Genomic DNA, 72,089 nt, shown 5'->3' with positions numbered 1-72,089 from the left:
ATGGCACAGATTATAGTGATGCTTTCACAGGTGTATACTTAATCTTCCAACTCATCAAATTGTACATATTAAATATGGACATTTTTACATGTCCATCAGAGCTTGATAAAGTGGCTTCAAAATTATACTTTATATATTGATGAAAGTCATTTAAGAATACAGCAATCTAGAAGAGAGTGATCCTCTAGTGAACCTAACATAATTTAAATGTTATTCCAATATTAATGTTTGGGTATTTTTCTTTTAGTTTTTAAATTTCAAAAGTGAAGGTGCGATTCCAGTGATAATAATTGGACAACACCAAATTTTGTTAAGGATGTGGAGCAAATGGCACCTTCAACTAATGCTGGTAGAAATGCAAAATGGTACAGTCCTCATTGAAAGACAGTTTGGGGGCAGCCTGAGTGGTTCAGCAGTTTAGCTCTGCCTTCGGCCCAAGGCATGATCCTGGAGACCCAGGATCGAGTCCCACATCGGGCTCCCTGCATGGAGCCTGCTTCTCCCTCTGCCTGTGTTTCTACCTCTCTCTCTCTCTCTCTCTGTGTGTGTGTCTCTCATAAATAAATAAAATATTTTAAAAAAGACAGTTTGGTAGTTTCTCAGAAAATTAAAGATAGTCTTACGATAAGATTAATCTATCACAGACAAAAGTATATATGCCAATTGAGTTGAAACCTTGTTTACAAAACATACATAAATTTTTTAAGGGAGTTTAAACATTTATTTTTTCCTCAGAGATGTTATCAATTACTAAACATGCTCTGAATCTCCTCTTCCTGTGTAGTGAGAACAGGAAGGGAAAAAAAAATGATTCCAACAGATGAGATATCAATTAGTGAAGGAGGAGATCAGGTATTGCCTTCAAAAATACAATTTCTTTGTGGCCGTAAATTCTGTAATGCAAGACCAGACACTAAAATGTAGGCTGCCTCTTAATTAATTTTTAATAGAGCCAAATAATCTTTCTCTGAAATATGAAAAGAGGACAATGGGCAATGTGAGTTCTTTCATCACCTATCCTCACTTCAGAGGGGGACCCCTCACTTCAGAGGCTGCACATATATATTTTATAATGAAGTTATATTGAATAATAAAAGAGCTGTTAAATAATAAAAATATATATTAAAAATATCTCTGTTGCAGAAATCTTTAATCCACATTCTTGTCTCATTACATTCGCCAGGGCTTTCGAGCACAACATTGAAAATGAGTGGTGAGAAGGGAAATCCTTCCCTTTTATCCAATGTTAGTGGGAAAGCTTTGAATGGCTTAACACATGTAGTTTTAAATTTATCATGAGAAAATGCTAAAATATTGACTAAGATTTTTTTAAATGCCAGTATAATAAAGGTAAAGTGGTTTCTTTTTTATTTTCAGCTGTACAAGAGTGATTCAACAATTCTATGCATTACTCACTCCTCATCATGATAGGTATACCCTTAATCCCGTTTACCTATTTCACCCATCCCCTCACTCACCTGCTCTCTGGTAACCATCAGTTTGTTCTCTATCATTAAGAGTCTCTTTCTGTTTTGTTTTCTTTGTTTTGTTTCTTAAATTCTTAAGTTATACGGTATTTGTCTTTCTCAGACTGACTTATTTCACTTAGTATTTTAATGTTTAGATACCCACGTTGTTGTAAATGACAAAATTTCATTCTTTTTAATGATTAACATCCCCGTATATGTGTGTGTACTTATATAAATAATATTTATGTACACATATATATATACATATAATATACATGTACATAAACACACATATATATCATAACTTCTTTATCAGTTCATCTACTGATGGACACTTGGGCTACTTCTATAATTTGCCTATTGTAAATAATGCCACAATAAATATAAAGGTGGGACACGTGGGTGACTTAGTGGTTGAGCGTCTGCCTTCAGTTCAGGGCTTGATCCCGGGGTCCTGGGATCAAGTCCCACATCAGGCTCCCCGCAGGGAAATAAATAAAATCTAAAAAAAAAAAAAAAAAAAGATAAAAAAAAGATTTTATTTATTTATTCATGAGAGACACAGAGAAAGAAGAGAGGCAGAGACACAGGCAGAGGGAGAATCAGGCTCCACCAGCAAGCTGACGCTGGACTCATCCCGGGTCTCTAGGATCGCTCCCCGGCCTGAAGGCGGCGCTAAACAGCTGAGCCACCAGGGCTGCCCATAAAATCTTAAAAACACATAAACAAAAAACATAAGGGCGAATATTTTTTTCAAATTAGCGCTTTCTTATTCTTTGGAAAAATATCCAGTAGTAGAATTACTGGATTATATAGTAATTCTCTTTTGAATATTTTGAGGAACCTCCATTCTGTTTTCTACAGTGGCTGCACAGTTTACGCCCTATCAACAGTACACGAAGGTTCTTTATTTCTCTACATCCTTGCCAGCATTTGCTATCTCTCGTGTTTTTTATTTCAGCCATTCTGACAGATGTGAGATGATAATCTCAATGTAGTTTTGACTTGCATTTCCTTGATGATGAATAATGTTGAGCAACTTTTCATGTGTCTCTTGGCCAACTGTGTTCTTTGGAGAAATGTCTGTACATGTCTTCCTTCCTTTTTTAATTGGATTAGTGTGTGTGTGTGTGTGTGTGTGTGTGTGTGTGTGTGAGTTGTGTGTGTAAGTTCTTTGTATATTTTGGATACCAATCCTTTATTGGATATGTCATTTGTGAATTTCTTCTCCCATTCAGCAGGTTGTCTTTTAGTTTTGTTGATTGTTTCTTTGCTGTGTAGAAGATTTTTGTTTTTATGTAGTTCCAATAGTTTGTTTCCAGTTTTGTTTCCCTTGCCTTATGACATATATCTATAAAATTATTGCCATGGTCAGTGTCAGAGAAATTTCTTCCTGTGCTCTCTTTTAGGATTTCTATGGTTTCAGGTCCCACAGTTAGGTCTTTAATACATTTAGAGTTTGTGTGGTGTGTGTGTGTGTGTGTGTGTTCGTAGTGTGAAAAAGTGATCCAGTTCCATTCTTCTGCATGTAGTTGTCCAGTTTTTCCAAAACCATTTGTTGTAGAGGCTGCTTTTTTTCAATTGCATATTCATGCCTTCTTTGTTGTAGATTAATTGACCATATAATCATGGGTTTACTTCTGGGCTCTCTATTCTTTACCATCGATCTATGTGTCTGTTTCTGTGCCAGTACCATACTGTTCTGATTACTGTAGCTTTGTAGTATATCTTGAAATCTGGCATTTTGATACTTATTTATTTATTTTTTTCTTTTCTTTCAAGATTGCTTTTGTTATTTAGAGTCTTTTGTGGTTCCACAGAAATTTTAGGATTATTTTTCTAGGTCTGTGAAAACTGCTGCTGGTATATTCATAAGGATTGCATTAAATCTGTAGAATATTTTGTATGGTATGGCCAATTTAACAATTCATTTTCTCCCAATCCATGAACATGAACTGTCTTACTACATGTTTGTGTCATGTTCAATTTCTTTAATCAATGTATAATAATGTCCAGAGTACAGGTCTTTTACCTTCTTGGTTTAGTATATTCTTAGGTATTTTATTATTTTGGTGCAATTGAAATGGGTTTCCTTAAATTCTCTTTCTCCTACTTCATTATTAGTGTATAGAAATGCAACAAAGTTCTGTATATTGATTTTGTATCCTACAAACTTACTGAATTTATTTGTGAATTCTGATATTTTTTGATGGAGTCTACAGTTTTCTCTATATGTAGTTTCATGTCATCTGCAAATAGTGGAAGTCTTTCTTCTGTACCAATTTTTATTACTTTTATTTTTCTTGTCTGATTACTATGGCTAGGACTTTCAGTTCTATGTTGAATGAAAGTGGTGAGAGTAGATATCCTTGTCTCATTTCTCATTGTAGGGTAAAAGATCTCAGTTTTTCACCATGTAATATGATGCTAGCTGTTGGGTTTTACATATATGCCCTTTATTTTGTTAATATGTTCCCTATAAACTTACCTTTTGAGGTTTTCAATATGAATAGATGTTATACTTTGTGAAATGATTTTTTTTCTGCATCTTTTGAAATTATCATGTAGTTTTTATTCTTTCTTTGTTAATGTCATGTATCACATTGATTAATTCATGAATATTGAACCACACTTGATTCCTAGAAATAAATCCCACTTAATCATAGTGAATGATTTTTTTTTAATTTTTATTTATTTATGATAGTCACAGAGAGAGAGAGAGGCAGAGACACAGGCAGAGGGAGAAGTAGGCTCCATGCACCGGGAGCCCGACATGGGATTCGATCCCGGGTCTCCAGGATCGCGCCCTGGGCCAAAGGCAGGGGCCAAACCGCTGCGCCACCCAAGGATCCCATAGTGAATGATTTTTAAAAATATATTGTTGGATCTGATTTGCTAATATTTTGTTGAGAATTCTTCCATCTATAGTCATCAGAAATATTGGTCTGTAATTCTTTTATTTTATTTTATTTTGTGGTACCTTTATCTGGCTTTGGTATCTGAGTACTATCGGTCTAATAGAATGAATTGAAAATCTTTCATTTCTCTTCTATTTTGTGGAATAGTTTGGGAAGAATCTGTATTAAGGCTCCTTTAAATGTTTGGTAGAATTCACCTGTGGAGCCATCCGGTGCTGGATTTTTGTTCATTGGAAATTTTTTGATTACTGATTCAATTTCATTGCTGGTAAAGTCTGTTCTAACTTTTTATTTCTCCCTGGTTCAGTTTTGGGAGGTTATGTTTCCAAGAATTGATCCATTTCTTTTAGGTTGCCAATTTGTTGGCATATAATTTTTCATAATATGTTCTTACAATTCTTTTACTTCTGTGCTTTCTCTGCTTCGATCTGTGATTTTCTTTATTTGGGATGTTTGTCTGTCTATCTCTCTGTCTCTCTCTCTTACTCTTTCCTTCTCCCCCACTCCTCCACCCCTCTCTCTTGATGAGTGTGGCTAAATGTTTATCAATTTTGTTGATCATTTGGAGAACCAGTTCCTTATTTCATTGATCTGTTCTATTGGTTTAGTTTCTATTTCATTTATTTTTGCTCTTATCTTTATTATTTCCTTCCTCTGATTTTGAGTTTTGTTTGTTGTTCTTTGTCTAGCTCCATTAGGTGTAAAGTTAGGTTGGTGTTTTTAGAGATTTTTCTTGCTTCTTGAGGCTGACCTCTATTGCCATCAACTTCCCTCTTTAAACCACTTTTGCTGCATCCCAAAGATGTTGGACCACCATGTTTTCATTTTAATTTGTCTCCATGTGTTTTTTATTACCTCCTTAAGTTTTTGATTGACCCATTCATTGCTTAATAGCATTTTATTTAACCTCCATGTATTTGTGACCTTCTAGATTTTTCTGTTATGGTTGATTTCTAATTTCATGGCATTGTGGTCAGAATAGATGCATGGTATGACTTCGATCATTTGAGTTTGTTAAGACTTGTTTGTGGTTTAACATACTTTACATTCTTTTATTTTATGAGTGCCTTTACTGCTTTTTATAGATATACCTGATTTTACTCCTCTGTGCTTATTACTTTTCTTACTCTTGTGGTTTTTCTACCCAGAGTTCCCTTTAACATTTCTTTTAGGGCTTTTTTAATGGTCATGAATTCCTTTAACTTTTGTTTGGGAATCTCTTCATCTCTCCTTCTATTGTGAATGATAGCCTCACTGGACACAGTATTTTTGATTGCAGGGTGTTTTGTTTTGTTTTCTTTTCTTTTCTTTTCTTTTCTTTTCTTTTCTTTTCTTTCAGGAATTTGAATATATCACTTTGTGGCCTGCAGTTTCTTTTTTATGTATATATTTTTTATCGGTGTTTAATTTGCCAACATATAGAATAACACCCAGTGCTCATCCCATCAAGTGCCTCCCTCAGTGCCCATCACCCAGTCACCCCTAACCCCCACCCACCTCCCTTTCTACCACCCCTAGTTCGTTTCCCAGAGTTAGGAGTCTTTATGTTCTGTCTCCCTTTCTGATATTTCCCACTCATTTTTTTCTCCTTTCCCCTTTATTCCCTTTCACTATTCTTTATATTCCTCAAATTAATGAGACCATATAATGTTTGTCCTTCTCCGATTGACTTATTTCACTCAGCATAATACCCTCCAGTTCCATCCATGTCGAAGCAAATGGGTATTTGTCGTTTCTAATGGCTGAGTAATATCCCATTGTGTACATATACCACATTTTCCTCATCCATTCATCTTTCGATGGACACTGAGGCTCCTTCCACAGTTTGGCTATGGTGGACATTGCTGCTAGAAACATCGGGGTGCAGGTGTCCCAGTGTTTCACTGCATCTGTATCTTTGGGGTAAATCCCCAGCAGTGCAATTGCTGGGTTGTAGGGCAGATCTATTTTTAACTCTTTGAGGAACCTCCACACAGTTTTCCAGAGTGGCTGCACCAGTTCACATTCCCACCAACAGTGCAAAAGGGTTCCTCTTTCTCCACATCCTCTCCAACATTTGTGGTTTCCTGCCTTGTTAATTGTCCCCATTCTCACTGGTGTGAAGTGGTATCTCCTTGTGGTTTTGATTTGTATTTCCCTGATGGCAAGTGATGCAGAGCATTTTCTCATGTGCTTGTTGACCTGCTGAGGGACTCAATCCCAGGATACTGGGATCATGACCTGAGTGGAAGGCCAGACACAGAACTGACTGAACCACCCAGGCATCCACTTTTTATTATTTTAATTAGATTATGTTTTCAATTATAATGTGGGTTTCCTTGGGCTGATTTTGATTAGGGCTTTCTGTGCCTCCTGGATCTGGACTTCTCTTTCCTTTTCCAGATTCAGGGAAGTTTTTAGTCATTATTTCTTTAAATAAATTTTCTAACCCTGTTACCCCATTTTTCGTTCTTCTTTTGGGAATAGGATATGTTATTATGCTTGATGGTTTTGCTGAGTTTCCTATATCTATTATTTTTTGTTGTTGTTAGTCTTTTTTCTCTTTCCTGTTCAGCTTGTTACTTTTCCATTACTTTGTCCTGCAAGTCACTGATATGGTTTTCTGCTTCTTCTAGTCTACTATTTATTCCTTCTAATTGATTTTTACTTTTAGTTAATAAGTTCTTCAACTCTGATCTATTCTTTTTTTTATGTTTTCTATCTCTCCATTGAGGGTCTCACTGAGGGAGACCCTCCACTCTTTTCTCAAGTCCATTTAGTATCTTTATGACCACTACTTTAAATTTTCTATCAGGCATATTAATTATCTCCATTTCATTTAAGTCTTTTGCTGTGATTCATCATAGTTCTTCCATGTGGGAAAATTCCTCTCTACCCTCCTTTTGTCTAACTCTCTGTATCTTTGTGTATGTGTGTGTTTATGTGTGTGTTAGGAAAGTCAACTATGTCTCCTATTCTTGAAAGTAGTGGCCTTATGTAAAAGAGTGCCCTGTGTAGTGCTCTGCAGTGCAGAGTCCCCTGTTCAGCAGATCCTGGAGCTTCTGAGGTATCTCTTATGTTGTTGCACAGACGCTACTTTTGTGGCTGAGCCATGTTTGTTCAGTCCAAGTCGCCTCCTCCTTTCCTGTTGTGATCAGAGTTTGGTCCCTGTAATGTTAATGAGCCAATCTGTGGCTACCTTGTTCTTCAGTTGGATCAGCTGTTGCTATAGGTATGGTCACACTGAACTGCAGTATGCTCTCTCTGTGCTGTACCCTGTGAAGCTTTTATGGATATATAGGGCCTGCAGTCCAACCAGATGTCTTTCCCTAGCCTACTGTGGTGACTGCAGTTGAATTTTTCATGGTTTTCTTCCTTTCTCTCCAGGTCAGGAGTCACTTTGAAGTAGTGTTGGCCCTTGTTAGGGCCGCTTGCACAATGCAACGTTATGGAGTTGCCTTCGTTGACCTCCTACAGAGGGCCTATTCCATGGAGAGCATCCATAGGAGAACACAGGGGTGTGGCGTGTCTTAGCAAGCCAGTGGAGAATGTTCAAGCTTTGCTGGTTACTCAGTATGTAGGCTGTGCATCTGGAGAAGGAAATGGTGTCTGCCAGCTGTTTTGTTCTTGAACAAGTCTCCTAAAGATCCCTCCCCGTCCAATACATGTTGTGAGATAAGCAAATAAATCTCCTTCCCCTACGCCCCATGCAGTTTTTCAAACTGCCATTTTTATGCTGTATGTAGAGGTGTTGTTATGTTACCTCTTTAAGCAGAGGCACTCAGTGTCTTGTCACCCTCTAGCTCTCCCAGTGGCCCCAGAACTGAGGCCACTGATTTTTAAAGTTCCAGTTGTTAAACTCCACTGATTGTAACAAGTCATGGAGTCAGGCTCCTCTTGTTTTCAAAGCCACATTTTATGGGGATTTATCTTCCCAGCAGAGATCCCCCATGCATTAGGTGCCTGCTGTCATATGTGCTCCTCTTGCTTTCCTTTTTTTTTTTTTTAATTTTTTTTTAAATTTATTTTTTATTGGTGTTCAATTTACTAACATACAGAATAACCCCCAGTGCCCGTCACCCATTCACTCCCACCCCCCGCCCTCCTCCCCTTCTACCACCCCTAGTTCGTTTCCCTCCTCTTGCTTTCCTGATCCTACCATGTCCCTTCATCCCACAGACGGCTTCTTATGGGTCATGTTGGTACCTGATTACATCTCTGTCTTTTCTACCTTTTTTAGTGTAGTATTTTCCTCTCTAGCTGTGGAGAGTCTTTTTGTTAGTTTTGCTAGGTTTTTTTTTTTTTTTTTTTTTTTTTTTTGGTAATTTGCTCTTATTTATGCTCACATGGATATTATCTAGATGTGTCTCCGGGACAAGGTGAGTTTTGGATTGTCCAACTCTGCCATCTCCCTGGGATGTCTTGATTAAGAGTTTTTTTTAAAGAAGTTTCCTGCATATCTAAGTAGTCCATTTTAGTAAAAATTAAGTAAAAAGTTCATTCCTTAATTCAATTAAAAGTCATACAAAATATTAATAATCTGGAGTGAGTAAATATTAGACATAATTCAAGGTAATGAAATTTTGTAATATGTGACATAACATTTGGCATAAGAAAAATTTAAGTACTTTAAAAGATCTAATTAAAATATAAGTAAGGAAGCAATACTGTCTTCAGTGTCCAAGGAGGAACATAACTTTTAGAAATGAAGAATATAATGCTTGAAACTAAAAATTCACAGGACATTTTACTGATATGTTTCATAATTATAATTACTTAGTAAGGTGAATAAAGTCCTTGGGAAATTGTAATAAGAGAGAGGTAGGAAAAGAAAGAGAGATCAAAGAGACAGACTGAGACAGAAAGAGAGGGGAAGAGAAGGACTTGTCTAAAAAGAGAACAAGAATGGTTTTGGTCAACTTCTTCTGCCCAGGCAGCCCACCCAGTGCACCAGGTATGTAAATGAAGAAGGCATCTTATGTGCAGAGCTGAATTGAATCTTCAGGTGACTTTTTGTTGCAAGTTCATGAGAAATCCCAAGAGAGAATTGTGTTAGTAAACAATTTAAGGCACTATTTTCTATAGCCATTTGGTACATGACATTAGACATCCAGAACAATCTGTGAAGGGATAACTGAGATTAGGAAACTATAATTAATAGTGAATCTATCAGTAAATATTTGTGATTTTCTTTAGTAATGATCAAGGACAAAGAAGTGAAAGTATGATATACACTTCTTAGGAGATATGCAAACGAAAAAAATAGTAAGAAAAATGCTTCAAAAATATATTTTAAAATGGCTAATATGCAAATTTATTAGTGAGATCCATTAATTTTATTACTATAACAAGTGCTTGAAAAATACATAAATCATATAAACTATTTGAAGTATCTAAATAATTTTGAATTGAAAATATAGATTTTTTAATTATGTAATTCAAATATTCTGCTATTTTTCATGTTATATAAATTACTCAGAACTTTTAAATGTTTGCTTATATATTCAGGTAATATACACGTTTCATGGCTAATATCACAAATACTACAGGGCTTATCTGTCTTAATATCCAATTTAAAATGGTAATTGGGAATCACAAAACATTTTACTTTAAATTAAATAATACAGCTTCACATGAAACACATGGACATTAGAAATTACATTTTAAAATAGCTTTTTACATATTATTGAATTTTAAGTTTTAATATTAATTTTTCTTTAATATTTGAGCAATTTTGTAATATTTTTGAAATCAGTGAAAATTTTAGCTGAAATAAAATTGTCAAAATTTTAAAATATTTTAACGGATTTTTAATATTGTAAAAGGTCTTTTTATTGACAGCTTTCAAGATATTTTAAGTCTGAAATCTTGAAAATATATTTGGCACTTCGACATGCATATTCATCTCTCTTAATAATCTACTAATTTGGGTATTAGTGACTCATTTCCATGCCTTAATCAACCTCATTGGATTGGATCATGTGACTTGCAACATGTCAGATTCTATTCTCACACTTTCTTCAAATAAAAGATGTAGCAGCTGCTAAGGATGCATTAATAATCTCTTGGGTAGGAGTTTGACAACTGTATATGCAAAATCTCTTTCAATATGTTTATGCATATTGACTTGAAAAACTACTTGACACTTGAATTTTTCTATTTACACTAAGTTACATGCACATAAAAATGATTACAAAAACAGTAGCAATTTTAATTTTAAAAAGTACATACTAATCAATAGAAAAAAAGCCTGATGTATCATTTTACAGTTCAATAAATATTTCATTCTAAATCTTTGTATACAAACCACATTTATTAATGACAAAAATATTAAAGTGTTATGCGTTAATGCATGAATTGCTGAATTAGAATAGTCTTGGTTGTTTGCTTCCATCAAATTTCTACATTACCATGAAAACAATTGATTTGATCTGTATAAAGTTAGTTGTTAAATAAATGCTAAGGAAATTCTGTGTTAATTTATAATTAAGTCTTCCCTTTTTTAGTTCATACCTTTTATTAGAAAAAAACACATTTTACTTTCTTTGCATTCACAGTTGTTTCCCCTACTATTTCTATTAGCTTTAATTACATATATTATTTAGAATTCTTAAATCTAAAAATTTTAATTTGTAAAGAAAACTAAGAATTGTGAATTGTTATACTATCACTCTTTGACTAGCAAGTTTATGAATACATTTCATAACTTCTTAATTCTTATTAAGGTTATATGTTGCTGATATCAAGATAATCCCCACAGACCTTTCTTTCTCTCATTTTTGTTCATAGTTTCACAAAAGAAAATGTGCAAACATTGAACTTACTTTTGTAAGTGATAATTCTGTTAGCCACACTACTTTCACAATGTTATTGGAGTTAGAGAATCTGCTGGTCCAAATTAGACCAAAAAATAAAATCATTTATAAGAATCTTGAGATATTTTCCTATTAAGATATCTTCTAATTCTACAAAGCTCCCACTAATGTTAAAATGCACATAAGCAATAGGCAAGAAGAGGTAGATTGATATAATTCTTAGTATGTATTCTGAGTTCATTCAAGTATTTTGAATGTCAAATATACTTATAATTCATATTGGTATTTAGATATTCAAGATGCTGAAATATAAATGTAATTTCTCAGAAGCTCTAAGGATTAGTTTGGAAAAAACTAAAAAATTAAACCAGCATTATTTTTTATTTTTAGTTTTTAAACTTCACTGTGTTCCTAGCATTGCAGTTTAAAAAAAACAAAAACAAAAACAAAAACATGTAGCCGTGTTGCTGGCTGACATTGTTAAACATATGCTTTGGATACAAAGACTAAACAATTCTCAAATTGATCTCCCCCAAACCAAAATACAACAGAAAAATCCAGCTAGCTTATGAGATAGCAAATATTAAGTAATAACTATACAAGTGATTTTATATAAGTAACAAAGTATATTTTATATATTACTGCATATTATGAAATTCAATTGAAGTAGTCTTCCCACTTCAGCCACTTGAGCAAACTTCAGACACCTCCTCCCCTGACTTCAGCAATTATGACAAGGGCCATTAGACTCCCAGCAGGACTATTTTTAGAGATCCCATGTCTGTCACAGAGTTGTGTTTCCCTGTGTGAAGATATCCTCCATCTGCAGTCCCCCCCCCCCACCTCCAGCTCTCCCTGACTCAGAAGGGTCCTTGATCCACTTGGCGCTCTGCCCCCATTGCTTGAGCCCAGTGGGAGCAGGAGGACAGGTGCTGGCTTGAAGGAGATGCTTGCATTCTGCACAGCCATAGCTCTATAATTAAAAGTGCACTGCTGGTTTAAAAAAAAATATTAATCACTTCCTTTTTGTTATTAAATGTACAGTGGTCCCACTTAATTCATGGTTTCTCTTTCCAAAGTTTCAGTTACCTGTAGTCAATCATTGCCCAGAAGTAAATGATCCTACTTCTGACTTATCATCAAGAGCTTAAAAATAGCCTTCATTGCAATGTATGTGTTATTCACTTCACTTCATCTCATCAGGTAAGCATTTTATCATCTCACATCACAATAAGAAAGATAAGAAATAAATGTATTACATTATGGTTACAATTGTTCTATTTTATTTATTGTTGTTAATCTTTTACTCTGTGTAATTTATAAATTGAAATTTATCATGGATATAAATATGTATGTATAGAAAAAAAATACTATACATAGGGTTTGAGGCATTATCTGAGGATGTGTAGAGTAACCTCCTTGGGTAAGTGGAGACTAATGTATATGGAATAAGAAATATCTGGAATATGTGTTGATTCTAACCGTGGCTATAAAAGTTATATATCCAATTACTATTGTACTTTGAGCACAGGTTATATGATCTGACTTTGTGAATTTATTATTAATGAAGACATGTATTGGTTTTAAATGTTCAATTCCAGAGGCAGAGATAATTTAAGTGATTGAGCATGATAACCCGTGGGCAAGAACAATTTTCATTTGAATAAGTGTAATTATGCTATTAGAATGTAAAGAAAAGAGAAATCAGAATCCTTGATTGGAGGAATTAAGAGATGGCTTAATAAACTTTGCTTTATTGGAACATTGATGGCAGCTTTACATTTTTTAAAAATTTTTCTTTTAAGATTTTATTTATATATTCCTGAGAGACACAGAGAGGCAGAGACACAAGCAGAGGGAGAAGCAGGCTCCATGCAGGGACCCCGATGTGGAACTCGATCCTGAAACTATAGGATCACTGCCTGAGCCAAAGGCAGATGCTCAACCACTGAGCCACCCAGGCGTCCCAATTTTTTTTTTTTTTTAATTTGTGCAAGAAGGGTTTCCTACAACTGCCTTTGTTATATTATTCCATTTGAATACTCAACACAATTTACTTATTGTAGTAACTATATGTATAAGTCCACAGATATGTATTAAGATATTACTTTGGGGGGAACCCTGGGTGGCACAGCGGTTTAACGCCTGCCTTTGGCCCAGGGAGCGATCCTGGAGACCCGGGATCGAGTCCCACGTCGGGCTCCCGGTGCATGGAGCCTGCTTATCCCTCTGCCTGTGTCTCTGCCTCTCTCTCTCTCTATCATAAAAATTAAAAAAAAAAAAAAAAAAGATAGTACTTTGGGGCAGCCCAGTGGCTCAGCAGTTTAGCGCTGCCTTTGGCCCACGGCGTGACCCTGGAGACCCAGGATCGAGTCCCATGTCAAGTTCCCTGCATGGAGCCTGCTTCTCTCTCTGCCTGTGTCTCTGCCTCTTTTTCTCTCTCTGTGTCTCTCATAAATAAATTTAAAAAAATCTAAAAAAAACCATAAGATATTACTTAGGATCAACTATAAGCTAGTCACTGGGTGTGCATTGAAAATCAAAGCTTACAATGTTAAGAACTGGCTTGCAAATATCTATCTATCTATCTATTTATTTATTTATTATTTATTTTTATTTTGTTAATATCTATATATTTAAATAGTAGGTGAAATGTTATCTTTTCCAGTATGAACTCTTGACACTTCTTCCTTTCATTTTTCATGTCAAATCAAAGTCACCAGAAATGACCCAAGTGCATAAATCTGTCTTTCAAAATATACATACATACATATATGCACACACACATACAAAGCATGCATGTTAGTGCTATCTTCACAGTTTCCTCTGTATTGCACTTATTGTAGTAAAATCCATCACTGCTTAACACAATATGCTGTATGCTTCCCCTAAAATAACTATTTTATCTGTGTTTATTTTCAGGCTTCATAATGATGGCTGTATTAGTTTCCTAGAGCTGCCAAAAAAAAAAAAAAAACAGCAAACATGGGGTTAAAAACAACAGAAACTTACTGTGTCACATTTCTAGAGTCTAGATTTTAGAAATCAAATTGTCAGCAGGGTCATGTTCCCTTTATGAACTTTAAGGGAAGATCCTTCCTTGCCTCTGCTAGGTCTCTGATGGTTGCTGGCAATCCTTAGTATTCTTTGGTTCATAAAAATATCACAATTCAACCTACTAAAGTTGTTGAAAGTGATATGAACACACATGACTAAAAGTCATCATAAATTATTTAAAGTCATGTAAAAGAGGGAGAAATATCTCTAAAAATTATACATTTCAGATTCTAATAACACATGCATATTGATCTAATTGGTATCTTTCATTGAAAGTTATTTTCTTACCAAAATTCATGGCAAATGGAAAAGTGTGTTCGATTGGCTTTCTTTTATTTTTATTTTTTAAAATTTTTTGGTCTCTCTGGGGATACCTATTTGGATGCTATATTTTTGTTGTGTATATTGGGTACCTCAGTATTATTTATTACAGCATTCATATGGAATATATAATCAACTTTTAAAATAAGCTGCTTAGAAATTAAATTTTACATAATTCTTTTAAAATACTCTATGTATGAGATGAATACTTGACTCTGTAAAAAAGCCACAATGCACTGGAACTCAGTGATTATAAAAAGAATATAATTTTTTGATTGTCAAAAAAAAATACAGAGCAACACCATGGCATATTTTTGGTGTCATGGTTTATCCCACATGAAAGCTGTTAACAGAGGCCTATTGGGAAATTAAGGGACAATGAGTGCATAAAATCATAGTTTTTTAAGAATAGGGATTTAGTGAAGGGAAATAGATCATCTTTTGACTGAGCATTTTGCTACAAACTGAGGAGTTCACACAGTGAAATGAGTCAGAATCATGATTCAACTGGGTCACTCAATCCTACTTATGGTTGCATCATTAAAAATGATTCTCTCTTTTCCCCCTTGAAGTCCTAGAAGTTATCATAAAGTAAAATCATAGACAAGTGGGGTAGTTTTTGTTGTCAAGTCTCAATTCTATGAAGGATAATGCATAACCTTTTCTAACATCAGCAGGACCTACAGATGTATCAGAGGAAGGTTTCAAAGCAAAACATTTTCTGAGTGTATTATCATAACACTGGTAAAGCAAAGGGCAAACATGCTTCTGTAAAGTAGTTTTTTTTATTGTCAGTCTATATTTTGTTATGACAGTCACTTGTCCTAGTGGATTTATGAACTGCACACATCCCATTGCACCAGATCATTTCATCTGTCTTTTATCTTTAGCACTCTCCTCATAAAAACATAAAACCATCTATGCTGTGAAGACCCTTAACAGATTATTATTGAAACACTGTTCTAAAAGTCCACATGTACAAAATACCAATGTATTCAGAATTATATTGTGTAGAGAGTGATTCTCTCGCATTTAAACATTTTATTTTGGTCAAAATATATACTGATCATATTTTCCATCATTTTATCCTTTGTTGAATGTCCATTGACCCTTTCTAGCAACTTTCCTTTTATCTGAGGGCAGAACCTTCATTTCTTTTAAGAATGATGACTCCCCATTTCCAGTCCACCTCTCTAAGCCAACCATAAATTCCTAACAGTGGCTTAATATTATTACTAGGCACCACTCTTTATAGTTGATCATCCCAGAGGTAAATACTAAAGGCATTCCCTTTAAGGACTACTCATGGCTGTGTTCAAACCATGTGTAAATAGTTTGTCTGAAAGAAATAAAGATTAAACTTCTGTTTAGATTAAAACAAATCTAATCAAGATTTAGATTTTGTCAAGATTAAACTTCTGTTCCCAACTGTTTCAGAAGTACAGACATATTCTCTAGTCATAATTAAATTAACCTTATATTTTACTCTTTGCCCAAGTTATTTTGGGATGAATTTTTTCATCAGAAATGTATTTCTGTCATTTTCTTACTATGTGATCTATATTTTTCTCATAAGAAAAGCAGAGGGCTCTATCAGGAAAGTAACAAAAGGCAAACTAAATCATCATTAACAGTTTCCCCTATTGGAGCAAAGGTTTAAGGAATTCTTAAAATATTGTTTAGATTAAAATGCATCAGGTGACAAGCATAATGAGAAAGATTTGTGAGTAATTAATATTATTTGAACAGTTTCCTGACTCTAACCATCTTTTTTCAAAAGGAAATCAATGATAAACCAATGCTTCTGATTTCAAAGTGCAAACATTATTTTGTGAGAAATTGATGGATTTTAAAATTAGTATGAAAATAAATTGTGATTCATAGATTTTGGTTATTTATAAACAATGCTTTTCTTAAGTACATATTTTTTTATTTTTTAACCAAAAGATTTGTAGAAAACAACTCTTGATATAAGAACTTTTTATAATTTGCCTATGTAAGGCAATTAATCAATATGTAATTTTTTAACACTTATTTTAGAAGGAAGCAAGGAAAATCAATGCACTGATCTCTCTCTCCCCCCTCTTTTCTAATGCTCCTCTGCAATTCTCTATTGGTTAACACTAAAGTGAAATCAAAAAGCATGGGGACACATCGATATATTTCTTACAAGTAAGTTTTCTGCAGAAGAGAGCAGGAATGAGCTCAGAGAAGAGTGGGAATAGCAAAGTCAAATGAAAAATAACTGGCAAAAATCACTGTCTTTTTCTTTTGTTATCCACTCTGTTTTTAGTTCAGGTAAATACAATGTGCTTCCAATGATCAGAATTCACAGAGATCCATGATCATCAATCTTCTCACTGACAGGTGGATAGCAATCAAGTCTTACTCCACTCTGAAACCTAACATATTAGCGATCATTGTGTTCTTCAAATTGGATTGCAAAAGTAAACAAATAAATAGGGAGATGAGGATAGTAATGGTATAAAGCATAGATATTATATACACATTTTAAAGCTTATCACAATCCTTATCACAATCCATTATCATAATGAACTTCTACCATCCATTAGATAATCTCCTGCCCCCAGTTAGCAAATCAGTTATAAAGGCAAAAACCCAGTTATTTATTGCTACAGTATCTGAAGGCTTAGTAATGTTATCTTTATCATATTACCTCAGTTTAATTGTCCTGAAGTATTATAGTTCTTAAGAGAAAATCTAAAGGAGATTTCAGTTTTCAAATGTAATCTTCCCTGTGCATCCAATTGTATTTCAGCCAAACAACATGGTAAAGGTAATTAATTATTCCACCTATATGAGTCACCCCTTTGCTGCTCAATGTCTTAGCTGCATGAGAAACCCAGAAACCTAAGAGCTTCCTGGAGTAATCTTGGCTTCTAGTTCATCAGAACTATAATTATGTTTTTAGTGGATGCATTTGTCCTAAAATAACCAAATTTATCGAGGCTCAAATATTGAGCATAGAAAGTAAAATATTTCATACAGGTTATTACTTTGGCAGTTAGGGAATTTTGTCAGCCAAGAAACAGAAGTGTTGATAGAAACATTAAGCCGAGAAGGCAAATCCAAGAGAATCAACACGCCACCAACAGGGTAATATATCACCTAGGGGACGGTGTCATGTCAACAGCACAGGTTTATCTATGTTGTTGATAGTGTAAGCACACAGCTATGAAAAAAGCATGATTTTCTTTGCTAAAGGAAAGAGATTTATGAATTATGGCCATTTTTGGTCTGGACCTGATAATCAAGTGTGGGGTTGCTAAGGATGAAATCTCATATCCACAAGGTGGTAAATAATGGTTTATAGTTTTTCTGGCTGTGGTAATTGTATATCTCCAGTATATTTTCTTTTAAAAATATGGATACTTTGCATTAATCTACATATATTACTCCATATTGTTATTCAGTGTGAATTTAAATAACTTTATAAAGTAATTTTTTCATGTGACTTTTCTTTCAGTATACCTACTGAATGTCAGTACACTGAATGAAGGGACACCTGGGTGGCTTAGTGGTTGAGCGTCATGCTCTTTGGCTCAGGGCAAGATCCCAGGGTCCTGGGATCGAGTCCTGTATCAGGCTTCCCTTGGGGAGCCTGCGTCTCCCTCTGCCTGTGTCTCTTTCTTTCTCATGAATAAATAAATAAAATCTTTAAAACAAAAAAGTATACTGATTGAAGAATTAATAGATATTGTGACCTTTAACTTTGTATTCAGAAATTTACCTTCTGTTTCATAGAATATCATACTTTTAAAGCATTGTTAGATTTGTTTTCTGTATAGCTAATGTTAATATAAAATATTTTGTACTACTTTTTCTAGATTACCATATCAATACTAGACATTCATTTCTTAAAATATGTAATATGGAGGGTTTTTTTGTCTTCCATTTTTGTGTCATTATCTGTAGCTTGATATTTTTTGGAATTATGGAATCATCTGACGTTGGCACCTTTATTTCTGGCAATTTTATAAACTTACCTTTTTTTCTGTATTTATTCTTACATATATATATATTACCTTGACTATATTGGTAATTTTTCCTCAGAAAATTATCACCTCATAATTTTGCTTAATTTGCCATGTAATTTTCCTCTTGTAAATGTTGGTAATCCCTTTACTACCCATGCTTATATTCTAATTAGAACACTTGAGACTGAATGTAATGCTCCTAAAATTGTGAAGTCCAATTCAGGAAATATGTTTTAATGAAAATTTTTAGGCCATAATTTCATGAAATTATATTTCAGAGTATATTCATTTCCTTTAAACCATTTTAAGATATGTTTATACACTATATTTCTCTATTAGCCCTACTTGTTATATCTTTAATGATATTTTCTATGTGTTCATTGATATGCAAAGTTCTTAATGAAAATATTTCCAATTTCAATACAATTATATTTTCAACTTTCATTATAAAATATGTCTAGCAAGTAAATTCATTTTCAATACATGGGAGAGCACAGATCATGTATACTGCATGTAACAAGTCCTCTTTTCAAATGAATATATGTATGAACTTGCCACTGTTAAAGATTGAAATTTTTCTTTCAAATTGTTGCTGGAAATAGTAGACTGAAAGAATTAAGAAATAAATGTGTTTTTTAAAATTCATTTCAAGGACGCCTGTGTGGCTCAGCAGTTGAACATCTACCTTTGGCTCAGGGCATGATCCTGGAGTCCTGGGATCGAGTTCCACATCGGGCTCCTGCATGGAGCCTGCTTCTCCCTCTGCTTATGTCTCTGCCTCTCTCTCTCTCTGTGCCTCTCACGAATAAATAAATATATCTTTAAATTTTTTTCATTTTCACATAAGCTGTGTATTAATTCTCTCTTCTTAAGTGTACTCATTTCCTCTCTCTCATATTTTTCTTTCCCTGTATATTTGTTTGCTTTTAATGCAATGGATAATTATATAGGTAATAAAAAATGAGAAATCACACAGCAGTTGTAAAAAAGTGCTATTGAGCAGAGTTAACTTTTTTTTCACAATAGATGTTTTAATGTTATTCAAGAAATAAAAATTAATTCAGTTTTTTTTTTACTTCAGTATTATTAAGCTTTATATTTTAAAACTATTTCTGGAAGAAAGATAACTGTCTCTCCTTTTTATAGATAGCATCTGTAACATTTGGGCCGCCCAGGTGGATTAGTGGTTTAGCACTGCCTTAAGCCCAGGACGTGATCCTGGAGACCTGGGATTGGGTCCCCCATCAGGCTCCCTGCATGGAGACTGCTTCTCCCTCTGCCTGTGTCTCTGCCTCTCTCTGTGTGTCTCTCATGAATAAATAAATAAAATCTTGAAAAAAAAAGAATCTGTAACATTTTATCAATAACCATATAAATCATTTCAGCATTTTCCAAATGTCCACAAGAGATATTAGCCCTCTTACAAAATATCTGTGAACTAATATTTAAATAAATTTAAAACAAAATAGAGGTATGCCTGGGTGGTGCAGTCAGTTAAGCATCTAACCCTTGTTTTTGGCCATGATCCTCAGTGTCATGAGATCAAGTCCTGTGTCAGGCTCCACACTCAGGGATGAGTCTGCTTAAGTTTCTCTCTCCCTCTTCCTTTGCCAGTCCCCTGTGACCTCCACCCCCATGCTGTCTCTCTAAAATAAATAAATAAATACATAAATAAATAAATAAATAAATAAATCTTTAAGAAAGTTGAAATTCAGTCTTTAATAATAGCTTGCTTGAAATTAACTCCATATATTTCTATACTCATCAAGACAGGGATGCCTGAGTGGCTCAGTGGTTGAGCGTCTGCCTTTTGCTCAGGGTATAATGCTGAGTTCTGGAGTTCTGGAATTGAGTCCCACATCAGGCTCCCTACATGGAGTCTGCGTCTCCCTCTGCCTGTATCTCTGCCTCTCTCACTGTGTTTCTCATGAATAAATAAATAAAGTTAAAAAAAAATCATCAAGACAGACTTAATGTTCCCTCAAGTTAACTATAATTAAGATAGTTTTCTTCCATACTCTAGGTCCCTGACATCCTTTTTATTAGAGCATTTACTTTAGAAATTTTTGGGTTGTAAATGTTCTCTTAGCCTCTTGCCAGTTTTATACCACAGGAACGTCATTATCAAGAACTTTGGACCTCTCTTTGAAATGTATGCATCACAAAAGAGAAAGACCATATTTCTCAGTCTTTGTGAGACCATAGGAGCCTAAATTGGTAAATGATAAAAAGCAGAGAAGGTTTTTTTGTTTGTTTGTTTTGTTTTGTTTTGATTTTAGCAGAGAAAGTCTAATCGTATTGGATAAGCCACCCCATCCCCAATCTTAATGTCCTGAGGTTTTTGACTACTTGATCCTATTCAATTTGATTGTTCTTCATGAAGCAGAGAGGATAATAAAATAATTAATTCAGAAAAGCCATACTATCTTTCTTATTCTGGTAATATATAATTAGAATTTCTCATCATAATCATCTGTGGGCAACTATTATATTTACTTCATTAGTAAAAGATTCTTAATAAGGAATTCTGGAATTGGAGAAACCACACAAAAAGGCAGCAGGTATTTTTGTACCTGTTCTCAGTTTATGGCAGCTAATAAATATGATACAAATCAAACTACTTAATTTTTATTTTTTTAAGTTTTAAAATTTCATTTATTTATTAATTTTAAAGATTTTATTTTTTAAGTTACTTCTTTATCCAGTGGGGGGCTCAGACTCACAACCCTGAGATCAAGAGTTGCATGCTCTACTGACTGAGCCAGCAAGGCACCCTGTTACCTATTTTTTTTTCTATTACCTAATTTTTAAATGGAGAAACTGAGGCTCACTTCTACCAAAGTGCATCGAGTGTTACTTCAGTCCATACCAAGACAGCATATAGGTTAGCAGATGCTTTCAGCTGTGTGGGCAGCTAAATACAGTGGCTTACACACCTAATTATATCCCTCACATAAGAAATAATCTAGATGTAAGCAGTTGCTGTTCTTGTTTCAGTGGTATAAGAATATCACAGGAATCATATTTGAGGCCTCATTCTTTTGAATTAAATGTGAGAAAAGAGATATTTTCAAGAAAATAGGAAGGGGAAAGTACATAACAGTCAAATTCTAACCAAATTCGTGCTGCGTAACTAAGTTAATACTGGACGTAATAGACTCAGTAAAAGAGATATTATGAGAGACAGGGTAGGTTATTTCATACTGTTGAAATTTTTAATTCTTAAGATTTTTTTCCAGGATAAAATTATTCATGCATTGAACAATTCCATATTTACATAAGAAATATAAAAATGGTTATGCCTTAAAAATGGTCATTGTATATTTGAGTATCTCAGATAATGACATAGCAAACAAAATATGTAGTAGAAATACATAGACAATCTGAACAATATAATATATGAAGGATTTTCATAATATTCTGTACTCAAAATATTAGAAATCTTTCTGAGCACATTTAATTCACTAACAGAAATTGATAAATATGAGGGCATAGATCTACAAATTCTAAAGAATTGGTGTTCTGTGAACCATGTTTCCTCACTGTACAGAACAAATAATGTAGAAGTAAATAGTTATGAATTGTTTGCAAGTCATATTTCTAAGTAACTGAAATATTAAAGACCAAATTATAGTTGGAAAGCTGAAAAGATAAAAGAAATTACTTTTGCATATCAAATTAAGTAAGTTGCAAGTAAAAGGATACTTGGAGAAAAATTAGTAGCTCTAAATATTCACAGAAAAGGAAAGATCTAAAAATACACAAACTAACAATTGGACATTTGTCCTGAGTGAACAAACATTTGGCTTCACTCCCAAGATGGTTCCTCAGGGATGATGGCCAAGGGGACCTGTAAGTCTAGCAGTAGTGGATTTCTGCAGCCACAAGGCAATGGAATGGCTGGAGAAAGCCACCACCTTCACTGCCTTTACTGATGTTCTCTGTACTGGGTGGGGCTCATGGATTTATTTGGTAGTGGTGGATAGATGCCTATACCTGAGATCCCACAAAGTGGTAGAAGTGCTAAAGAAGTACTGCAAAACTCTCCAGTGAGTGGTGGAGAAGTGTTCAAAGTATATGATGATTTGGGAACTCTTAATCTAGAACCATTCACTATCACACAAATTGATTAGTCACACCTATGGTTTCTCATTCCAAGAAGAATCCTTATATTTATATGTAAGTTCATTTTTGGTTTTCCCATCCCCTTCCCTTATCTGCAATGTTCCCAACATTTCTCTTTAAAGCAGCCTAATTTATAAGCTTTGCCTTGAATTATAAGAAAATCTTGACCCTGCCCTTGGGACTGAAGTTCTCAAATCACTATTATAACAACTACTATTATCCTCAACTAAATTAATCTACTTCTGCTGCATGTGTATGTGTATATTCTGTAACTTCAGGAAATGGAAGAAAGAGAAAGTAAATCTTTGAAAATGGAGGAAAAGCCTAATGTAGTTCAGAATATGTACTTCTAAAGATATAGTCTTAACCCTTATTATCTTCCGCAAAGTTTGTGTAAACTTGATTGTAGAAACAAATTAGGACAGTATGTACAAGGAAAAAAGAATGAAGTGATTGCAATCACAGACATACACGTGAAAATCCTAACCATATCTTAAAACAAGCAAATCAGATATTATGTTAAATTCATCATGGGGGCACCTGGATGATGCAGTCGGCTAAAGCCACCAATCCTTGGTTTCAGCTCAGGTCATGATCGCAGGGTCTTGGGAGTGAGCCCCATGTCAAGCTTCACACTCAACTCAGAGTTTGTTTGAGATTCTCTCTCCCTCTCTTTTACCCTTCCCGCTCATGCTGCCTCTCTTTCTCTCTCTAAAATAAATAAATGTTTAAAAATAATAAATAAAATTCATCATGAAAAATTAATTCATTCATTTTTGACTTAAATTTTTTATAAATCTGAATCAACACTTTCACATATTTACTTAAGTACATATTCCGTATTGATTATATCTAAGTAGTGAAACAAGGTGAAGATTGATAGATTAACAGAGATCCACAAACTACAGAAGAAATAAATGATCATCTAAATATAAGAATGATATTGAGGGATCCCTGGGTGGCGCAGCGGTTTGGCGCCTGCCTTTGGCCCGGGGCGTGATCCTGGAGACCTGGGATTGAGTCCCACATCGGGCTCCCGGTGCATGGAGCCTGCTTCTCCCTCTGCCTGTGTCTCTGCCTCTCTGTCTCTCTCTGTGTGACTATCATGAATAAATAAATAAAATCTTAAAAAAAAAAAAGAATGATATTGAAAGACTATTAACATCTGTTCATGAAAAAACTCAGCAAAGAAGAATAGGAAAGAATCATACAATTCATTAGATATAACTACCAGAATTTATATCAATAATCAGAATAATCAAGCAGAATAATCATATTTATGAAATTTTCACTCTATTGGGAAGTTCATAGTAAGAAGTAGTTTCATTGTTATTTAAAGTCATACAAAATAAGGAAAATAAATATGTCATGGACATGAATGAAAATATCAAGCAGTGCTCCTATAGAAAAGTAAATACATATACAAACTGGTGCCATATAATTGAAATCATGAAAAACTGAATTTTCATAATCTTTTTTATTTAACAAAGGCTAAAAGAATACGCTTCAGTTCATAAAGAGTCTTATAGCTTATGGTAAGAATTTCCATTATGTTTACACAAGAAGCAATAGCAGGATGACTTTTTAAAGGAAACAGGTTTAATAAAGAAAAAACATTCAGGTCACTTATACCTGTTTGTTAAAGCTGTATATTTTCTGACTGTAGTATGTTTTATTATTTGTAAATCTTGAAGTTATTATTATCATGTCTGACATCTACATTGATTTTATTATGTTTTATTTTTTGTTAATATAATGGGAAATTTTATATTAAATTTAACACCATGTTCAAAAATGAATAGTCTATACTGTCCAATAATGCTAAACTATCAAGACCATCAGATAACATAAATCAGTACATTAGAGAGATGATTACATATTTTTATTTGTAAAATATGGGATCTAAGCATTAGCATTATTTGACATTTTAGTCATCTGCAGTTGTCATGAATTAATAAAACAAATATTCCCAGGGTTAATTTTATAAGCCTTAATAGTCAGTAAGTCTTATCTTGTCATATTTTGTAAGGTTTTAGCACTTATCATAGAATACATTAAAAGGCTAATTGTTTACTCATTTAGACAAAGTAGAACCCAGAGAAATACAAGACTTACAACCTATATAATTAAGAAAAGAGGGGCAGCCTGGGTGGCTCAGTGCTGTAGCGCTACCTTCAGCCCAGGGCCTGATCCTGGAGACCCAGGATTGAGTCCCACGTCAGGCTCCCTGCATGGACCCTGCTTTTCCCTCTGCCTGTGTCTCTGTCTCTGTCTCTCTCTCTGTTTCTCATTAATAAATAAATAAAATCTTTTAAAAAAAAGAATAAAGTTTTGAATAAATAGATATAAGAATTTTTGTCTCACTATTCACAGAAAATTCCATAAACAACAAATAATAATGTACTAAGTTTTCAATGGATACCCAGAAAGGACATCAAAGATTAAGAACAATAAAAACAAAAATCTAAAGCAGATGAGAATATTTAAATCTGAATATATTATAACATGCATATTAATAATATATTTCATGTAAAATTTGTAGGAGTTTTAAAAATCCCTGTTGAAGGCAGGTTTTCTTTTTGTATCTTTACTAAGTAATGGAAGATAATAAATTCATGTCAGATGCATTTGATTTGCAAAGATAAAGGGGCAACACATTGAGCCTCTTTCTCTCCTTTCCTACTTTCTTTCCTCCTTCTCTCTCAATCTGATAATTGCAATAAATTATCTAGTTGAGACTGAGATTTTGATATTTGCAGAAACTAGTCCATTATTTGGAAAGATTATTTGATAAGTGGATTGGAAGAGAAAGTGAAGATTTCGAAGATATGCTCAAGTCAGCAGGAATGATTATAAAGTCATTCTTCTAAAGCTTTCACAATGGTAACAAACTAATGAAACAACCGCATTAGACAAAAAGACAAACTGGATTTCTTCTAAGAGAGAGGAGGAAATCCAAGGAGAGAGAATTGAAAAAAAAAAAAAAGAATAGGGGCCAGAAACATGACAGAAACCATACCTTTGGTGGACTGGAACCTCTCCCTGTGGCTCTAAAAACTTACCTGAACTTTAGTCACACATGAATAGTTGTGTAAATCAGTGTGTAATTGTGTGTGTCAATTCGTGTGGGTGTGTATGCTTGACATTATTTTTATTTTAAACATTTGCTGGAATTCAACAGTAAAGGCATATTGGCCTGGATGTTTATTGGAAAAATTTACAGATTCAGCTGCTTAATAAATATATATTTTTTCCTATCCAAGAAATAATTGAAGTTACTCATTGCGTAAGCATATCTTTTTTATCTCTTTTAATTAGAAGGAACACATTGGTATTTTTGTTATTTTTTACGACATTGACCTTTTTTTCTTTTTCTTTTTCTTTTCTTTCTTTTTTTAGTAGAATGTCCCACTTTTTAAAAATATCTGAATGATAGGATACCTGAGGGTTCAGTTGGTTAAGCATCTGCGTTTAGCTCAGGTCATGATCCCAGGGTCCTGGAATTGAGTCTGGGCTCCTTACTTTGTGAGGAGTCTGCTTCTCTGTCTTTTGCCCACTCCACTGTGCTCTCTCTCAAATAAATAGGTAGATAGATGATAGATAGATAGATAGATAGATAGATAACTTAAAAAAGAAATCTGAATGTTTTCCTATATGTAGTCTTTTTATACTAATTAATTAAGGTGCTTGATTGTTATTGAATCATGTCAGTTGGCATATGGTACCAGTTTATATTCAAAAGGTGAGGCTAATTTTTCTGCTGGATAAAAACGGTGTCTGATCCTCTTCATTGTGTGTATGTGTGTGTGTAAATTTTCTTTGTTATAAAATGATTTGTGAAATGATACATGTAAACAATATGAATAATCCATGCCACAGTATCTCTTTATACTATTTGCTTCCATCTATAATCATTTTACTAATTTGTTATTGCATTAAAATTTGCGAAATAGTGATTTTCAGTCTTTCAACTATATGAATGAAATGGTTCCTCCTATAAAAAGTTTCTCCTATTTTTCCTTTCCTTCCTTTATTTGGAGTATTTCTACGAGCTAGTGAATCAAAGTGTGAAAAATTAGAATATTTGCTGCTAACTTCAGGAAAATAATAAAATTCTCTCTGTCTCCACTATTGCAATGAAAACACTAGGTAACACAAATACAAAACAGAACTCCATAAATAATTCAATTTTATCTAGTATTTTTTATATTTTAGTAAAATTTTGCATATTATTCTCTCACTTTTAGTATCACTTTGTTTTAATATTTCTTAAAAATCACTTCTGCATTTTATTTTTTTACCTTTTAAATTACTTAATGCAATTTTCTAAAATATTTGTATATAAATTTACTTATACTTTTATAATTTTCTTATATTTTATAATTTTATCATTTATAATATCATATTTTGGAACATTTCCATAATTGCATTATGAATTAACAAATTGTTTATTGCAAGCTCACTGTTGAAAATATAATTGTAACAAAAATACAGAATCTGCCTTCTTGAAACTTCCAATCTATTGGAATAATCAATCAAATAAGTAAATGAGTCTAATATATGCTATTTGGAAATAGCAGGTAAAGATCTATATGGAAGTAAAATACAAGGAATTGATCTAGTGAGAGATTATAAAGCAGTTGTATTTGATATTATTCTGTAAACAAGAATGTCAGTTTTTGAAATAGATGAATGAAGTTGTACAAGGCTCCTACTGTAGGGAGCATTGGAATTACAAAAGATACAGTTAAACCTGTGGGATTAGAGTAGACAGCAGTGGCATTAAGGAAATTATTCTACAATCATAGACTGGGTAAGCCTGTGTAAAGGTAATTATTAGTCATGGTGTATATTTTTTTCATCATTCTAAGAAAGCTCATATGTATCAGAGAGCAGGTATATAACATAATCATATTTCAGATTTTGAAAAAAAAATCAGTGCTGAAAGCAGAACATCAGGTAAAAATTAATTTTTATCTATAATGATGGTAGTCATACACAGTACAGTTAATAAGTTGAGGCTAACCTTAGAAGAAATAAAGACTCTTAAATATAAAAGGTTGATTGCTGAACTCAGAGAGGAGAGTGTTGTAACCAATATTCATATAACAAAGTTGGTTAAGAAAATTTGGCATATCCATCTTTGCCTCCGATACTATGTACATAATTACAGTGACAAGATACTGAATGAAGATAGAGAACATATACTTATTTAGTTAAAAAAGGGGGATGGATGAACAAAAAGAGCAAAAGAAAAAAGCTATTGTCTAATAAATATATGAAAACATTCATCTCACTAGTATTTTTCCTTACTCTGCTACAATGTTCTTTTAAGTTAGTTGTATAACTGCAAGATCTAAACTTCCATTAATGTCAAAATCAAGTAGCTGACCTTAGTGAGAGGGCAAGATAGAGATATACCTGTGCTGCTGTTTCTTCTCCAATAGAAGAAGGCACTGACTTGACTCACTATCCCAGAGCACTCAGGTGGCAGACTACTGTGTTTAGCAAAGCCAGAAATGGAAGAAGTCACCCCTGATTTTATGAGAACTTTCTAATGATTCCTGATGAAAATAAATAGGATGACCATTCTTGTATATTTTGGTCAGCGGTGCATTCTGTAAATAGGAGCATCAGTGGTGAACAGGGTATATATTGTATATATACAATATATTCAGTTGTTTAGGTTCTATGTTTCAGTCACCAAGAATATTTTATCTCTTTTGCACCTCCCTCTAAGTGTTAGATTCTCCCTTTCTTTCCTCTCTGGGATGATTTAAGAGTGGCATTTGTTAATCTCAAATTTGTGATGATTTTGCCTCACTTGCTACCTTCCCTCCCTACCTGCTTACCTTTGATGTTAAAGTAATAATAGCCCCACCAACTATGTCCACATCCTAATTCCCATAACCTCTGGTGTGTTGCCTTATATCACAAAAGGGCTTTGTACATGTAATTAAGTTAAAGACTTTGAGATGGGCATATATTCCTGGATTGTCAGTGTGGTCCGATCTAAAGAAGTGTCAGAGACATTGTAATGTTGCCTACTTTGAAGGCAGAGGAAGGAGACCATAAATCCAAGAATATGAGTGTCTTCTAGAAGCAGGAAAATGCAAATAAAAGGGATTCTCACATAGAGTCTTCAGAAAAGATTGCAGATGTGTCAAAAACTTTCATTTTAGCCTAGACTTCTGATGCACAGAATGGAAGTAGGTGCATTTTAAGTCACTAAGTGATTATTTGTTACAGCAGTAAAAATAGATTCACAGATAAATGTGTATATGTGCAGAGATATGTGTACAAAAAATACTGAGTCCCTTGGTCAGAGATCAGATTTTTTTTTATTATTGTTACTTAGAGCAGTAACAACAACCATAATAATTTCATAGTGCCAACTTTGTATATCTCAAGCCTCTACTGTGCAGTATGATGTGAGCCAGATGTCCCTGTGTTGGCACACTACAGGAGAGGAATCCTGGAATTATGAAAATAGAGTTTATATGGGGCAGATAGTACATTTATACTCCTACCCTGAGAAAGACATCTTTACCATAGAATGTAAACAAATCTATTCAGGAGAGAGGACGATGTCTTCAGCTTTCTTAAACTACCCTGAAATCTCTACAAAGATAAATTGTCAAATATCACCAGAGTATGAGGCAATTAGTTAGGCACATGAGAAAGGAGAGATAAAGCAGATGCAGGTCATACCTGAGGAGGTACCCCCAAAGGTTAACAGGCACACTTTCAGAGCCACCTCTAAGAGCCAACAGAACAGGAAAAACCTAGCCACAGAGTGGGCTCAAAAGCCACAAGGGGACTTATAAGAGCTAAGCATGCACACAAAATGTGCAGCTTGCCCTTATGTACCTTAGAGGTCACGATAAAACTCAACAGACACTCATAAATATATAATACATAGATAAATACAATTATAACAAAAGCATCATAGATAGTCACATGTGCAGAAGCAAAATGTTACATAATCACCAGCTAGCAATCAAAAATATTAATCAGGGTGGCCCGGGTGGCTCAGCGGTTTAGCACCGCCTTCAGCCCAGGGCCTGATCCTGGAGACCTGGTATCAAGTCCCACATCAGGCTCCCTGCATGAAGCCTGCTTCTGCCTCTGCCTGTGTCTCTGCCTCTCTCTGTGTGTGTGTCTCTCATTAATAAATAAATAAAATATTAAAATATATATATATATTAATCAAAGTCAAATTTACATATGCAGAAAGTAAGCTTAAAAGGATGGAGCTAGAGCTTCTAAGCACCATTGTCACTCTTGCTCCAGCCATTGCCCACTTTCTCTCTTGAAAGTGTAACTATACTTATCTACTCAATAAACTATCTCCCCATCTTAGTCTTGAGTCTGCGATTCTTTGGTACATCTGGGACAGAAATGATTGACCTGGTAACAACAGCAATACAAAATCTATAATTTACAAAGTATGTTTGTCATCCAAATATTCTTCAACCCACATGATAGTGTTCTTTGAAAAAGCTGTTGATACGAAGGAAAAGAGAAAAGATAGACAGAAAGAAAAAGAGTAAACTATAACATCAAGCTAGTAATTAATTCCTTCCATTATTTCTTCCATTCCTTCCATTCCTTCCATTCCTATATTCCTTCCATTCCAGTAATTAATATTAGTCTTCTTGAACTGTATACTCTCAAATGCTTGGTATAGCTAATATTTTTTAATGTTTGCTGAACTAGTGGATATAAAATGGTACTCTTATGTTTCATTTTTAGAGCCTAAACACTTCTGTTAAAAGAGTCTTTCACGTTGTAGCTAACATAAATAATCATATTTTCATTTGTTGCACTTTTATAATATAAAACAATTAAAAGTTGGAGTAAATAATATTTTTTTTTATTTCTATTGTTTATTTCTCTAAGTGGAAGAGAAATCTCAATATTCCCAAGTCTCTGAATAACTAATGTATAACTTCCTACAGAAGGCAATATCTATTGTAGTTACCTTAATTTATTATATTATTTTTCATTAAAAGTTAATATATATGTATCAGAACTCTATCAAAAGCAATTCTAAAATTGCTGTAACAACATGTGATGTTAGAAAGCCCAGGGATTATACACTTGCTTCATATAACATATTTCTACATCTATTTTTTTCAACTAATTTTTCTGAACTTAAGAAGTTAAGCCAATTGGAAAACAACAACAGCAACAATAACAAAGAAATAACATCTATTCCATTATTTTTAAGAGATTATTCTATAGAGATTAAATGTGTTCTACTACGTGAAAAATTTTTTGTAAAACAACGTGCTAAACAAGTATAATTTATTATGATGAAATTCCTTCTGGTCTTTATATTAAACTTTGATTTGATGTATCACATTGATATTTCTATTTTGGAGGGTGAAGGCATTTGGGGATGAAATCAAATTTTAGTGATTTCATATAGTTAAATATAATTACACTTGGGTGGACATGGACAGATGTTAATAGCTAAATACTATTCAGCTGAGGGATTAGTAAGATAAAAAATGAGTGTTATTACTTGAAACACTAGTTTTTGTACTAGAATAATTTATGGAATTTATCGCAAAAAATAAATGAATGAAACTATTTTTTCACATTTTACTGTATTATTTGACATACATAAATCACTTATACTAGTTTTCCTAATAGATGGAAACTATATAATATACAATTATTAATTTAAGAAAATCCCATCCATGCATAATGACACTAGACATTTAGCATTTTTATGTTATGCAAAAGCTTTTTATGAATTAATCATGAAAGTTTCACTGAAAGAAATGCTTAACTTTACAGTTTTTTCTGATTTATGTAAAATAAATTACTTTTAAAATGTTATACTAACAATCATCTTTTAACAAAAATTAAATTTAGCCAACCTAGAACATTTTTAATATTAACTCGTTATCTTTTTAATATAATATAGTCTTAATTATTCAAAAATTTTGACAAGGATTCTATTTATAATCATTTGTATGTGAAACCTTAACATATCAATTAGTACCTCTGCAGAATGGTAAGTCTGTCAGCCTCAACTAGGGAATATCCATATAATGTATTCCAAATGGATCTCCAATGAAAAAATAAGTTCTTAAATCCACCTAGGAATTCTTTTTTTTTTTAAGATTTTATTTATTTATAGGGGATCCCTGGGTGGCTCAGTGGTTTAGCGCCACCTTCAGCCCAGGGGGTGATCCTGGAGACCTGGGTTTGAGTCCCACGTCGGGCTCCCTGCATGGAGCCTGCTTCTCCCTCTGCCCCCCTCTCTCTCTGTGTATCTCTCATGAATAAATAAAATCGTGTATCTCTCCTGAATAAATAAAATCTTACAGACACAGAGAGAGAGAACCACTGAGCCACCCAGGCTGCTCTGAATTCTTAAGTACTACAAATTTAATTGTGGATTTTATGCTTTAGGCACCTTAGAAGCATGGTAGTATATATTTTGTAGTCGTATGGAATTATATTTTATATCTCTTGTCTTTTCAGTTAGGTTTTAGTTTTTTTCTGACATAAAAACATCAAGGCTTTTTTATTGAGAAGTAAGCTAGAAATGTAGCATAGCAAAATGCTCTATCCTTTTCTGTTCAATCTGTTGGTGTGTGTGTGTGTGTGATATGGGATGAGTAAAGAGAGTGACAACATGATCCACATTTTGAATGCATATCCATATATATACAAAAACGTTATGAAATATTCTTCTTATGGGGACAGTTATTTTTACAAATATTACCAGGATTGTCAATTTTTAAAAGTGTGCAACATATACAGTTATGCATAGAAGAGACCAGTGGAATGTTATTATAAATAAATAGTAGCTTCATGAAAAATTTAACTTTTTGCAACATTAAACCTGAAATTCAACTGTCTTATGAACTGTAGAAACAGGTCTTTTATCAATTTATTTATCATCCTTATTATTACAATACAGTCATATTCAACTACAATTAACATAGCTCTAAGGTTCTACTGTATCTGAAGTCATCTTTAGGGAGCAAGGTAGAAGAAGAGAATGAACTCAGGCTTTGCTATCATCTCCCCTTCAAGAAAAGAAGCTGTCCTTTTAAAAAATAATAATTAATATATATATTTTGGATAGACATATATATAATTCAGCTATAAAATATTTTATAATTTCCATATTTAAAAGCATTAATTGAATTTGAAGAAAAAAGTGCGGCAGAAAAGGGGAATATATAAATGCTGCAAAGTCTGAGAATCAGTTCCTCCTCACAATCTCATATACATAGTTCCTTTTATGGAGTTTCCTAAAGCATAGTCTACAACCTTTTCATTGCCAATTATTCATTTTAACTTTTGATCTTTATTGCTGTTCCTTCATGGAAAGAAGTCAAATATCATATTTTTAGTAAAAGTTAGACAAGTAGAGACTTTGGAAAAAAATAAATAAAGAGAGTAAAGAGAAGAAATAAAGAGAATCTTTATTTTCCTTCTTTTTAGCCTTAATCCTCTAAACATCTTTTCACTTCTTCCTGGACCAATTAAAACTCCTTTTTTTTTTAAAGATTTTATTTATTTATTCATAAGATACACAAAGAGAGAGGCAGAAACATAGGCAGACAGAGAAGCAGGCTCCATAGAGTCAGCCTGATGTGGGACTCGATCCTGGAACTCCAGGATCACTCCCTGAGCTGAAGGCAGATGCTTAACCACTGAGCCACCCAGGCATCCCTTAAAACTCCTTTTTAAAAGAATATAAGCATGCCACTAATGAAAGCCTTCAAACCATAAAGGAATAGATCAAGAAAAGAGGAAAGGAACAGAGAGAAATTACAAAAAAAAAAAAAAAAAAACCAGCCAGAAAAGAGTTAACAGAATAACAGAATGGCAGTAACAACATATCTATCAATACATTTTTTAAAAATTTAAATTCAATTAGTTAACATGTAGTTCATCATTATTTTCAGATATAGAGTTCAGTAATTCATTAATTGCTTATAACACCCAGTAGTCATCACATCCTTAATCCCCGTCACCCTATTACCCCATCCTTCCACCCACGGCCTCTCCAGCAAGCCTCAGTTTGTTTCCTATAGTTAAGAGTCTTTCATGGTTTTTATCCCTCTCTGATGACTTCCCATTCAGGTTTCCCTCCCTTCCCCTTTGATCCTCTGTGCTGTTTCTTATAGTCTACCTATGAATGAAACTCATAATTGTCTTTCTCTGATTGACTTATTTCACTCAGCGTAATACCTTCCAGTTCTATCCATGTCTATGTAAGTGGTAAGTATTCATCTTTTCTGATGGCTGAGTAATATTGCATTATATAAACAATGCAATCTTCTATATATACACCACATTTTCTTTATCCATTCATCTGTCAATGGACATCTCGGCTTTTAACACAATTTGGCTATTGTGGACATTAATGCTATAAATGTTAGGGTGTAGGTGCCCCTTTGGATCACTACATTTGTGTCTTTGTGACAAATACCTAGTAGTGCAATTCCTGGGTGGTAAGGGAGCTCTATTTTTAACTTCTTAAGGAACTTCCATTCTGCCTTTAAGTGTAAATTGATGAAATTTACCAACCAAAGACATAGAGTGACCAAGTAGCTAAAAAATAAAAAAGAAGAAAGAAAGACAGCCTATCTATATGTTGCCTACAAACACCAACTTCACATGTAAAGATACATGTTATTTCATGCAAATGAAAATAAAAGAAATTAAACATAGTTGTACTTAGATAAAATAGACTTTAAGTCAAAGACTGCAATAAGAAACAAAGATGGGCATTACACAATGATAAAACAGTCAGTCCAACAACAAGATATACTATTGATAAATATTTATTCATCCATCATAGGAGCACCTAACTATACAAATGAAATGTTAAGCATTCTGATGGGAAACACAGACAGAAATACAATGATAATAGTGGACACTAATACCCTACTTACATCAACAAACAGATCATTCAGACAGAAAAACTATAAGAAAACATCAGTCTTAAAATACACATTAGACAAGATAAACCTAACAGATATATTCAGAATATTCCATCCACAATCAACAGAATACACTTTTTCTCAATAGCACATGAAACATTTTCTAGGATAAAGCATAAGTTAGGCCATAAAACAAGTCTTAATAAATTTAAGAGAATTGAAATTATATCAACCATCTATTCCAACCACAATGACATGAAACTAAAAAATAATTACATGAAGAAAACTGGGAAATTCACAAGTATGTGGAGATTAAGCAACATGCTCCTGAACATCAATGGGTCAAAGAAGAAATCAAAAGGCAAATAAAAAAAAAAAAACTTGAGATAAACAAAATGTAAATATAACCTACCAACATTTTTAGAATGCACCAAGAGCTGTTCTAAGAGATAAGTTCCTAGTGATAAATTCCCACCACAAGAAAAGTCTTATATAAACAATCTACCTTTGTTCTTTTTTTAGTTCCTTGAGGTGTAAACAAAACCCAAACTTACTAGAAGTTAGGAAATAACCAAGATTAGAGCTTAACTGAGACTAAATTAATTTGTACTTAAATTTTTGATGATTTTTTAAAATAACTTCCATAATGTTTATGAAGTATTCAAATCTGGGTCAGTTAATGAGAGCCATTGTGTGGAAACTAATAAATTGTGGTCCACAATATGATACACTAAAAATTACGGATACTTTTGCATTCTTAAAGCTAGTTTCATACTTAATGGCATTTTGTTTGGATTGAGGAATTTGGATTTATTAAAACAATCTTTAAGTATGTCTTACCTGCCAATAGAGGATATGAATAAGTTATATCCTAAAGACTTAATAAATCTATGATCACATTGTTTTGGACATAGTATAGCTAAATTAAATGAAGACATTCAGGGTCTCTTCTAGTGGCTTTTTTAAAAAAGCTCTTGGTCCCTAATTTGCCCAATATACATTAGGTCTGATGTCATTCATGCCTGAGTGGGTGTTCTAGAAGAGTTGTTCTGGTATTTTAGCTGCATCAGAATTACCTAGAAGACAATAAAACAGATTGCTGGGTCCAATTGTAAGTTACAGGACTTCTGATTCAATAGGTCTGGGAAGATATTTAAGAATTTGTGTTTCTAACAAATTATCAGGGGATGCTACTACTGCTGGTCCTAGAACTAAATTTAAGATCCACAGTCATAGAGAGACACATCACTTACATTCGTACTAAATCTCAAATGCATTTAATAACTAATAGATAATAATTAATAGATGTTAAACCAGTTCAATAATTGATCTTGAGGTTGTAATCCTTTTGACCAAAAATAAGCATCTCATTTATTCTTCTGCAAGGACCCTAGCTAAAATGTATAGGCAAAATCAAACACCTCTAGATTCTATTTCATATGTTTCTCTTAAGAAAATCATTATTTGCATTTTTTTAATCCCAACATATTTATATTAACAGCAAGAATTTGGGATCCATACACTACTGAGTTTCTAACAATATCGTTTTGCTCTAAATTGATCTTGCAGTATCTTGCATTAAACTCCTTGCGTTTTCAAAATACACATAGGGACATCCATTATGGCTTCTCAAAAAAAAAAATCCCTTGAATTATAAAATATATGCATGGAATTTTCCCTTCTCTGTTATTTTCCCTTCTAGTTATAGGTCTGTTGTCAGAAAAGTTGACAGATATATTCTAACAGCTATGAATAACATCAAATATCTGTTCATATTCTGCCAGAGAAAAGTGTACGATAATATCTTTGAGAGATACATAAAAACTAATTGATTCCCTATAATCTTTTTGTTATGTGTCAGAGAGTCTCAAACTTTAAGGCATACATTCATATAGCAATTCAATAACATGTGATATATGAAGTTTGAGTAGTTCTGTTCCAATCTTGACTATGTTCTGTCTCATATGTGATAGTTTGTACTCTGACTAGAAATCTCAATGTTTGCTTGATTGTCAACTCCTTTATGGCAATATAGTATCCAGAAAATTCTGTCTCAGTAGGTAAATAAGATCCAAGATTAGTTGCCTCATTTCTCTTTTTCTATTTTAGGATGTGGCAGAGACTTGTAGTTGCCTGCATGAGAATAGAATTTCCTCTTGTTCATGGCTGGCAGCATGAAGACCAAATTGATAGAGTCATGTGTCTAAATGTTTGCCAATAACGTTTTATCAGGAATGACGTATGCAACATCCAGGTCATGCTCTTGGAACAAATGAAAGTAGCTTTCACTTCTTATTCCCTATTCTATTAGGAGCATATGCTGGGTGTCTGCTCTTTGAAGAATAGAATCTTTTATGTGGCAGAGAAATATACTATTTTGTTTAAGCTTCTATGATTTTGGTTATCTGTCACAGAAGTAAAGTACATGTTCTACTCAATATGCAGGAAAATGTTATTCAAACACATATATCAGAAATAGTTCAAAGTAAAATATTGAAACAAAATTCCATGTTGAATTATGAATTCAAAGAGAATGGGTTAAGACTCAATGTCTAAGATTTTTTTTTTCATAAGTTACTTTATGTAAGAATGTTTTGTATTTTTATAGTAGATTTAGTTTAATGAATATATTGCCTGTCAAATCTCTGTAAGTACATCATGTAAGACTGTGTAGCTTGTGGCAAATACCGGTTTCTAGAGCCATGCTGCCTGGATTGAAATCTTGGTTCCAACTCCTTAAGATCTCTATTACCTAGGAATCATTATTTAGCTTCTCTTGCCTTCATTTCAGCATCTACAAAATTAGTATTATAATATCTTCTTTCTCTAGTCATTTCATAATTAAATAAGGTCAACATATATAACACATACATTAGGATGTGGCAGGTACTGACATATTAGTATCATCATTACCGTTAAAAAAAAAGTTCACTGATTGTGTAGTCACATTACAAATGTTTGTTTCAGGGGCTCCTGGGTGGTGCAGCAGGTTAAGCATCCAACTCTTACTTTCAGCTGAGATAGTGATTCATTGTCAGGAGTCCAGCACTGAATTAGGCTCTGGGCTCAGCACAGAGTCTGATTAAGACTCTCTCTTCCTCTCCCTCTGCACATCTCACCTCAAATATAAAACTAAATCTTTTTAAAAATGCAAATATTTTTTCAGAATATTAGAAAAATATTGTCTCAAACATCCAACTGCATATCTTATGATTCCCATGTCTTCCTAATTTCAGATAAATTTCAACCTCAAGTTCCATGTTTTCAGTTCTGAAATGTGTGCTTTAATGTTAATGCTAGCCAGTAAGCCCATTTGAGAATAAGTATTCTTTTACCTAAAAAAAAAAAAAAAATGGGGATCCCTGAGTGGCTCAGTGGTTTAGCGCCTGCCTTCAGCCCAGGGTGTGATCCTGGAGTCCCGGGATTGAGTCCCATATCAGGCATGAAGCCTGCTTCTCTCTGCCTGTGTCTCTGCCTCTTTTTCTCTCTGTGTCTCTCATGAATAAATAAATAAAATCTTTTTAAAAAAATGGAAGTTAAGTTCAAGACACCTTACTAATATTTCAGAAGTGCTGGGAAAAGATGCTCCTCCTTTCTAAGTTTTTTACCACCCAGATAGCTCTGAACCTTTCATTCTGTTTCCTTACTTAAATACATTCTTCTGACCCATGACACCTCAATCATGCGTTTCTCAGCAGGTTGGTTATCCAGACAGCCCACAATGGTTGGTTTTTGTTTTGCCCTGACGTCATTTAAACAGGCTCTTCTGACTTCTCCAACCACATTCTGTACATCCATACATGAAAATTTGAAGATATAATCATATTTATTGAGAGAGGCATTATTATTTTTTATTATTGACTAGGTGACTATTGGCTAGATATGTAACTTCATTTCTTCATCTGTATATTGGAAATAGTAGTTTTAGAGACAATCATATAAGTCAAAATATGTGATATATACAATAAGTTATATAATTTCTATTATCATCATTATGATGATCATCATTTTACAAAAAAACATTGAAGCAGAAATACATTTAGTGATATGTTCATAAGTCTATATTTGAAAGAAGTCTGGCCTCAGGACACAGTTTTAAATATTGTGTTGTCCAATAAAAGTGTATCTTCTCATTGAATTAGTATTTAGCTTTCTTAAAAACAATAAAAATTATTGCAATCTTTACATTGTAAAGGCAAGTGAAGAAGTTGGATTTTGGTTATTTATCTGGCAAAGGTACTCTCTACTGAGTATTATTGATTTGTCTCACACAAGAGTTTGCTTGCTTCTTGTTTTACAAACCTTGTGACCAGTCACAAATATTTTAATTATTCTATTATTATGCCTTTGCTCAAAAATGTTGTAAAAATCTAAAACAATGTGCTGCCTATATCAATAGATGTGTTTTTGTAGTATGTCACAAAATAGTATTCTATTCTGTTTCATTTAATTCAGATGAAGATTCTAGATGCCTTGCTGCAGCACATTTTCTTGCTAAGATGAACTCTGGGTCAAAGGCACATTCACTGTGTTTAACTTGTGTTCGCTGTGTGTGTAGAAGTAAGACCTGATTTTAAAATGTCAATTATAAAGTGTAAAGGTCATACTTTATTCTGTAAATTACAGTGTACCAACTTCTCAGCATTAGTAAATTAGCACCTAAATAATAACCTGCCAATATTGAATGTTTATATTTGGATATGTTAAGTAAATCTTCAATAGTAAAAGATTAAACATGTTTTCTTTCAAAGTAGAGAGAAATATTGCATTAACTTTTAAAACAGAATTTTAATTATACAATAATAGTTTGCCTGAGTAAATAATCATATACACTTTAACTCAAACATTGTGTGCAAAATAAAGCTTATTTATTTGGGTCAAGACTGCTACTTTTATTCAACCTATTATATATTATATACTTGAAAACAAAGTCTAGTACTTACTTTCATTGTTTCAATATTGAAATTTACTTCTTCATTTTACTTCAAATATTGCATTTATATCAATTACTGTTTTCTATTTTTACATATATAATATTACATTTTTGTGTTTGAGGATTTTTCTTTCAATACCTTTCTTTTTTTTTTTTTTTTTTTTTTTTTTTATTGGTGTTCAATTTACTAACATACAGAATAACACCCAGTGCCCGTCACCCATTCACTCCCACCCCCCGCCCTCCTCCCCTTCCACCACCCCTAGTTCGTTTCCCAGAGTTAGCAGTCTTTATGTTCTGTCTCCCTTTCTGATATTTCCCACACATTTCTTCTCCCTTCCCTTATTTTCCCTTTCACTATTATTTATATTCCCCAAATGAATGAGAACATATAATGTTTGTCCTTCTCCGACTGACTTACTTCACTCAGCATAATACCCTCCAGTTCCATCCACGTTGAAGCAAATGGTGGGTATTTGTCATTTCTAATAGCTGAGTAATATTCCATTGTATACATAAACCACATCTTCTTTATCCATTCATCTTTCGTTGGACACCGAGGCTCCTTCCACAGTTTGGCTATCGTGGCCATTGCTGCTAGAAACATCGGGGTGCAGGTGTCCCAGCGTTTCATTGCATTTGTATCTTTGGGGTAAATCCCCAACAGTGCAATTGCTGGGTCGTAGGGCAGGTATATTTTTAACTGTTTGAGGAACCTCCACACAGTTTTCCACAGTGGCTGCACCAGTTCACATTCCCACCAACAGTGTAAGAGGGTTCCCTTTTCTCCACATCCTCTCCAACATTTGTTGTTTCCTGCCTTGTTAATTTTTCCCATTCTCACTGGTGTGAGGTGGTATCTCATTGTGGTTTTGATTTGTATTTCCCTGATGGCAAGTGATGCAGAGCATTTTCTCATGTGCATGTTGGCCATGTCTATGTCTTCTTCTGTGAGATTTCTGTTCATGTCTTTTGCCCATTTCATGATTGGATTGTTTGTTTCTTTGGTGTTGAGTTTAATAAGTTCTTTATAGATCTTGGAAACTAGCCCTTTATCTGATATGTCATTTGCAAATATCTTCTCCCATTCTGTAGGTTGTCTTTGAGTTTTGTTGACTGTATCCTTTGCTGTGCAAAAGCTTCTTATCTTGATGAAGTCCCAATAGTTCATTTTTGCTTTTGTTTCTTTTGCCTTCGTGGATGTATCTTGCAAGAAGTTACTATGGCCGAGTTCAAAAAGGGTGTTGCCTGTGTTCTTCTCTAGGATTTTGATGGAATCTTGTCTCACATTTAGATCTTTCATCCATTTTGAGTTTATCTTTGTGTATGGTGAAAGAGAGTGGTCTAGTTTCATTCTTCTGCATGTGGATGTCCAATTTTCCCAGCACCATTTATTGAAGAGACTGTCTTTCTTCCAATGGATAGTCTTTCCTCCTTTATCGAATATTAGTTGCCCATAAAGTTCAGGGTCCACTTCTGGATTCTCTATTCTGTTCCACTGATCTATGTGTCTGTTTTTGTGCCAGTACCACACTGTCTTCAATACCTTTCAAACAAAATTTAACTATAAACAAATTATACTTCACAAGTAATCATGATATATCAGGTTTTTTTTTAATTTTTAATATGTTCACTTAATATGTTCAGTTTTTCTCTCAATTGTGAATAAATTTTGAGGATCAGTCTTTTATCTTTACCATTTATTTCTTATGATCTTTTTATATTTGTTTTCAGGTACATTAAAATATTCTGTGATAAATAAGCATCACTTTTTCTTTTCTTTTCAATTGGCACTTTAACTCACTATATGAACATCTGAATGATGATCTTGAATAGAAAATTTTTTAGATGTGAGACCCATTGATTAGAACCTAAAAAGAGCAATTTCTATCTTTTTTAAGTTTATTCAAAATGCTGAGGAATATTGGTGAGTTATTCATACACTGTTATATCACACCATCCTCAGTTCTCTTGTGTCTACATAATACAAAGAACTAACTACATGCATGCTCATGCACTTCTTTTCTTGGAACAAAATATATAATATTTACTAAACAGATTCAGAAGTCAAATGTTAATTTTAACAATAGAAACTTCCTCAACCATGCTAAATGAATGACATGGCAGCTCATGACTTGGGATACTCAATTTGGAAGAGTAATAGACTTTTAAATTGTTCAGTGTAGAAATTGCATGCAATCTCAATGAATTTTATTCTGTCTTAATTTAAGTGCTTATAGGTGAAAATAGCTCTTGAGATACTCAAGAATCAAGAAGGAGTTCAAGCACAGTGAAATGCCATGGTTGGGAGATTGAACACTGGAGCCTGGTTTTCTCTAACTCTACTTTTTACAAGCTATTTTATTGTGGGGAAGTAAAACTGGGCCTTATTTTTCTCATCTTTATAATTTTTTAAATAGTTTATTTATTTATTCATGAGTGACATAGAGAGGCAGAGACAGAGGCAGAGGGAGAAGCAGGCTACTCACGGGGAGTCTGATTCAGGACTTGATCTCAGGACTTTGGGATCACACCTGAGCCAAAGGCAGACGCTCAACCACTGAGCCACCCAGTTGTACCCTCTCATCTTTAAATAAAGAAAGTTGTCAATATATTTGATTTTAGTAGTAGAGGTTAAATTAAAAACAAACAGAAACCCTTTAGAGTGATATCTTGACCTTGCGACAACATGGATGGACCTAAAGGATATTATGCTAAGTGAAATAAACCAGACTGAAAAAGACAAATATCATATAATTTTATTTATATGTGGAACTGAAAAAAACAAAATGAATAAACAAAGAGTAACCAGAAGCAAACCTATACATACAGAAAACAAACTGATGATTAGCAGAGGGGAGGGTGATGTGAGGAGATGGGCAGATTGGATGAAGGGGAGTTGGGGATACAGATTTCCAGTTATGGAATGAATATGTTATGGGGATAAAAATACAGCATTAGGGTTATAGTCAATGTTATTGTAATAGTGTTGTATGGAGGCGGATAGTAGCTACACTTGTGGTAGCTACTAGCATATGGAATGTTGAATCACTATATTGCACACTTGTGGTAGCATAGCATATGGAATGTTGAATCACTATATTGCACACCTAAAACTAATGCAACATTTTGTGTAAACTATATTAAAACTTAAAAAAAGAAACCTTTAAAGAAATTATTAGAGTTTTTGAACTCCAGATTTATGTCCTATATATAAAGAGTTCTGAAGTGTTTACATTCATTCTTATAAGAAAAAGCTGAGTAAGTTGAAAATCAGTGAGTTTCTTAGACTTATGATAGAATTGAGGTAACAAGGAAAACTACCATTCCTAAATCTGTAGAATAAGGCATCTAGAAAGTCACACTTAGAACTAATTACCTGGAAAAGAATCCTTTGGAACCATAGACTTGGAAGAACATTTACATGGAGATTTTGACAAAATGCCAGAAAATAATTGTGGAATAAGTGGGGAGTGAAAAATTTTTGGAGGTTTCAGTCTTAAAGGAGCACTCCCAGACTTCTGTGTGTTTTACCTGCTTTTACCTTACCAGGTTCTCACAGTGAAAAGCTAATAAAAATCTCATCATGGCCCTAGTAAGGGAAAAGGAAGAGTAATTACTGTGCAACACTACCAGAGCATTCTCCATAAAATGACAGGCTCTCTGGGGTAAAGGTCTTTACCAGTGAATTATATGACTTGAAGGTCAGATATTCTTCCACCCTAGTGCTCTCAAGCTTTTTCTGTTTCACCTAAGAAGGAAAAAAAAAATGTTAAAAAAAAAAAAACACTGAAGCTTGTAGACTAAAGTTCATGAATATGGAAATTTTATCATAAGAGTAAAAAATATTTTCCTTCCTTGCCCCCTAGTCACCTCATCAATAGAACTCTAGTATCAATGAATTACAGAAGTAGAAGAGTGGCCAAATGCAGATACAGGAGTAGTTGAGGAAGCCCTAAGTCAACAGAGGACATAAAAACAGAAAGGAAAGGATTTTGAGGCCTCTGGCATCTGTATCTACAGCCAACATTAAACATAGACCAGCTCCTACCCAAATAACATAAAACTTTTGCTAAAAGCCTACTTATCTCAGTTTTGTTATCTAATATAGCATGTGTAGCTTGCAACCAAACATAAAGCAATGTGAAAGAGCAAAAAAAAAATAATTTGAGGGACAGTAAATATCAGAAACAGAGTCTGATATGATAAAGATGTTGGAATTGTGACAGAAATTTTTAAATAAATTAAAATCTAAAATGATTACTATATTAAGAACCCTACTGGAAAACATATACAAGTGTGTAATGTGAGCAAAAAGAGAAACCTATCAGAAAGAATCAAGGGGAAATGCTAGAAGCCAAAACCCACCATGACAGAAATATATAAAAATTATAGTAAACTTCTAATGAGAAACCATGCAAACAAGAGAGGGGAGTGAATTATATGATGATCTGTATTTTATATCCAGTGAAACAATACTCAAAAGTGAAGGAGAAAGTAAGATTATTTCAGTCAAACAAAAGCCCAGTGAATTCCTTACCATCTGACCTGTCATGGTGAGAACAAAATGGCGATACAACCACAATGGAAGACAGTTGGCAGTTTCTATATAACTATATAAAATCTCATCATATGATGCATCTACTCTACTCCTGAATATTTAACCAAGTGATTCAAGAAGTTACATCTACACAAATGCCTGTCCATGGATGTTTTTACCCACTTTAATCATAAATGATAAAATCTGGAAATAACTAAGATGTCATTCAGTAGGTAAAAAGATAAACAAATTGTACATCCATACTATGGACTATAATTCAACAATAAAATTGATAAGATATCAAACCATGAAAAGACATAGAGAAATCTTAAATATTCATTGTTAACTGAAAGAAGCAAGTTTGAAAAGAAATCAAGGCTACATACAGTATGATTTCAATTATAAGATGTTCTGGAAAAGGCAAAACTATAAAGATCTTAAGATCAATGGTTGCCAGGGTTACAGGGGGAGTACAGAGGTTTGAATAAGTGAAGCACGCAGAGGTGTTAATCCTGCCAGCAGTGCTATTCTATTCTATAAAAATAATAATAATTATGTAATGGTGGATAAATGACACTATGCATTTGTCAAAATTCATTGGACTTCAAGCACAGAAAAATCCTAGTTTAAGGAAAATTTTAGAAAGTTGGGGGATCTCAGGAATGAATGAAAACTAGGAGAAGATAATTTATATTAAAAATTCAGTAGCTTTACTGAGGGGATTGGGGAAAGATGTGGACATAAGTAACTTCAGAAATGAGTGGAATCTAAAGCTAAAAACAAAAGATTTACTGCAGGTGTATACACTAACAATTCCGATACTACAACACATGCACACTGGAATTGAACAATTTTGTAAATGTATGGCAGGTGGTAGGAGCCAGGTTTCTTTCTCACTATTAGTGTCAAGTTTTACAAAAAAAAAGGGGGGGGGGAGTGGAAGCTAGAATGGTCCATGTAGTCGTGGATTCCAGTTTAATACATTTGTATAGATTTATCTTTAACCTAAACACATACAGATGGTTCAATATAGTAATATTGATATATGTGTATATGTACATTTTAGATCATACACATATTCCATTGATCTATCTTCTGAGAATCTAGAAGCAATGACATCTGATAGCAAATCCAAGCACATGGAACACAGGGAGTACCCACATCTTAGGTTTCTATACCATTCTCCATTCAGCCAACTGAAAGGCTTAAATAACAGAGACCATAGCTACAGCAACAAAATAAATGCAATGCGTTTATTATATGTGTATATATATATATATATATGTGTGTGTGTGTGTGTATGTGTGTATACACACATATATATACACATATATAATAAATGCATGGCATTTTACACACATACACACACACATATATATACACACACATATAATATAAATGCAAATATATAATAATAAATGCATACTGGTATTTCAGGTACATATCTTACATTCCATTATAAGTGTTTTCTTCTTTTATTTTAAATAAATGTGTGTGTGTGGGAAAAAATAATTTCATAGAATTAAGATTAACACTGATTAAAAATGTAAATGGCACTATGCATGGGAAAATACAATAATTAGTCAAAACATCGTGTATTCTAAGTAATTAGGATCATTAAAAAATTAAATTGCTGCCTATTAGCTTCGGAAATGAAACATATTCTCACAATTTCCTTCATGTTAATATGTAACACACCTGCTGAAACAGAAATCCTAAAAGCTGCCACAAACAAGTTATGTTAATTTTAAATAAGATATTTTCCAGCTGTCATAAGACATTACATATTTACACTAAATGACAATTGTTATGAATAAATATTACTGGTATTCAATATAATTGAAATAATTAATGGAGTAACTCAAGCAGTTTTATTTTTTTAAAGTTGGACAAAGGAAAATTGTAATTTTTAATTAATTAAGTGTAGTAATTTAGGCATTTAAGTTAAATGAGGTTTATTACCTACAAAAAAAGTAAAAACTTTATCTAATTAAAATGTATGTATAAATTTCAATCTTAAAAAAAAAAAAAGCTGTGATGTGCTTATTTGGAGAGATTAAAATGTTAAAAGGAAGTTCCTAAAAAGTAATATTCTTGAGCAAAAATAAGAAAATACTGTGTTTTGGCAAATTTTTCATTGATGAATATATACTTCACTACAACAGTAGATCATGCTGCAAACTATAAGAAATATTGAAAGCTTGTAAACACTCAAGTTTCAGGCAATAGAGTGTCACAAAGAGACTAGAATTTGCACTTGTTTAGGATTTAATACATCAAGTAGCATCAGAGAATTATACCTAAGGAAATAACACAATACGACCAAAAAGGATCTCTGTAAATACTTTATTTTGTTTTTGTTTTTGTTTTTTTGTAAATATTTTAAAGTATAGAAATTGTAGCATCCATCAAATCTCAACTCCTGTTTCCACCTCAGTAGAGGTTTTGTTTCTCATGAAGATATGTTGAAATGTAGACAGTATTCAATCTTTCAATTTATTTTGATCATTCTCAAGTTTAAATAAAGTAACAGAAGAGATTAAGCATGGTGAAATGAGATCAGGAAAAAATTCATATTAGATTTAAACCATTGGTTCTCATAGTAATGTAGATTCCAGCATACAAATAAAGTTGGTGCAGATTTTGACTATGAAACAAAAGAAATATCTGAATACTGTGTGAGCTGAAGTTTATTTTTCACTTGAGAATTTGAAATATCTTATCAGTGCAGTTTCATTACATTAACTAAAAGATATGTGCATTGTACTATTAAGGATAACTATTCAATAAAATATCCAAAGTGGTTCAGCAGGCTCAAATTCACTAAAAGACAGTGTGAAATGTATAAAAATTATTATGATAACCTCTTGCAAGGTTATTCTCCTATTCAATTCTTGTTGAATTTAATATCTCAAGTATTTTAAATGTCCACATCAAATTTTGCTGTTAAATAAATAAGCAAGGTCTATTCCTAAAATATATTTTGGTGCAAATAAGATATTTCTTTGATAATAGGTTAAAATAGCAAATAATTTTCAGTGAATTCTCAGAAGTAATAATGATTTTTGTTTTACCTTCTCTCCACTGCCTACACTATAGCAATACTAAAGTGTGAAGAGAGGAGAAAATGAGTATTTAGAAATACAAGTTATAATTATCGCCAGATTTTAATGTGTAAATGAGCAAAGATTGAGAAGTGCTCAGAATACTTAAATGAAGATGGTAGATATCTCTACCAGTTATCTAAATTAAAATGATTGTAATGTGAAGCAGCAGAAAAGTTAACCACTCCATCAGTCTAGGAATATAACCATTTAACCAAGAGTGCCAAAGAGGCTAAAATATTAGAATTCATGAAACGTATTTTAAAATAAGGCCAAATTTACATAAAACAGACAGGAAGGATTTGAGAGAATAATAATGTTTCAGAAGAGTTATAAGTAGGAGTGCAGATTGAGTCACTTAAAGATTTATATATATAAGAATGATTTGTGTCAGAGCATCTATTAGAACATACAACTCTTGTTGGGCTTTATGGTATTATGGATAGTATAGTTCAGGTTTTTCCAGGTCAATGGGTAATTTTTGAAGGTGTGATCTAGTTATCAATAGAAAGCTACAGAGAAACAAATGTGAACAAACAACTTTAAAAAACAATAGAGTACATCTCCATATATTTCACTAAAAAAATGCAGGAAAGATTACTTACCATATAATTTCATCTATAAGAAACAGAAATATTTGCAGTTTTGCAAGAAAAATGCATGCAGAATTTTCATAAGAGCAATAGTTCTAGCAATTTGGAATGCAATGCATCCCAAGTGGATTTCTAGATTAAAAGTCAACTGAATCAATTTCTCAAGAGAAATTTTGTGGAAAATGAGAAGGCTAATCTAATATTTGTATGAAAATGTAAAGGCACACAGATAGCCAGAAATATTGTCAAGGTGAAGAAAGATTGAGAGCATTTTACAGCAACATAATTTCAGAGGGGGGGAACCCTTCATTATAACAAGACAGAAATTAAGACATTATGATTTTGTACAGTAATTGGCAAATTAACCAATGGAAATGATACACACCTTAAAAAACTCTGTTTTTGACAAGTTGGCATTGGAAAACAGTAAGGAAGTGAAATGCTATCAAATAAATTGTGTTGGATTTATTGGGTTGTCAATATCAGGGAAGAGGACAACATAATCATATCATTGTTTATTTTTAAAAAATCAATTCCAGGTAAACTATAGGTAAAAATGTGGAAGGTTAAATAATAAAAGCTCTGCAAATTAATGTAGGAAAATATCTTCCCTATTTTACCCTTTTGTGATATTACCTAAATAGACCATATAAAATAATAGAAATAAAAAATAAAGAATGCCTGTTCATTAGAATAAGAACAAAATACAACCATTTTTATAATATATAATTTTATCCCTAAAATATCAAGCCCTTGAGGAAGAAAAATAAGTTATATTCATACATTTTAAAAAACCACATTGACTTCAAATATATTCTTTTTGGGAAAGAACTCATTTTAAGACACCCTCTAGCAAAATGAAAATAGAACCTAAATAAGAGGTAGTCATGGTTTCAAGGAGAGTGTAATTACATAAAGAGGGCAGTGACAGTCATCCCAGAATAAGTGTCCTCTATGCTGAAAAATAAATCAGAATACATATAATTCTACATACAGTAATACTAGAGGATTGGAATTTATAAATTATATGTTCATGTAAATTTAGAGATGATGACCTAAACTTGGGTAACTCCATAAGAAACTAATGGTTCAAAGGTGAAGCAAACTAACATAGAATATTTCTGATCATTTTTTTTTTTTGCATGCAAAAGAAGAGAAATCTTTTGATAGGTATGCTTTGATTTTCTCCTCTGAAAGTCATTTTTTATGATATCACTTTATTTATGGATCCAGGAAGACCATGTAGTAGGTGATATTTTCATAAACTGATGCATGTAACAGTTATTAATTTTCATAATTGACATAAGGGACAGCACAGAAGAATTAATCATTTTTTGAAGAATGTAATTATAAAAATTAATAAGGAAAGTTAATATTATAGCTAATAATTTGGAAATAGGAGAAATACAAAAAGAAAAGTAAGGGGGAGATAAAGAGCAAAACACTTCTGGTATGTATCAGGATGGTTAAGTGTTATGTTTTGGTTCACAAATGCAATATTAAAAGGAAATGTGAAAGTTGAGATATAAATTTCTATTCCAAAATAAAATAAATATAAATATGTGATTTATGATAGCATGAAACTATCTCTTCACAAATAATCTATATTTCATGCTATGATACATTATTTGAATTCTCATTTCCATGTGCAAGGCTTTTAAGGCATCAGTATATTTTCTATATGAAAATATCTGAGTATTTTCTCTTGTATTGTGTCACCTTAACAGTCTAGCTCCATAGCAATTTATCCAAATTAAAAGTTAGCCAGAATGCTTCACAGAGTGAGGAGTACTTTGAGGTTATATTTCTTCCACTGTGGCATTCTATTTCTGAGAGCTTGTAATAATATTTACCTGAGATGATTTCATTTAATTTGATGCTTTTCTCTAACAATTCTTATTTTTAAACTTTTGCTGAGTTTACATGCATTTCTCTTTCTAATTCTCACTTAAGTTTCCACTCTTCTCCCCATGTTTCAGACGAGAAAAATTCATTTTCGTGGTGTTAGTCCCTGAAATATATCAATGTTATAACCCTTTGTCTCATTGTTCATTAAGATTATTACATTCATTATCCATAATTACCCATAGAAATATATTCTATGTTTGCATAAATGAACAAAAACACCAAATATAATCTCCAAACTGTTTCAAAAATAGCATGGCTTTTCAATGAAATAGGGTTATGTTTTCTAGGCTGAGCAATTTTCAAGCCAAAATAACAACAAAAAAGTCAAATTTCTTAATTTGCAGCCCTGGCTGTATTTATTCTAGGTATTGGTGATAATTCAATACAATTTAAGATGGTCAAATTGTTTTTGAGATGGAAGTAGATATTATGCTTTCCATTTACATGGAAGATTCTGAGAAGTCAAACTCAGAAATCAAGTTTATTCATTAGAAGGTGCCATTTCAGCAGGTAGCATGGGATTCTTTCAGAGTCATTTGCTTTAGGAGCATTTGCTGTTATATTAACAGCCATCATCAACATAAGAAAAGTAATTGTTTCTTTCTTTTATTTTTTTTTTTTTAGTCTCCTTCTGTTAACCTAAAACAGATGGCTCCAGTTTTATTTTTTTTTTCAGTTTTATTTAAAATAAACAAAAATGTGATGGAAAAAGAAAATGTTGCTATTACACTGTATGATTTTGTTTCCTCATGTTTGTTTCTTACTTTGATGCTTAGGTTGAACAGTTTCCCAGTATGACTAGTTGGTTCGTATTTATCCATGAAGAGGAGGAAATAACTCCCTTTGGGTGGAACCACACAGGGAAACTCCCCTAGATCACTCTGAATCTTGAAGCCCAGAATTGAATAAAGTCTGGAGTGAGCCATGTGCAGAGGTGGAGGAAACTGAAATGCACACTGGATGTTTGTTTGTTTCACTTAATTTGTACATGTTACTTCTGAATATGGTGTGTTTCTACCTCCAAACAATGTGTGTTCATGCTGCTGTAACTCTCTAGTGATTCTTTCCACCTAAGGGATTAAGCTTCAGTTACAAACCAAAAGCTGTGTAATTTAGGAAGAATTTATTTTATTAAACTAGAGTTTCTTTTTTTGTAAATAACCATCTCATTAGTTTGTTATAGGAATATACTATCATGTATGAAGTTCCTTTATCTACTGTAGGTAATTAATTACAATTTTATTACATAATTTTGAAAATTATAAAATGCAAAACAAGGTATCTAATCAGAAAGTGATATATTTTTCTGTATATTCATAGGAAGGATGATCTGTTAATAAATAAAATATCAAATATCTAATAGGCAATTATAGTAGGTAATTTAAAATTACTAGTGTTACTTTATGCTAGTCTTGTAGTATCCAAAACAACTTTCACTCACTCAAAGAAACACTTCTCCCATCAATATTCATCTTCATTCTCCTCAGATGACAGCAATAAATTCATTACATTTCCTCCTATGGATGCCTCCCTAGAGTACAAGTCTCATATATATATATATTTTTTTATTCTCTAGGTGAAGTCTTTCTTTTGAGGGTCATTGCTTTGTCCTGTAATTATGACTATATATCACAAAGCCATTTACAGAGACTTGTAATATAGAAAGTCTAGTTGTTACTCTACCTACATAGTTTAATCCTAGAATCAAACTCAGTCTATGCCTTATGTAGATTTGAATTCAAAGGGAAAAATGGATAGACAGAGGAAAGGAGGTATGTATTTGTGTATTTGTATTTGTGTGCCATGTTTGGATGGTAGGTGGTATATATAATTTTCTTGTGTAATTAAAAAGCAATATGGAAGAGATTCTATAATTTAGCAGTTATAATTCATATTTCTAGTAGAAGGGACTAAGTGTTATATTTGTAACTGAATTAAAATCAATCGTGAAAAATTCTTTCTGCCTCATTGTAATTTTTTTCTTCTAATAACATTGAATTTAATATACACCAAAATTAATTAGCAATATAGAAAATCAGAACATTTTCAAGTAAATTCTTCTCATATGATAAGAAATATAGCAGACAATTCAGTGCTGTTTAGTACTATGTTTGTTTTGGTTGATTGGACTGTGGCTGGCATTCCTAAATATTTTAGGTGGAATTTCCATTTAGATGTAAATTATATTTACTACTAGGTTTTTAAAAGCAAAAAAGAAAAGTAAGCTCATTCACATTTATCATCATTTATGTATATTTTAATATGCATTGTGTTGAGTTTCAAAAAGGTTTCATGAGTATTAACCTATAGACATAAGTCAAATAAGATATTAGAACTTACCAAAGTAAAGTTTTCTAAGGCTTAAGATTATATTATTCAGAAGACTTCTTCAACATTTCTTCTCTTAAAAAAAAAAAACATTTATTCTCCATCAAGTTTAGTGATAAATGAAGAAAGTAGACTGTAACCATCTATTCTTCCATAATGATGGATGTCTGTGCATAAATTTACTCTGTATCCCTATAAGCATTCAATCACAACTAAGTCTGTTAAAAAATTCTCTGGCAATCACTGCATAGAAAGTGGTACAATAAAAGTTTCTGGGGAGGGGCAAGATGGTGGAAGAGTAGGGATCCCCAACTCAACTGTCCCCACACTCTTACCTAGATAACTTTCAAAACATCCTGAACACCTATGAATTCACCTGAGATTTACAGAGAGAACAGCTGGAATGCTACAAAGAAAAAAGTTTTTGCCTCTAACAACGTAGGAAGGTGAAAAAAAAAATAATAAAAGAATTAAGTGGGGGAGGGGCAACAGCAAGTAGCCAGGCTAAGAAGAGTGGTGAAAGCCTCCAGGACAGGGAAGCCAGCACTGGAGAAACAGAAACTTTAAAAATCCATGCCGGAGATTAGCCTGATGAGAAGGTGCTTAGCAGGGAAACTGGCAGAATCCCAGGAAGAGCAGCGAAGCCTCAAGATTCCTGGAGTCAGTATAGGAGGAGGGGCACCTAGGGGAAAGCTCACCGCAAACTGTGGTCCAATATCTATAAGGGGCTAGAGTGCCACAGCCCTCCGGGGCATTTGGGAGGAGCCAGCCCGTTAGGTGGGCCAGCTTCGGACTGAGGTGGCTGTACCCTGTTCCCTTCAAGAGAAGAGGTCCCTGGGAGCAGGTACAGTGGTGCAGGGCCCGGGATCCCTGGAGACCCAAGCAGACAAAGCCAGCAATCCTGCATTCTCCTAGGACAGGTGGAAGTAGGGAGGGCACAGGAAAATAAGAACTCTCCTGCTATTCAGGTTCCCAACAAGCTGTGCAGACCACTGCACATGCCTGCCCCCAGAAGCATTTAGGCCAGTGTGGACTGGGAGATTGTGGTTAGTTACTCCTCAGGAGCTGACTCCAGAGCTGGAGATCTGACCACCACCCTTGTTTTTCCTCTTTGTTTCACCTTATACCTGGGAGAGGCAGGGCCACCAGGGAACAAATGCCTCACAGGTTTAACAGCTCATGTTGAGCCTGGCACCTGCGAAGGGGGTGGGGCATCTCCGACCAGGCACAGACACCTGAGAATCAGCACAGCAGACCACTTCCCCAGAAGAACTGCTGGAAGAACAAGGGAAGAGCAAATTTATTGATCAAGCAGCACTGGAAAGCTCCAGGACTGAGGGAAAATAGTATATAGAACTAGAAGATCCTTTTTTTTTCTTCTTCTATTACAACTAATTTTTGTATCGGACTAAAAATTTCCAATATGTTTTATCTTTTCCCACATCAACTACAATATTTTGCCAGCTCCTCATTTTAAAGGTTCTCCTTTTTGACTTTCATATTTCTATAATTACATGTCTTAGATATATTTTTCACTTCTGGATTCCCTTCAAAGTATTCAATTTAATTTTGGGAGATATATGAGATATGGGTTTTTGTTTTCTGTTTTTTTGTTTCTTCTGCCTCATTTTGTTTTACAATGGTTCAAGTTAGTACCTTCTAACGTGTGACCAACATACACCCAGAACCGAATGAAACACCATGTTGGTTCATTCTGCGAGATTATATTCTCTCTTCCTTCCCATTCTGCCCCCCTCTTTTATCTTGTTTATGTTTTTGTTGTCAGTTTTGGATTGTTATATAAATATTGCTTTGGGAATGAGCATCTTCTAAGATACAGAACAAAATACACTCAGAACCAAAGGATCACCTTATAGGACCCTTCAGGTAGACTACATTCTCTCCCCACTACCACTTTCTTATCACCACCACTTCCCCCCTCCCTTTTTTTCTATTTTTCCTCTTTTCTTTACTTTTTCCTTTTTCTTTTTGTCTTCTTCTTTGTTTTTGGCTTGTGGCTTTTTATTTGTACTACATTGTTTTAAAATTTGTTTTTTACTTTAGTGGTCCTTTTAGTTTGTTTTGTTCTTCCTTTCCTTTTATTTTTCTGGTCTCTGATCACCCTAGAATCATCTACACCCAGAATCAACTAGGGTGTATTTTACTTTGGTTGTGGTTTATATTTTTGACTCAGCCCTGTCATATAGCTACTCTGTACTGGACAAAATGACTAGAAGGGAGAATTCACCACAAAAGAAAGAACCAGAAACAGTACTCTCTGCCACAGAGCTACAGAATTTGGATTTCAATACTATGTCAGAAATTCAACACAGAAGTACCATTATAAAGCTACTGGTGGCTCTGGAAAAAGTGTAAAGGACTGTAGAACTTCATAACTGGAGAATTAAGATCTAACCGGGCAGAAATTAAAAATAGATTAAATGAGATGCAATCCTTACTTGATGTTCTAACTGCTACGGTTATTGAGGTGGAAAAGAGAGTGAGTGACATAGAAGACAAGTTGATGGTAAGGAAGGAAGCTGAGGAAAAAAAAATTAAGAACCCATGAGGAAAGTCTTAAGGAAATAAATGATCATTTGAGAAGGAAGACTATATGTGTAATTGGGATTCCAGAGAGGATGAGAGAGAGAGAGAGAGAGAGAGAGAGAGAGAGAACCACAAAGTATATTTGAATAAATCATAACAGAACTTCCCAAATCTGGGGAAGAAAACAGGCATTCAGATCCAAGAGATAGAGAGGACCTCTGAAAAAATCAATAAAAATTGTTCAATACCTCAACATTTAATAGTGAAACTTGCAAATGTCAAAGATAAAGAGAAAAATCTTAAAGCTGTGTGAGACAAGAGATTCTTAACGTATATGGAGAGAAATAAGAGATTAACAGCAGTTGTCTCCACAGAGACCTGGCAATCCAGAAAGGGCTGGCAGGATATATACAGGGTACTGAATGAGAAGAATATGCAGCCAAGAGTACTTTATTATCTAGCAAGACTATCATTCAGAATACAAGAAGAGATGAAGAGCTTCCAGGATAGGCAGAAACTGAAAGAATATGTGACCACCAAACCAGCTCTGCAAAAAATATTAATGGGGAACCTGTGAAAGAAAGAGGAAGCCCAAAGAAACAATCCACAAAACAGGGACTTAATAGGTAATACGATGACATTAAATTCATATCTTTCAATAGTTACTCTGAATATGAATGAGCTAAAGGATCCCATCAAAAGATCCAGTGTATCGAACTAAATAAAAAAGGAAGACTCATATATATGCTGCCTACAAGAGTCTCATTTTAGACCTAAGGACACCTTCAGCCTGAAAATGAAGGAGTGGATAACCATTTACCATTCAAACGGTCCTCAAAAGAAAGCTGGGGTAGCAATCCTCATATCTGATAAATTAAAGTTTATGCCAAAGACTGTAGTAAGAGATGAAGAGGGAGACTATATCATACTTCGAGGGTCTATCCAACATGAAGACCTAACAATCATGAATATTTATGCCCCTAAAGTGGGAACTGCCAAGTATGTCAATCAATTAACAACCAAAGTGAAGATACTTAGATAATAATAAATGAAAAGTAGGAGACTTTAGCACAATACTGTCAGCAAATGACAGATCTTCTAAGCAGAGCATCACCAAAGAAACAAGAACCTTAAATGATACACTGGACCAAATAGATTTCACAGATATATACAGAACTTTCCATCTGAATGCAATGGAATACACATTCTTCTCAAGTGCACATGGAATTTTTTCTTCAGAATAGACCACATACTGGGTCACAAATCAGATCTCAACTGATACCAAAAGATTGAAATTGTCCCTTGCATATTTTCAGAACACAATGCTTTGAAACAAGAACTCACTAACAAGAAGAAATTTGGAAGAAACTCAAACACATGGGGGTTAAAGAGCATCCTACTAAAATATGAATGAGTCAACCAGGAAATTAGAGAAGAATTAAAAAGATTCATGGAAACTAATGAAAATGAAGATACAACCATTCAAAATCTGTGGGATACAGCAAAAATGACCCTAAAAGGGAAATGCATCATAATACAAGCCTCCCTCAAAATATTGGAAAAAAACCCTCAAATACACAAGCTAACCTTGCACCTAAAGGAATTGGAGAAAGAACAGTAAGTAAAACCTACACCAAGCAGAAGAAGAGAGATAATAAAGATTCAACAGAACTCAATGCAATAGAGACTAGCGGAACTGTAGAACAGATCAACAAAACCAGGAGTTGGTTCTTTAAAAGAATTAAGAAGATAGAAAAACCCCTAGCCAGCCTTATTTAAAAAAAGACTCAAATTAACAAAATCATGAAAGAAAGAGGAGATATCACAACCAATACCATGGAAATACAAATGATTTTTAAAATATACAATGAGCAGCTATATGGCAACAAATTAGTTGGCAGCTATATACCAATAAATTTGGCAATCTAGAAGAAATGGATGTATTTCTGGAAAACCACGAATTACCAAATCTGGAACAGTAAGAAATACAAAACCTGAACAGGCCAATAACCAGGGAGGAAATTGAAGCAGTCATCAAAAGCCTCCAAAGACACAATAAACTAGAAATAAACTAGAGAACTTCTCTTACCAAGGGTTTAAAAACAAGAGGAGTGGATGCATTAGTAACACTGGAACGGGTTTTGTCAACCAAAGTGAGAACTATTTCATGTTTGCATTCGCTGGACACAATGGAAGAGTGTATAAGTTAAGGGCCTCAGAAAATGGGAATAGTCATGGCCAGAGAGCTATAGTTACTCATAACAGAATATTCTGAGGGTTTTGTGAGAACTAAAGAACACACAAAGTAAGACCAGTGAGCAAATACTATTTATTTCACAGTGCATATCTTGCAGTGTTTCACATTTCTCGCTCTCTTAATCAACTGAACTTTACTCTGTTGTTGTTTTCATCCATTATCCATACCATCCTAGATTAATGAATTTTCACTAACCTATTTCCTAGAGTTTATCCTATTTGTTGAAGGTCCCCTATCCTTCACCCACCCCTACATTGTTCCATTCCTAGTTGAACAGACATAGTTCAGTTGACATTTCTACATGGAAAATCTAATATAGCAAGTATGCCTCCCAATAAAGACATTTCAAAGTTATCAGTACTATATTATGCTCTACCCCTTGCTTATAATTAAGATGAAATATGTAGAATATGTTTCTTCCTGGCCAACCCAAATGCCATCTACTTGCTTATCCCAAGGACAGGTAGAAATCACTTAAAATGCTATTATAATTTCCCTTATGAGAGTTGTTTTTACTTGAGGAATGCTTTAACACTTATATCAGTGCACACACTCACTGTTCTAATTTTTGTCCACTTTTAGATTTAGACCATAATATTAGAAATACTAATCCTCTTTTTATGTATTTTGCCTTCAGTTAACTTCTTTTCTGATTTTGTCTTCATTTGATTTTAGTATATCAAATAATTATGTAGCTTAGCTATCTGATACTTTCATGTAACAAGTTTCTTACCTCTGCTCTGACAGATGAATAATATTTTGGCTGAGTATATTTCTTGATAATATTTATTCTATTTCAAAAATTTGTAATGCTTTTACATTTCATCCTTGCCCCTCTCTCTTCGTCCTTTCTTCCCTTCCTTCCATGTTTCTTTCCTTTCTTCTCTTTTTCTGTAAAGTGGGACCATTACCAAATCTTGAATGGGATTTGTAGGTAAGAATCAATCATGGGTCAAATCTAATTTTCTCATTTTGTTGTATTCTGATTGTGCAAAATCTTCCTTGATGGTTGAAAATGCACACTAAAGAGTTGGGAAATAGTGTGGCTTAATGTCAATGACTTAATTTGTATTGCTCAGGCATGTACAAGGTCCTTCATACAAATATTGCAAAAATTTCATACACTGGTGATTATTTTGAAATAAAAACAAAGTGTGACATTATGTTCTAGTTTTTATTTTTTAAAGATGTAACTCTACATGAGTTTGATTATCTTTCTTTTGTAAGTATCACTGATACATGGACACATGCTGTAGGGATTCTTTTTTATACATGAAATTCAGAAATGCCATCCAAATGGTTCTAGAACTCTGTCTTTTTTCAATAATTTTGCCTGGGTCTCTGTGCTGCATTGTTGAAAAGGGAAACTCAAGCCTTTATTAATGTAAGTTTTCTGGTATTTTCTCTTCTCTTTTCTCTCATGGAATTCATAAAAAGAGTATATTACAATCCTTCGTCTGTTTTCCACATCTCTGCTAATACTAGTGGTTATGATTTTTCTTCAATCTGTCTCTGTACATACACTACTCTATAATTTAAGCACTAATACAAGTTCATTATATACAGCATCAAATACATAATAAGGCAATATTTTTAAAAGAATGATACATCCTGTTTGAGACGGTACTATTTTGTAGACATTTAGCTCTGTCTTGCTGTCATGTACACATAGGCTTCTGGTTAGGACATGAAACATGAATAAAATGAAAACTATAATTTTTTCAGCACAAAAGATTTTTAAAAATATACCTAAAGTTTCCTTTTAATTATTACTCTCTTTTCACATTTACAGAGCTTTGATATATTATCTCTCTCATTAGCCATCAGTGATGACAGGAGCCATTTACTGATTTACCTTTCAAAGGTTTGCAGATTATCAACAACACAGTCATTCCAAATGCTATTGCAATGCACTAGGTATCATGAAAAGATATGTAAGCTATCAAAATGTAATGATTGTCTTCTCTTCCATATAATCAGTTTAGTGATTTGACCTTTGAATGTATATAGCTTTTATTCAGAACAAAAACTTAATACACACAGTGTTTAATAAAAAACCAATTATTTAATCAGAGGGTTTTTTAAATGTAATTGCTCTTTTTCTTTATTACTTTTTCCTTCTTTATGACTTTCTTTCAAAAATCCTACTTCCAATAAGCTTTGGCTTATTGTTATATATTAAAGGCAGATATAGGAATAAAACTCTTCTTAAATGAGGAACAGATAACAGTGTTAATGCTAATAGTAAAAGTTCAGGAAACAAGATAATGATTTTATGTGCTTTCATCCATTTAATTGTTCAACAGGTATTTGTTACAGGCACTGTTGTAAATGTTGGTGATGTTCCAGGACCTAAAAATAAATAAATAAATAAAACTGCAGCTCTACTTTTCTTAACTTACATAATAATACTGAACAAATTATGAGATTAAAAATAAAGACAGCTTTGAATTGATGCTGCTCATTCAATAATGAGAAAAATATTGAGATAAAGTATGGACGTTTAAAATATAACTTAAATGCTGAGCAAAATCAGTAAATTTCTTACATTTTTTAATTTAAGTCAAATTAAAGTATGATTTTATAAATATAAACTTCATAAACCATGAATTATGTATTATATATATTATTATTATATATAATTTCATATAACACGGTTATAATATTCTTTCTTTTTAAAATATAGCATTAAGGACTCATTTAGCTCAATACATGACCCAAAATGCACACACTTTCCTTCATCCCAGTTCTTTGCCTTGTCCCATTCCTTTAATCCCTTGCTTCTAAGGAAGCAGGCCATTAGGCCTTAATGAGGTCAGAGAAGACATTTGAAAAGGTTTTTGTTGCATTATAAAAGAGATGGACTAGAGTAGAAAATGTATCACATTTAATTAATTGTATTTATTTATTTTTGTATTCATTTTTAAATACTGAATTTGTGTCCAATTTTGATATTACAAAACATTATTGCATGATTGTTTCCCAAAACAAAATAATTAATTAAGAATGAAATTGTATCACCTATCTCGAGAGAAACATTGAGTTGCATTATTAGTAGGTAAGATATCCAAGATATAAGTAAAAATAACAATTCAGAAATAACAATAATATCAGCACAACAGGCATTTCTGTTGTAGATGTGAGCTTTCTCCAAAGGTATGTGGTTTTTTTCAGGAATGGCAAAAATAATCACAAATTGATGAGGTAAAATATAAGATCACATAGTGTTTCATAAATAAGTTGAGTGGGAGTTTTTCTCAGAAATATCTTTTGTAGGTTCTGAGAGTGATTGTAGCACATTTGAGGACCAACTAAGTTCTTATAGGGATCCAAGATTCCTGTGGATACTCAGGAAAAAAAGCAACACAAAATCCTTACTCTGATCATATTGATCTCTTTTAAAATGATTCAGTAGCAAAACATAGAATTGATATACTTAATATGTTTTCAAAAGAAAGTAATATGAACAAAATTCTACTAATAACAAGTTATTTCATTCATTTCATCCAGATAAGAATCAAGTGACCAGAGAATATCAAATATGGGATGGCTCATGAGAAAAGCTCATTTTTCATGTATTTCATGCTAGGTTCCATTATGAGAAATAGAAAGATTTTGGAAGTCTGTTTTTAAAGCAAAATGTTTTAAGTTGCAGGAAACAGAGTGTCTTCAAATAACCCCTTCATTTCCAAAGGGAATTCCATCCTGAGGGAGATAAAAGAACTCTGTTAAACATGCTGGTAACCTGCTTGGAATAGAAAGACTGTGACACTCTATATGACTTCCTGGCCCATGCATACAGATAAGTTTATTGAACGAACTGAACTACATAGGAGGTCCACATAAAGCACCTTCATTCTTTTTTTTTTTTTTTAATCGTCTTGCCATTTACTCTCCCAAGTTGTTTCTCTCACCCAGGATGAAATACCTGTTTTGTCAGTCAAGAGAAGACAATAATCTACAGTTCAAGCAATAAATTATAGTCCAGGAGAATATGAAAACTACACAGTTGTTTGATTTAAATGAAGTTCAAGGCATCTACTCCAGCTTTCTACTTCAGTTTCTCAGATGGTTTACAGGAAATATAATGTGGTTCTTTTGCAACTGTCTTTCTCAAGACAGGCCCTTGTCCTCTCTAGGCTGATTAGAAGGCCAATAACCCACTTTTATTTTAATATTCTGCATTTCTCTTCCATAACTATATTGCACAAAAAATAACAAAATAAAGAACAGATGCATTGATATGCTTTTGCTAATTATGTCTATTCAACAAATAAATCACAGATAAAGTAAAAAAAAATGTGTTGAGAGGTGATAATTGCAACTTATGTAAACACGAAGCATAAGTATCCAGAATTTCTCTCTCACACTCCCTCTTTATCTCCATCTCTCTATCAATAAAGTGGGGGTAATTCATTATAAAGAATGAAAAAATGAATAGCAGTTATAAATTGATAATATATAGAAGATAAATAAGATGAAAATGAATATAATTTACCTCACTTTGTTTCAGAGCAATTAAAATTCTACTAATATATAATTTCAAACACAAAATATTAAGGTAAATGATAAATTTAAATGACATATTTTAAAAATTAGAATTGTCATACTTGCTGGTAGGAGTGTAAATAATAAAAGTTGGAAGACAATATGCCAATGTCTCTTAATGTAAAGACATGCATTATCACTTGTGATTGCAAGATGAAGATCCCTATTTCCTTCTAGCCATTGGCTGAAGATCATTTCCAGCTTCTAGAGACCAAGACATTGCTTGTATCATGGTCCCCTATTCTCTTTGTATAAAGCCCACAACAGAGATAGAGTCCTTCTCATGCTCACAATGTGACTTTGAATCTGGAAAAACTTTCCTGATCGAAACATCCATCCAAAAATTGGTTGTATGTTGTACACTCTTCTGTATTTTCATGGGCTGATTGTTTGTGCCCCTTATTTATATATTGAAGCTCTAATTTCCAGTGTAATGATGTTTTGAGATGGAGTGTCTAGGAAGCAAATAAATTTACATGGGATCATGGAAATATTATCCTTATAATGGAATTAATGTCCTTATAGGAAAAGGAAGGAAGACCAGGGTTCTCTCTTTCCCTCTGTCTCTTTCTTTGTCTCTATATCTCTCTTTCTCTATCACAGGGGGCACAATGAGAAGGGGTTATGCAAAAGGCAGGAAGAGGGTTCTTACAAAGAACGAAATCTGCCTGAACCTTGATCCTAGCATACCCAGGTCTCAGAACTGTGGGAAATAAAAGTCTGCTGTCCAAGACATTTAATTTATGGTATTTTGCTACAGCAGCAATGCTAAGACAATTTTTTTTCATTTCTGTTAGATCCCCAAATTGAAGGGTACCTTTTTCCCATAGATATTCTACATTTATATGATGGTTTCTCTTATTTTGAAGAGGCAGTTGGGCTTGCTTAAGAAGTCTAATCTTTCAGTTGCATCTTTTTAATGAAACAACTAGCTGTTTCAATCATCCACTTTTCTGTTGATGTTGACACTCATATTTTTACTGAATTTACTAAAGCTGAATTCTATCTCATACTTCAGAAACTTTCTAAAGGTTTTCATGTATAATTTGAAAGAAGACATCTTATGCCTTAAACTTTATCCTTTATGTAAAATACAGTGGATAAACTGAGGTTGATATTTTACAGTTATAATATAGAATATTATCAATAAATTATGACATTTATATTCACATTTGTAAAGTAATCAATATTTTGTATTTCAAATTGTATCTGATATACCTAATCTAAAATATATGGTTTTGTTCCTTCTCTTATACTACATAAAATTTTACAAATAAATAAATGTTTAACCAATGATAAACTCAGATTTAAAATCACAGAGGATATTATTTATTTATTTATTTACTTATTTATTTATTTATTTAAAATATTTTATTTATTTATTCATGATGGACCCAGAGAGAGAGAGGCAGAAGCACAGGCAGAAGGAGAAGCAGGCTCCATACAGGGAGCCTGATGTGGGACTCCATTCGAGGACTTGATCCCGGGATTCCAGGATCACGCACTGGGCGTGAAGTAAGGCACTAAACCACTGAGCCACCCAGGGATCCCCTATCTTCCACTTTTCAAATAAATTGTATTATGGAAGAAACTTATTAGGTCATTTTATCAACATATTATGAATGAATGAAGTTATTGCAAAGAAGAAATATATAAGTGCTGAATGCTTACATTGCATTTTAATTATTTCCTAAGAAATGTTGATTATATTGCATTTCCTTAGTCTTGCATTTTAGTTTTTTAATTTTGCAATCTTTTTCCCCCCTCTGATTTCTCAAATGGAGACCATTTGAGTGGCAGCTATATTGAATCCTCTGCCAGATAATTGAATATACATTTCACATGATGACTGAAAGGATATTGCACATATGACATGGGAAATTAGACTTGAGGTTATGGGAGTACAGGGAAATAATAAATTGTTTTAGATGGGGTGGATGGTACTGTAATAGTTATTTTGTGAACAGAAACTCAGTCAATCAAAGTACCTTATTCACTCATTATAAAGCATACTGTTGCTTATTTAAGAACTATTTAATTTGAATTTTATGACTAGTAAAATAGTAATAAATATAAACATAAATTCCAGCTTCTCCTATTATTGTCCACATAGAAATCTGATTGAATTTATCTATTTAGTCATTCGTTATTGTCAAAGCTTGTAGCAACTTTTCGCTTTACTTCCGTCTTACACAATTGATACTATTTGTCTTATTTAAGTTTAGTTATTCAAGTTTTGAACTAAACTGGCATACAAGAAATAACATTTAGTGTTGTATTTGATTTTATTATATGTTGGAGACCTAGGATATATTAACAATAATTAAAAGTATCTAAACTATCCTTTTAGTTCTATATTCATTTGGAATACATTGTATGTTAAATTTTCCAGAAATTTGAATATTTAAAAAATTATACTGTCATTAATGACTAATACTTTTTTTTTTTTTGACAATTTGACAATGTGGGATCATTTTACTTTTTGGTTAGGCATATATGGGTGACGGCACTGGGGGTTATTCTGTATGTTAGTAAATTGAACACCAATAAAAAATAAATTAAAATAAAAAAATAAAAAAATAAAAAAATAAATAAAAATAAAAAATAAATTAGGGAAAAGTAAATTAAAAATTATGTTTCTGCTCTAACTGGGATATAACTCAACCTCTTTCATGACACAACTACAGATTTAAATCTCTTATCTTCATCGAGACTTGAATTCTTATTTAAGAATTAAAGATTTCAGCAGGATAGTAGGAATTACTGTAGATTATGGGTTTTTCCTATTGCATTTTTAGTGATTGATCAATAATTCATGAGTCTGATATTCTTGCAATTAGATTTATTTAAGTTTCTGTAAGTATCACAAAGCAAATAATTACAGTACACCTAAAAATACTTCATGGAAAAATAAATATTAAATTCTTTTTTGAAAGTAAGTAATACACAATAACCTACTTAGGTGATATACTTTTAAAGAGAAAATAATGTACAATGTTGTATGAAGCTTAAAAGCTGATTTACCCCTAGATAATACAGAACATATCCCTATTTTGAATGATTTAGTGTAAAATACTCATGGCCTATAAATTATTTATTTCTATAAAGTATAAAAATATATTTTGATATGAACGAACATTATTAAATTATTATCATAATATTAGTAATATATTGTACATATTAAATTTCATATTATAATTCTCATAAAATATAAATGTATCAGATATTAGTTGTTGGAGACCATGATGTAATGTTTGGTTTTAAACACAAAAAGAAAACACAGAAGCAAAAGTCAAAGAAGTACATATATTTGAAGGTGAAAATTTCTTATAGTATATAATATTTTTAGATATTCAAAAGATAAAGTAATTCAGTAATTATTTAAAATATAATGACAAAGATTTGTAAAACTTGGTTTTGAGGGACGGCTGGGTGGCTCAGTGATTAAGCATCTGCCTTCAGCTCAGGTCATGATCCCGGGGTCCTGGGATCAAGTTCCACATCGGGCTCCCCGCAGGGAGCCTACTTCTCTCTCTGCCTATATGTCTGCCGCTCTCTCTGTGTCTCTCATGCATAAATAATATTTTTAAAAACCCTTGGTTTTGAACAATCTTTATTGGTTCTGTTTTGAGACTGATTATTTTTATAGTTCATAAATTAATTTGGGCAGTTTTAAAAATACCTTACCAACCCAAATAAGAATTTATCTTTGAGGCAATGTAAAGAGAGATTTTTCTTCTTATATGTCAATGAAGGAAACTGCTAAGTGACTTTTTGACCTAATCTCCTGATGAAAAGTGGGTAAGCCACATGCTACGGCCAAATCCAATATGCCACTTGTTTTGTGAGCAAAGAATGTTTTGTTTTATTTTAACATTTTAAAATGTCTCATTTTAAATGGCTATATAAGCATTTATAAGATATTCTGAATCTTGTCTCTTGGTCTATAAGCCTGACTTCTTTTATATAACTGATATATTTAGAATCTGGCTCTTTATAGAAAATGTTTGCTAAACCCTGGGACCCTAAGCATAAAGCGATGCACTAAATAGAGATTGAAATCCATATCTTATTGGTTTTGAATGCTCCCTTTTCACGTTGAATGCTTTTACAGCCATTATTTTCATTGATTTGTGTCAATTCTAGAACCAATGGTAAACTTTTTTATTTATCCGATGTTACAATATGTCATAATAGCTGATAAGTCCCACATATAAGACCTTCTTGCTCAAAAACTATTAGCTATTTTCACCTGTTCATTTTTCCCAGATGAACTTTAGAATTTTTCATCTTTAAAAGGTCCATTGTTATTATGTTTTTTTTTTGTTGTTGTTGTTGTTGTTTTTTTTTCCATTGTTATTATGTTTAATTCATAACTTGATTAGAGGAAAGTGAAAAAATTAATAGTATTCACTATTCCCCTTCATGGATATGGTATATCTTCCTACTTATACAAATGTTGAAAAAAATTCATTTGGCAAAATTTTGAGAACATTTCCTTGTATAAATTTTGGGTATATATTTTCAGAGATATTCCTTTGTATTCTCTGTTTTTTGTTAATAAAAATATATACAAGAAAAAAAAATCCATATCTTAACATATTGACAATACAACTTTCCTACATATTTTTAAGTTCCAATAAAACAATTGCAGACAAGTATTTGTATCTCTTTTTTGTTGTTGCTCTTTACTATTATCATTATCTGAAAGTGATATTTCTTATATATGAAAGTTATATATACATATATATATTGAGTCATATATATTATATTACCTTTATTAGCTTTTTAATGATATCTAGAAATGAAAAAATACTTAAGCTATGAAACTGTATCATAATAATCCAATGCAATGAAAAAAATATACATAGTAAAATTATATAATAAAGTTGGTGATGATTTATCATACACAAATTCAATGAAGAGTAGGTTACATTCTCTCAATGGATACCTGAAGCCCTTGGGAAAAGTTAGATACTGTATAACATTGGGTTAATTCATGGGTACACTAAAATTTGCCATAAAAACATAGCACATTATTCCAATATATCACATGCTCTAGATATAATGTATGTAACAAAAATGTTACTTTTATTCTTGAAGCTACTTTCAAATATTAATATTTTATATGCTATGTAGAGTTGTGAAAGTACAAAAAAAGGCTATTTTAAGGATTATTATAAAATAATTCAAATTAAAATATTTTACTCTCTTAAGCTTTAATACATTTACTTCTTTTAATTCTAGAAGGTGTATTAACCTCATTTTTGGCCCTTTATACCATTTTGTACATTGATATGCTTGTATACAATTTTAGTTACTGGCTTTACATTGGAATAAAGAGATGGTCTTTTGAGATTAAATTCAAATCCAGAATCCCAAATTTCTTGTCTGTATAAGTTTGGAGAAGTTATTTAGCCTCTCAGTGCCTCAGTTTTTCATGTATAAAATAGGACTATTTACTAATACCTACCTGAAACTGTTGGTTCATAGATTGAAGAACTGATACAAATTAATCACTTACAACATGACCCTGTTCAGAACATTAGCCAAAAATCACAAGTTGAAATTCAAGGTGTGTATATAAAATTATTATTAAATGATGGCATATCATGTGGAATTCCTATAAATACTAACATTGATGCTACTAATAATATAGCTGTTTCACTTATGATTATCTTGATGGAAAGAAAACTCTCCTGAATATCAATGATAATTATTAATTAAATTAAGTGTGATATACAAATATTGATTCTTTTGGCAAATCAAATGAATGTTTAGCAATGTGAGAGCTTTCTAAAAATTAATTCAAAGTTGAATTTCACTTTTAATTTCTCAGTTTTATATGAGACTTGAGCCTCTAGCAAAACAGCTGCTTCCAAGAATAGAGCATACCTGTAAATGTTATTTTTCCCCATTAGTGCTATATCTTTAGATCAAAAACATCAGTAAGAAAATTTAAATATCAAAGTATCAGACACATTTTTTTCTGAAATTATCTGATATATTTTCTTGCTGGAGAAAGTAATTTTATGTCCATAAATTAGCATCTTTCCATAGTACATTTCAATTATCCCAATGCAGTCAAATGATTACTTTCTTTATAAATATGAACTCAATAGTAAAAGTCTAAAAGAAATATTAGATATATCCAGACATCTGCTTCTATAAAGATAATATACTCTTTTTAAAGATTTTATTTATTTATTCATGAGAGACACAGAGAGAGAGAGAAGCAGAGACATAGGTAGAGGGAGAGGCAGGATCCATACTGGAAGCCCGATGTGGTACTCAATCCTGGGACTCCCTCCAGGATCATGCCCTGAGCTGAAGGCAGGCGCTTAACTGCTGAACCACCCAGGTGTCCCAGCAATATACTATTAATACATGGGGCAACATGGTTAATTAGAGTATTGAGAGTTAGCGAGATTCATGGTTGTACTTTTTTTTTTTTTTTTTTTTATGATAGTCACAGAGAGAGAGAGAGAGAGAGGCAGAGACACAGGCAGAGGGAGAAGCAGGCTCCATGCACCGGGAGCCCAACGTGGGATTCGATCCCGGGTCTCCAGGATCGCGCCCTGGGCTAAAGGCAGGTGCTAAACCGCTGTGCCACCCAGGGATCCCTGTACTTTTTTATCTTTCATATTGATGCTCAGGTGCCTACCCAGGTTGGAATGCAATATTTGTTACAGAGAAGACTGAATGAATGAAATAATGAATTAATTATGCTATCAGGAATCCAGTTTTTTCCATTTTTAAAATATAAAATGGAAACTAAATTTGCAAATTTTCTGAGCAGATAAAAGCATTGAAGGCACATAAACAAAACCTAGTTTGCTTAGTTTGCAAAACAGGTGAAACTAGGCTGCGTCTTATAAATGCCTCTGAGAATCATAAACAAAACTTAATCTGTTTCCCAAAAATAACATGAGGTAACTACTTTTAACCAATCCTCAATCATTATGGAAATTGTAATGCTATATCCAATCGTTGCAAGGAAAGAATAAGCTCTACATTCTCATTGTATTAGTTGTCTTGTAACAATATACCTCTGAGCCTCATTCTGTTGCTAGAGAACTCTGTTTGCCAGACAGCTCTCTGTTCTTATATGTACAACAAACTCTTACTAAATACTACTTTACATATATGGTGGTTTTAATGTTGCTATTTCTGGATAATGTTAAGTCAAATTATTTATGTCATAGTTTCTATTTTAAATTTTCTTATATTTTACTTTTCAGGTCAAATCAAAGACAAGAAATTAAAGCTACCGTACTTGTTATAACTACATTAAAGTTTTAATTAGAATAACTTTTCAACCAACCAGTGGTTATGGAGGCCAGCACAATTTCAGCGTACCACCACAAAATAATACACTTGATGTACACATAAGAAACACAAAATATTATTAATTTTATTATAATCATATATGCTATTTATGTATTTATAGTTCCCATAAGTGTGGTTAATGTGACTTCAGATATATCTTTATTTCAATGATAAACTTATGTTTGAATACATGGGTATTAATATTTATGTTAATAGTTCATTACTATTAACGTTCAAGAAAGTATATTTTTCTTGTGTTCATAATCACACCTCTAAAGATTGTATTTCTGTTCCAATCCACATCTCTCTACCCTTTAAGCCATGCATTTTCAATTTTGTTGCCCCTGTTTCCATCTGATTTTTTAAAAATTCAAATATAATTAATACAGTTATAATACTTTCAGGTATACAATGTAATGATTCCACAGTTCTATACATTTCTCTATGCTTATCAAGATAAGTATACTCTTAATTCTCTTTATCTATTTCACTCATCTCCTTACTCACTTCGCTTCCCGCGAGCACAAGTTTGTTCTTTGTTACTTAAGTCTTTTTTTGGTCTCTTTCTTTCTTTGTTAATTTGATTTGTTTCTTAAATTCTACTGGCGCTTTTGGGTAGCCCGGGTGGCTCAGTGGTTTAGCGCCGCCTGCAGCCCAGGGCATGATCCTGGAGACCCTGGATCGAGTCCCACCTCAGGCTCTCTGTATGATGCCTGCTTCTCCCTCTGCCTGTGTCTCTGCCTCTCTCTCTTTGTCTCTATGAATAAATAAATAAAATAAAAATCTAAAAAAAAAAAAAAAAAGATTAAAAAAAATTCTACTGGAGCTTTTTTACCTGTTCCTTTCAATCCCTAGTAGCCAGTGTCCTCATATCTGTTCCCAGGAGTCTCTTTCTTTGTATCTAAACCTTTGCTATTTTTCTCTTCTATACACAGTCTTCACCTGATCCCAGATCAGGCATGGACTCAGTAATTTGCCCTTCTGGTTTTAGATACTCACTTTCCTAGTTATATGCAAAATAATACTTGTTCTGTTACCTTTCTCCTAATTACAGGTATTGAGGTACGATTGGTTTTCTTCCTCTCCTTGTAAATGTGTGTGTTTTGAAGTATCTCTGAAAAGATTCAGATTAGGCAGCCACTGCTATCCTATGGATTTGGCAGGTTTGCTAATGACAGTTCCACCAACACTGTCCACAATGCAAAACAGGTAATTCCATACATGAAAATTAACTTGTCTGTCAAAAAATAGGAAAGAATAGATATTTTTGTCTGAAAATACATAATTAACCACTATATGTATTGCTTTAGCATCAGCAGTTTTTGACTAAAAGATAGATATAAATCAATTACTTAAACTGAGGACTCTGCCATTTGACTATCATTATTACTTGCTGTCTGACACACTTCACTGGCTTCTTTGGAATGCAAGTTTCAATCTCATGAACTCTACTGTTAGGAGATACTGGCAAGGAATAATGAATCACTGGCTCAATAAATGGCCATGCTTATGAAGTGGAAGCGATTTTACTAATCATTTGTTTTTTTTCAGGTGATTTTGATTCTTCCCTTAAGCCTCTATGAAAGTGGTTTCAATATATCACATGGAGAAACCATTAAATATCATTCTTTTAGTGTAAAAATTTAGAAAATCATAATCATGAATCACTTATTACTTATACCATACAATACAAATAAATCTGAAAGTTGGAATGAAGTAATGCCCTAATTGCCACTCAGCTTTTTAAAGGTGAGTGCTAATTCTCATTTATCTGTTTTACTGACAATCCACAAAATTCACTTTAAGGATATTCATTAAATTTAGAGTAAAGCTACATGTGAAATGGCTCTTCTGTTCTTCATGCAGTATGAAGCAGAATGGAGCACCATTGAGTGCCATGTGTCTTGACTGAAGAATTTCTTTTTCTTTTCTTTTCTTTTTTTTTTTTTTTTAATTTGTGATAGTCACAGAGAGAGAGAGAGAGAGAGGCAGAGACACAGGCAGAGGGAGAAGTAGGCCCCATGCACTGGGAGCCCGATGTGGGATTCGATCCTGGGTCTCCAGGATCACGCCCTGGGCCAAAGGCAGGCGCCAAACCACTGCGCCACCCAGGGATCCCATTGACTGAAGAATTTCTGAGAGAAGATGGTAATATTGACTAGTTCTCTCACTTTGACATTTTGTTGTCATTGTCTAAACTCTATTTTACCTACACTGTGTATTATACTTTTTTGGGATCTGCTCCAAGTGGGCAATACGTCTCAACATTAATAGGGTAATTTTCTGTTACTTGCTGGTTTTCTTTTCTAATGATTTCACGCTACCATCCACTTTACTTAGGAGAATTAAAGGTATGAATTATGGGACGCCTGCGTAGCTCAGCAGTTGAGCATCTGCCTTTAGCTCAGGGTGTGGTCCCAGAGTCCTGGAATTGAGTCCCACATCAGGGTTCCTGTGTGGAGCCTGCTTCTCCCTCTGCCTGTGTCTCTACCTCTTTCTCTCCCTGTGTCTCTCATGAATAAATACATAAAATGTTTTAAAAAATAAAAGAAGAATAAGCAGGATCTATTAATTTTGAATATAGATATAGTCCCTAGGTACATGAACCAGATTTTAGAAACTGTATAAGGATTCTAGATGGCTTTAAGACATTTGTTTGGTATTTGTAGAAAACAATGAATTAATGAATGGCAAATTGAAAGTAAGATTTACAAGATTTATAACTGTACTTACAAAAAATTGAAGCTTCTCTCTGTCTTTGTCTCTGGTTCCTGTCTGGGTATTTTTTGTGCTTTTAGTTCTGTTTTATTTTTGTTTTCATCAGTGAATTTGTTGTTTTCTCTTCTTTATAGACAGGATCTTGCATATAGATGCATCTTGCATCCTTACTTGCATTGCCAATACATGTTTTAAAGTCATTCAAATCCTTGGAACATCAATGAGCCTCAAAGAGGCTAGGGACTTAGGGCTCAAAGAGTTAGGGAGAAAGGTAAAATTGTTGTTTTTGAAAAATTTTGAAGTTAAATCTGAAGCAGCAAACTGTAGAGTTATAAAGAAACATCATAATCATATCTCACAGCAATTGTGTCATAGTACTAAAGAACTTGAGTAATTTATATTAATTTACCTTAGATGACTAACAAATGGGAAGATACTCACTTTTCAACACAGAAATATATATTTATTTTCACATAGATCCTGCCTTCCCTAAATTCACAGTACAAAAAATAAAATAATCAATCTAATTTGTGGGAATATTGTGAAGTTTTAATGAGATAATATATAGAAAAATTGCTTTGAAACCCACAAAGCATGTAATACAATGTTATAGATTCTTATATTTTAAGAATCATATTTTCTTGAGAATAACTATTCTACTAGCAGCTATATAATGTGTAT

The sequence above is a fragment of the Canis lupus genome, chromosome 17 (genome assembly GCF_048164855.1).
Source record: "Canis lupus baileyi chromosome 17, mCanLup2.hap1, whole genome shotgun sequence".
Classification (NCBI taxonomy): domain Eukaryota; kingdom Metazoa; phylum Chordata; class Mammalia; order Carnivora; family Canidae; genus Canis; species Canis lupus.
The sequence above is the reverse complement of the archived record's forward strand: the minus strand, read 5'-3'. Positions refer to the sequence as shown.